This window comes from Bidens hawaiensis, unplaced genomic scaffold (genome assembly GCF_021521415.1).
Source record: "Bidens hawaiensis isolate Kalapana, Puna unplaced genomic scaffold, B.hawaiensis_p1.1 tig00019788_1, whole genome shotgun sequence".
Classification (NCBI taxonomy): Eukaryota; Viridiplantae; Streptophyta; class Magnoliopsida; order Asterales; family Asteraceae; genus Bidens; species Bidens hawaiensis.
Window position 1 is genome coordinate 144,046 of NW_027493000.1, and position 72,089 is coordinate 216,134.

The 72,089-nt window shown below is 32.8% G+C and overlaps 2 protein-coding genes across 2 annotated transcripts; one reads left to right on the top strand and one right to left on the bottom strand.

Annotated features, from left to right (window-relative positions):
• The first annotated feature begins 14,119 nt into the window (after nt 1-14,119).
• On the top strand, nt 14,120-15,275 carry LOC143559192 (uncharacterized). Its single transcript, XM_077047851.1, has 3 exons — nt 14,120-14,253; nt 14,312-14,460; nt 15,268-15,275. Exons 1-3 carry the CDS (start codon nt 14,120-14,122, stop codon nt 15,273-15,275), a joined length of 291 nt encoding a protein of 96 aa, XP_076903966.1.
• Nucleotides 15,276-27,790: 12,515 nt separating this feature from the next.
• On the bottom strand, nt 27,791-33,175 carry LOC143559193 (pathogenesis-related homeodomain protein-like). Its single transcript, XM_077047852.1, has 7 exons — nt 33,059-33,175; nt 29,877-30,466; nt 29,617-29,782; nt 29,410-29,533; nt 29,192-29,304; nt 28,610-29,113; nt 27,791-27,940 (listed from the first exon to the last, which is right to left on the bottom strand). Exons 1-7 carry the CDS (start codon nt 33,173-33,175, stop codon nt 27,791-27,793), a joined length of 1,764 nt encoding a protein of 587 aa, XP_076903967.1.
• Between the last annotated feature and the right edge of the window lie 38,914 nt (nt 33,176-72,089).

A 72,089-nucleotide genomic window follows, 5' to 3' on the forward strand; every position in this document is an offset into this window, starting at 1 on the left:
GGGGTGGAATAGTGTTGTAGGGGAAGTTTTTACATGTGGAGGGCTACCAACGGTCATGTTATTATTATTATTATTATTATTATTTTCCTACACAACCAGACGACATGAACTTGCCGCCCACCCTATCTCCCCTATTATCGCTGGGGAGGGGGTTATAACCCTTATCGACCAAAAAATCAAGAGTTTATCGCCCCATTACTGGCAGCCTTAGGCTATGTGTAGTGGAGGGACTACATTGTGGGGTGGCAATTTTTGACACGTGGCGTCAAGTCAGCATGGGGTGATTTTCATTTTAGGATGTCGTGTTTTTAGCCTAATATTGCCACATCACATCATAAAGACACACACTAATAAAATATTTCCAAATCAAACACAAACAATAAATGCATGCCCCCCCCCCCCCAACACACACACAAAAATCGCCCCAAAATGGGGGTTGGCGCTTTTCAAGGCTACATCGAGTCTATACAGTACACATATACTTATGAAGCTGTGAGGGAGTTCTTTAAAAAAAATTAAAAGAATGTTAATGGTTGTGAGTTGATGATAGAGAAAATTTTAAAAATGTGGATAAATTTGAAGAAAAACTGTTCATCCTCTATTTATTTTTTCATATATTTGAAAGTGGTTATAAGTGGAGGAGAGAGAAATATTAATGATAAAGATGTCAAAAAAGTATTATTTAATTGTATATGAAAAAATTATACAGCGTCTATTAACAAAGCTTGTAGGTTTTTTAGCTTTTCTTTTTTTACAAAATAAGCTTAATTTGGTGTTTCGTTTAGCTTTTTAAGCTTAAGCTTATTAGCTTATATAGGCTAATTGGAAGAAGCTTGTTTGAAGATGTTTTTTTAGCTTAGAGAAAATTACCATTTACATCCTCGTGGTTTCAGGGCGGAGGCACAATGAGTCCCTGCAAGAAAAATTGAACCAGTTGAGTCCCTGTGGGTTTCAAAAATGAACTATTTGAGTCCCTGTCGAAAACTAAAAATGTGGAATTACTAGTTTACCTTTTTTATGATCCGTATGAGTCATTGTGGTTAACTGATTGCTTATTTTTAGTCCATCTTTAAAAATTACCTCCAAATTAAACAATAAACCACCAAACTACAACCAATCAAGCCATAATCAACCAATCAAACCATAATCAACCAAAAACAAGAACCGAACTTTTTTTTAACAAAAATAAAAAACCAAACTTTTTTGTAATAAAATAAACGAATTGAACTAATTTTTTTAACAAAAATAAACGAGACAAACTTTTTTTAACAAAAATACGAACTGAATATTTTTTAACAAAAATAAATGAGCCGAGCTACTGTTTAACAAAATAAACTGACCGAACTATTGTTTAACAAAATAAACGAACCCTTTTTTAATAAGAATAAACGACCGAACTACCTTTTTAACAAAAATAAACGAACTACTTTTTTACTAAACTAAACGAATGTAACTACTTCTAAAATAAGTAATCGAAAACTCCACCTTAGCAGTAGTTACGACGATATTTTTGATAAAAATAAGTTTGGTTAGTTTATTTTTGTTAAAAAGGTTGTTCAATTTGTTTATTTTTGTTGAAAAATAATTTTGATTCGTTTTTTTTTTAGTTTTGTTAAAATGTAGTTGGATTCGTTTATTTTTGTTAAACGAAATGAACTAAAGTGCTTGTTAAAAAAAGTGGTTCGGTTCGGTTCGTTTAGTTTAGTAAAAAAAAGTAGTTCGATTGGTTTTTTTTTGTTAAAAGATAAGTTTGGTTTGTTTATTTTTGTTAAAAAATAAGTTTGGTTCGTTTAATTTTGTTAGAAATGTAATTTGATTCGTTTATTTTTGTTAAAAAAAGCAAGTTCGGTTCGTTTATTTTTCTTAATATATAAAAAAGTAGTTTGATTCGTTTATTTTTGTTAAACAAAATGAACAACTTGTTTAAAAAGTGGTTCGGATCGTTGAGTTTGATAAAAAAAATAGTTTGGTCCGTTTATTTTTTTTTAAAGTAGTTTGGTTTGTTAATATTTGTGGAAAAGGTGGTTCAGTTTGTTTATTTTTGTTAAAAAAAAAATTAGTCTAATTCATTTATTTTTGTTAGAAGGTGAAAGAGACTCAAGGTGATTAATTATGAAAGTTCAAGGACTTAGAGTGACAATGTATATATAAAGTACAATGTCGAATCTACCCCTGAAGCTAACAAAGTTAAGCAACGGTAGGGACTCAATTGGTTCATTTTTAAAACCACAGGGACTCAATCAGTTTAAATTTTCTTTCGAAGACTTATTGTCACTCTGTCCTGAAACCACGGGATGCAAAAAGTAATTTCGTCTTTCGCTTTATTTATCTATACTATATATAATGGAGGAGTCATGGGCAAATTAGGACAATATATTTTAAAGGAATTACAATTATTTAAACACATTGTACAACCTAAAATGAGGGCAAAGTGGTAATTCTAGCATTAAATCTCACGTGTTTTCCAATTGTCTTTAAAATACTTACAACATTGCCCCCTTAACTTTAATCAATTTTTGTAAATTTAAAGAATAGTTATAAATTTGGTCCTTCATCTTTTAATAATCTATCCTTTATATTCCTTAATTGCAATTTCAAGCTCCCAGATCTGCCATTAGCTTCTTCATCATCAGGCTCCCAGATCTGCCATTAGCTTCTTCATCATCAAGCTGCTCCTTCGAACAACAACCCACCGTCGTTAGCTTTTGGTAAGCTTCCAGATCTGTGGTCATCTTGCAGCTCACAGTGACGTGTCCGAAAAAGATCGAAGGAGTCTCCTGAACGTAGCGTACTTGCCGGAGGAGTCATACGGAACACGGAGGTTCCGTGTGTTGGGTCTTGAAAGCCGATTTTCCTTACCCATTACTATTACTATTATACTATTATTATTATTATTATTATTATTATTATTATTATTATTATTATTATTATTATTATTATTATTATCTTGATTGGGTGTTCTATTGCTTGTGTTTGTGCGATTAGTTGCAATCATAGAGCGTAGGAACCATGACTATTACTTGAGACCACGTACTGAAAAGGGGGGTGTAGGAAAGGGTAAAAATAGGGAGTATATATTGCGTTTGGCTTCTTGGAATGTAGGAACACTAAACAGTAAGTTGATAGAATTGGTAGATGTGCTTAGAAGACGTAGGGGTTCAGATAGCATGCCTCCAGGAGACTAAGTGGAAAGGGCATAGAGGGGTTGAGTGTAATTGGTATAAGTTGTGTACTCGGGGTCTGATGGAGCTAGGAATGGAGTGGGGTTCCTAGTGGATAAGGAACTACACACTAGTGTGGTGGGGTGATAATATATAATGACAGGATTATGGTGTTGAGAGTAGTACTAGGAGAGGAAGTAGTTGCAGTAGTCTACGCCTACGCGCCTCATATAGGCTTAGGGGATCGGGAAAAGAGGGAATTTTGGGATTGTCTAGACGCAGTGGTAGGGGGCATACCTAGGGGTGAGAGGATTTGTATAGGAGGTGATTTTAATGTACACATTGGTAAGGCTAGCGATGGTTTTCAAGCCGTACATGGGGGTTTCGGTTTTGGTGATAGGAATGAGACCAGAACAGAACTCCTAAAGTTTGCGGTGGCCCATGACCTAGGAATTATAAATTATTTTTTTAGGAAACAAGACCCTCAATTGATCACTTTTAGCAGTGGCGGACGCGACACGCAAATTTACTACCTTTTGATGAGGCAATGAGACCGACGTTGGTGGAAGGACTGCAAAGCCATACCTGGGGAGACAGTTGTGGCTCAATATCGACTGCTGGTGACAGATATGGGCTTCAGAAATAAGCTGACTGGGCGTGAGAATAAAGGTACACCTAGAATTCGATGGGGAAATTTGAGGGACGAAAATCTCCTACTGTTTAAGGATAAACTCATACTGCAGAAGTGGGCTCGACTAAATGGGGACTCAACTCATATATGGGAAGTTATGGTGACATGGATCATTCAAATAGCAACGGAGACTCTCGGGGTCACAACAGGAAAGACAGGTGGGCATAAGGAGTCTTGGTGGTGGAATGAGGTTGTACAAGACATGATCAGGGACAAACAAGGATGTTTTAGGGTTTTATGGAGATGAAAGATGGCGTGGTAATGTGGGACTCACAACGTTTAAAAGAAAATGAGACATAAGCACGCTTGCCACGTCATCAAAAAATTCCACATAATAAAAAGGCTAACGAAGTTAACGTTTCGTTACTTTGTGAGCGGCAGAAGAAATAAAAAAGTGATATTCGAAATGATGGTAAGTATTTCGTTAGATTTATTAAAAGTGTTCCCGACCAACGAGTGATAAAAAGTATTTATTTTAATCTAATAACCATTTTAGTGCGTGCTTAAGATTCTTTATTTTACCTTGTTATAACTTTAAAAGAAAGATAATAAGTTAGAATACTATGACTTATTAACTTATCCTCCTACAAAATAAGAAATTCTAAACAACTTATTAACTTTACAAAAAGTCAATGAGTTAGACTATGTGTAGTGGAGAGCTACAAAATAGGGGGATTTTTAACACGTGGTGTCACGTCAGCAAATGGACGATTTTCAATTTAGGGGTGGAATAGTGTTGTAGGAGCGATTTTCACATGTGGAGGGCTACCAACGGTCATGTTATTATTTTTTATTTTGAAAATATATGTATGTATTTATAATATAATTAAATTAAATTTCTTTATCTTGCAAATAGCTATTGAGCAACGATCAAAAAGGAAGAAATGGAGAGAATGAGTCGCGTGACCATGGTCCGGCGGCCCATTTCACATGTGACCCTTTAAAGGGGGTGGGAGTGTTCACTGGTCTCGTGTGGTTGGGGAGAGTGGGGTTGCCACGTAGGATCGTCACTGGTCTCCATCGGTGTATACCGGTTGGCCTAAGGGTTTGATGGAGATGAAAGATGGCGTGATAATGTGGGACCCACAAGGTTTAAAAGAAAATGCGACATAAGCATGCGTTCCACGTCATCAAAAAATTCCACATAATAAAAAAGCTAACGAAGTTAACGTTTCTTTACTTTATAAGCGACAAAGGAAATAAAAAAGTGAAATCGAAAATAATGGTAAATATTCCGTCAGTTAAAAGTGTTCCCGGCCAACGAGTGATAAAAAGTATTTATTTTAATCTAATAACCATTTTAATGGGTTATTGGGATTCCTTATTTTACCATGTTATAACTTTTAAAGAAAGATAATAAGTCAGAATGCTCTGACTTATTAACTTATCCTCCCACAAAAAAAGTAATTTTAAACAACTTATTAACTTTACAAGAAGTTAATGAGTTAGACTATGTGTAGTGGAGAGCTACAAAAAATGGGGATTTTTAACACGTGGTGTCACGTCAGCAAATGGACGATTTCCATTTTAGGGGTGGAATAGTGTTGTAGGGGTGATTTTTACATGTGGAGGGCTACCAACGGTCATGTTATTATTATTATTATTATTATTTTCCTACACAACCAGACGGCATGAACTTGTCGCCCACCCTATCTCCCCTATTATCGCTGGGGAGGGGGTTATAACCCTTATCGACCAAAAAATCAAGAGTTTATCGCCCCATTACTGGCAGCCTTAGGCTATGTGTAGTGGAGGGACTACATTGTGGGGTGGCAATTTTTGACACGTGGCGTCAAGTCAGCATGGGGTGATTTTCATTTTAGGATGTCGTGTTTTTAGCCTAATATTGCCACATCACATCATAAAGACACACACTAATAAAATATTTCCAAATCAAACACAAACAATAAATGCATGCCCCCCCCCCCCAACACACACACAAAAATCGCCCCAAAATGGGGGTTGGCGCTTTTCAAGGCTACATCGAGTCTATACAGTACACATATACTTATGAAGCTGTGAGGGAGTTCTTTAAAAAAAATTAAAAGAATGTTAATGGTTGTGAGTTGATGATAGAGAAAATTTTAAAAATGTGGGTAAATTTGAAGAAAAACTGTTCATCCTCTATTTATTTTTTCATATATTTGAAAGTGGTTATAAGTGGAGGAGAGAGAAATATTAATGATAAAGATGTCAAAAAAGTATTATTTAATTGTATATGAAAAAATTATACAGCGTCTATTAACAAAGCTTATAGGTTTTTTAGCTTTTCTTTTTTTACAAAATAAGCTTAATTTGGTGTTTCGTTTAGCTTTTTAAGCTTAAGCTTATTAGCTTATATAGGCTAATTGGAAGAAGCTTGTTTGAAGATGTTTTTTTAGCTTAGAGAAAATTACCATTTACATCCTCGTGGTTTCAGGGCGGAGGCACAATGAGTCCCTGCAAGAAAAATTGAACCAGTTGAGTCCCTGTGGGTTTCAAAAATGAACTATTTGAGTCCCTGTCGAAAACTAAAAATGTGGAATTACTAGTTTACCTTTTTTATGATCCGTATGAGTCATTGTGGTTAACTGATTGCTTATTTTTAGTCCATCTTTAAAAATTACCTCCAAATTAAACAATAAACCACCAAACTACAACCAATCAAGCCATAATCAACCAATCAAACCATAATCAACCAAAAACAAGAACCGAACTTTTTTTTAACAAAAATAAAAAACCAAACTTTTTTGTAATAAAATAAACGAATTGAACTAATTTTTTTAACAAAAATAAACGAGACAAACTTTTTTTAACAAAAATACGAACTGAATATTTTTTAACAAAAATAAATGAGCCGAGCTACTGTTTAACAAAATAAACTGACCGGACTATTGTTTAACAAAATAAACGAACCCTTTTTTAATAAGAATAAACGACCGAACTACCTTTTTAACAAAAATAAACGAACTACCTTTTTACTAAACTAAACGAATGTAACTACTTCTAAAATAAGTAATCGAAAACTCCACCTTAGCAGTAGTTACGACGATATTTTTGATAAAAATAAGTTTGGTTAGTTTATTTTTGTTAAAAAGGTTGTTCAATTTGTTTATTTTTGTTGAAAAATAATTTTGATTCGTTTTTTTTTAGTTTTGTTAAAATGTAGTTGGATTCGTTTATTTTTGTTAAACGAAATGAACTAAAGTGCTTGTTAAAAAAAGTGTTTCGGTTCGGTTCGTTTAGTTTAGTAAAAAAAAGTAGTTCGATTGGTTTTTTTTTTGTTAAAAGATAAGTTTGGTTTGTTTATTTTTGTTAAAAAATAAGTTTGGTTCGTTTAATTTTGTTAGAAATGTAATTTGATTCGTTTATTTTTGTTAAAAAAAACAAGTTCGGTTCGTTTATTTTTCTTAATATATAAAAAAGTAGTTTGATTCGTTTATTTTTGTTAAACAAAATGAACAACTTGTTTAAAAAGTGGTTCGGATCGTTGAGTTTGATAAAAAAAATAGTTTGGTCCGTTTATTTTGTTTTAAAGTAGTTTGGTTTGTTAATATTTGTTGAAAAGGTGGTTCGGTTTGTTTATTTTTGTTAAAAAAAATTAGTCTAATTCATTTATTTTTGTTAGAAGGTGAAAGAGACTCAAGGTGATTAATTATGAAAGTTCAAGGACTTAGAGTGACAATGTATATATAAAGTACAATGTCGAATCTACCCCTGAAGCTAACAAAGTTAAGCAACGGTAGGACTCAATTGGTTCATTTTTAAAACCACAGGGACTCAATCAGTTTAAATTTTCTTTCGAAGACTTATTGTCACTCTGTCCTGAAACCACGGGATGCAAAACTAATTTCGTCTTTCGCTTTATTTATCTATACTATATATAATGGAGGAGTCATGGGCAAATTAGGACAATATATTTTAAAGGAATTACAATTATTTAAACACATGGTACAACCTAAAATGAGGGCAAAGTGGTAATTCTAGCATTAAATCTCACGTGTTTTCCAATTGTCTTTAAAATACTTACAACATTGCCCCCTTAACTTTAATCAATTTTTTGTAAATTTAATGAATAGTTATAAATTTGGTCCTTCATCTTTTAATAATCTATCCTTTATAGTCCTTAATTGCAATTTCAAGCTCCCAGATCTGCCATTAGCTTCTTCATCATCAGGCTCCCAGATCTGTCATTAGCTTCTTCATCATCAAGCTGCTCCTTCGAACAACAACCCACCGTCGTTAGCTTTTGGTAAGCTTCCAGATCTGTGGTCATCTTGCAGCTCACAGTGACGTGTCCGAAAAAGATCGAAGGAGTCTCCTGAACGTAGCGTACTTGCCGGAGGAGTCATACGGAACACGGAGGTTCCGTGTGTTGGGTCTTGAAAGCCGATTTTCCTTACCCATTACTATTACTATTATACTATTATTATTATTATTATTAATATTATTATTATTATTATTATTATTATTATTATTATTATTATTATTATTATCTTGATTGGGTGTTCTATTGCTTGTGTTTGTGCGATTAGTTGCAATCATAGAGCGTAGGAACCATGACTATTACTTGAGACCATGTACTGAAAAGAGGGGTGTAGGAAAGGGTAAAAATAGGGAGTATATATTGCGTTTGGCTTCTTGGAATGTAGGAACACTAAAAAGTAAGTTGATAGAATTGGTAGATGTGCTTAGAAGACGTAGGGGTTCAGATAGCATGCCTCCAGGAGACTAAGTGGAAAGGGCATAGAGGGGTTGAGTGTAATTGGTATAAGTTGTGTACTCGGGGTCTGATGGAGCTAGGAATGGAGTGGGGTTCCTAGTGGATAAGGAACTACACACTAGTGTGGTGGGGTGATAATATATAATGACAGGATTATGGTGTTGAGAGTAGTACTAGGAGAGGAAGTAGTGGCAGTAGTCTACGCCTACGCGCCTCATATAGGCTTAGGGGATCGGGAAAAGAAGGAATTTTGGGATTGTCTAGACGCAGTGGTAGGGGGCATACCTAGGGGTGAGAGGATTTGTATAGGAGGTGATTTTAATGTACACATTGGTAAGGCTAGCGATGGTTTTCAAGCCGTACATGGGGGTTTCGGTTTTGGTGATAGGAATGAGACCAGAACAGAACTCCTAGAGTTTGCGGTGGCCCATGACCTAGGAATTATAAATTATTTTTTTAGGAAACAAGACCCTCAATTGATCACTTTTAGCAGTGGCGGACGCGACACGCAAATTGACTACCTTTTGATGAGGCAATGAGACCGACGTTGGTGGAAGGACTGCAAAGCCATACCTGGGGAGACAGTTGTGGCTCAATATCGACTGCTGGTGACAGATATGGGCTTCAGAAATAAGCTGACTGGGCGTGAGAATAAAGGTACACCTAGAATTCGATGGGGAAATTTGAGGGACGAAAATCTCCTACTGTTTAAGGATAAACTCATACTGCAGAAGTGGGCTCGACTAAATGGGGACTCAACTCATATATGGGAAGTTATGGTGACATGGATCATTCAAATAGCAAAGGAGACTCTCGGGGTCACAACAGGAAAGACAGGTGGGCATAAGGAGTCTTGGTGGTGGAATGAGGCTGTACAAGACATGATAAGGGACAAACAAGGATGTTTTAGAGAGCTTATGAGGTGCACGAATGAGGAGGAGCGCGTGGAATTTAAGGAGACCTACAAAACGGCCAAGAGAGAGGCGATGAAGGTAGTGGTGGAAGCAAAGAACACGGCTTACAAATGGATGTATGAATGTTTAGAAACAAAAGAGGGGGAACATGCTATGTTTAAGGTTGCCAAAGCCAGGGAGCGTAGAAGGCAAGATCTAGGGCATGTGAAGTTCATAAAGGATACAGATGGGCATGTACTAGTCAAGGAGCAGGACATCAAGCTAAGATGGCAAACCTATTTCCACAATCTTTTCAACAATGGGAGAGCTTACCAAGAAGAACATGACAACACAACCTCCCAACGACAACAACCGAATAACTGCTACTGCCGACGGATCATACGAGAAGAGGTGCAGACTGCACTTAGGAGGATGGGAAGGGCTAAGGCGGTTGGCCCAGACAACATACCATCGAGGTGTGGAAGTGTCTAGGAGAGGAAGGAGTCATGTGGTTAACTACTCTGTTCAATAGTATCCTTAAATCTGGTAAGATGCCAGATCAGTGGAGGATCAGCGTTGTAGTTCCTATCTATAAGAACAAAGGAGACGCCCAATGTTGTGGTAACTATTGAGAAATCAAACTACTAAGTCATACTATGAAGCTATGGGAAAGAGTTATTGAGGTTAGACTTAGACGAGAAACTCAGGTTACGGTGAACCAATTTGGATTCATGCCGGGGCGTTCCACCATAGAGGCAATACACCTTATAAGAAGATTGATGGAAAAGTATAGGGAGAAGAAGCGTGACCTGCATATGGTGTTTATTGACCTAGAAAAGGCCTACGACAGTGTGTCACGACAGGTGCTTTGGGAGTGCTTGGAGGGTAGAGGAGTACCCAGGAAATACATAGAGATAATTATGGATATGTATACCAAGAGTGCAACAAGTGTCCGTGCGCCAGTGGGTGATACTGATTTCTTCCCCGTAAAGGTAGGTCTTCACTAGGGGTCAGCGCTGAGTCCGTTTATTTTTGCAGTAGTCTTGGATGAGTTGTCAAAGTCGATTTAGGGGACGCTTCCATGGTGCATGATGTTCGCAGACGATATTATGTTACTTGATGAGAGAAAACAATATCTAAAGATGAGACTTGAGGAGTGGCGAACAACCTTAGAGACAAAAGGTTTAAGGATTAGTCGATCTAAGACGGAGTACCTCCACTGTGCTTTTGGAAGGGTAAATAACAATGAGAACGCACAGATTACCATTGAAGGGCAGGTGTTTCCGCAGGTAATAAAGTTCAAGTATCTAGGATCATTTGTTCAGAGCGATGGAGAATTGGACAGTGATGTGACCCATTGAGTTCAGGTAGGATGGGATAGATGGAAAGCAGCCATAGCTATATTGTGCGACAAGAGTTTCCCAACTAAACTAATGGGAAAATTTTATAGGGTTGCAGTTAGACCTGCAATGTTATATGAAACATATTGTTGGGTCATCAAGAAGGCACAAGTGCGGAAGATGGAGGTAGCATAAATGAGAATGCTACGTTGGATGTGTGGGCACACAAGGTTAGACCGAATAAGAAACGTTGTGTTTCGGGAGATATTAGGGGTAGTGAACATAGCAGACAAGATAAGAGAGTGGAGATTGAGATGGTTTGGACATGTGAAGAGAAGACAAACGACGAATCCTGTTAGATCCGTAGAAAACATTACTATAGAGGGAAAAGGGGTAGAGGACGACCTAAATTGACTTGGGATGGGAGGATTAAGCATGATTTTATAGACCTAAACCTCTCCGAGGACATCGTTGAGGATAGGAATTCTTGAAGAAGTAGAATTAAAGTTAAGGATTTTTAGGGAGAAAGGAATACCTTAGGGCTTCTATTTACCTTATTTTAGTCACACATCATAATAATATTTTCTCTACATATATAGTATTATTATTATTATTATTATTATTACTGTTGAACTCTGATTTCCTTTGTATTGCTTCATACATATGTACTTTAGAACTGAGAGTCTCTCTAGAAGCCACCTCTTTATCCATGTGAATAGAGGTACGGTGTGCCTACATCCCACCCTTCCCAACCCTACTTATAGCTATGCTGTTGGTGGGACTTCACTGGGTATGATTGATTGATTGATTCTTTATAATTTCATTTTTAACCCAAATACCCCCCACAATTTTTAAACGGTCATAACTTTTTCGTACGCTAATAATTTTTTAAAAAAAAATTGCACCATAAAAACGAGCATTTAATTCTCTTTAATTTGAGTATGATATTTTCATAGATTCTTTTCAGTTAAAAATAAATAAAATTTTACGTATGGGTATTTATCGTCCGATTTTGATGGTTTTAAATTAAACTATGAGCAAGCCATTATTAACGGTTTTTGGTCACCGAAAACTGAAACTAGACCGCTGAAAATTGAAACCCAACAAAACAAAACCATTAACAATGGTTAGGTTCCATTTTCGTTTGTACTTTGATATTAAATTGAGTTTAAAAAAAGAATTATGAATCTACTTATAACAATAAATGGTTTCGAGGTTACAAACAAAACAACAAGCACACATAAATCTACGTGATTACCAAGGTATGTATTTCCCGCTGCATCGCGCGGGCATTCGTCTAGTGTAAGGATATACAGGAAATAAAGGGTCAGGCTAAACGTACCCCCCTCCCTTGCTATCCACACCCCCCCCCCCCCCCTAAACATTCATTTCCCCTTAACATTTGTAATTGACATATTATTCCCCCTTATTTTATTTTATAATTTTCTCAAATTACTAAATAAAAAACTATTAAGTTTTTATTTTTGTTTTAGAGTTTTTTTATATATTTTTGTTATGGATTTTATTATTTTATTTCTTTAAGATCTTATTAAAAGTTTGTTTATTCTTTTACGTGTATTAAAAAGTTTTATATGTTTTCTCTAGCTAGTTTTTTATTTTTTTTATAAAATGTAGTCAAAACAATTTGACTTTTTTTTTGTTAGGTTTGAATACATGACATTAATGTTACAAGAGAAAAAAGTCATTTTTTTACCAAGTTGTATGTTATTTAACATTTTTATTTATAAAAATAATATTTTTTTATAAAAGAATTTAAACTATCCGTTAATTTAAAATTAAAAAAACCACTCTCTAAAAAAATTAAAACAAGTATAAGAAAAAAGACATTTTTTAAAAAAAAGAAGATTTACATATATCCCCTCACTAAGCCAACTAATTACATATTTCCCTAAACCTTAAAATCAAATTACATATTTCTCCTTTTCTTACTAAATTACCTATTTGTCCCTTTCTTTTAATTTATATCTTCTTCTCCTTGGTGAATCAAAATCAAGTCCATGACCTTCTGTCCTCCACCATTGCTTACCGGGAACCACCAACTCTATTCCGCGGTTCCGATCGATTTCACCCATGTGGCTCATAAAAATCGGTTATAAAGCCAACTGTGGTCCTTTCGACATCACCATCTTATTTCTTAAAAAACTCTCGACCTCTGACACTCAAACCCAAAATTTTCCGATAGGATTCGTCTGTTCCGACGAGTCAAAAGCAAAACGAAACTGACGCATATTACCAAACAAATAACCTGCGTATTTGTCTCCACTTCTTAAACACCTTCATACTCCGGCGAGTCCTTAAAGCTCAACGTGAAGAACTCCCTCGTAAAGCTGAAACTGTTTTCCGGCAAGTCCTTTCATACTCCGGCGAGTGTATTGGACTATTGGTGAAGAAGACGACATCTAGGTTCTATTTAGATTAATGTATTTCGTATTTACCTTTCATCTCAGGATCTTTCCCATGGCGACTTCGCCATTTATGAACAAAAATTCAGATTAATCGTTCCGTGTCGCATTGGTGTTCCTTTTGGTGCCGATTAGGGTTGTAAGTTTCCTATTAGGGTTCTTAAATGGGCGATTGGGTTTTCTTTCGGCCAATTTAGTCATAAAATGGTGAGGGTGAAAGATGATAGATGAGTTTCATATATGAAATATGAAGATGAAGATGGGGAGGAGTTAGATGAGAAGATGAACAGGGGATGAAAATCAAATAAAATGCGATATCTTTTATTTTGAGATTTAATCATTTTTTTATTAAATTTTTATGGGGGTAAGATGGCCATTTAATTTTAATTAAATTTTTATGGGGGTAAAATTTTTATGTTAATTTTAATGAAATAAGGAAATATGTAATATATATGTTTAAGGGAGGGAAAATATGTAATTGTTTTGTTTAAGTTGGGGAAATATGTAATTAAGACACTTAGTTAAGGGAAATATGTAAATGCTCCTTTTTAAAACAAGTAAAACACCGTTTTTTAGATAAGAAAAAAAAACATTTTTTTAAGTAAGAAAAAATATGTTTTTAGTAAAGGCTTTTAAATATATATAAAAAGATAAATAAAAATTTGTCAAATAAAAATAGAAAAAGAAAGCTTTTATAAAAATAACAATGATGATAAAATAACAAAATGACAAAAGAAACAACAAAAGGATTTAAATTGTATTAATGTAAAATTTGAAAGAGTATATATAATAAAAATGGATGAGAATGGGGAATGTTTAGCGGCACCAGAAATAATAAAAGGATGGGCCAAACACCCTCTACACAAACTCCGGGAGAAAAGAAAGAAGAGCCCCTTGAGGCTGAGAGAAATGGCATGGCGTGGTTCCATCAGCAGGGCAATGATGTCCACCACCGCAAGATCATCATCAGCTACTGCTCGCCTCCGTCCTCCGCCGCCGCTTTCCGCCCCCCGTTTCACCTTCCGCCGCCTCCGAAACCCTAGGTATATATATAATTTAATCTAATCTTGATTGATTGATGCCCTCTAATATATGTATTAGGACATTGGGAGAATTAGGATGCGCGCAATCTCTGTGTTCGCTTCCCCGAATGACGGCGTCACACCTCAGTGTCAATGTGCGCGCCTTTTGCGAGCTCTCTCACGGTACCACTTTCTACCGCTCTTGTCAACTCAGGAAAAGACTGTCTCGTATTACCCATAAGATTCAAATTTATCCACTTTATTAAATACAATTTCTAATACTATCCCTGCTCTCGTATCTTAATATGACCACACTTACCTCTATCATTATACAATATAGCAATCTGGATAACATAAAATGAAGCGAAAAGAATCCGAGCTAACAGCCATACAAAAGTACTGATAATGATACTTGTAAACTTCTGCTAATATGTAGTGATGAGTATATTTCATGTTATGATTTTTGTCTTGTGAAGTTGTCTCTAAAACTTATTGAGGTTAATGGCTCGTCTTCATTCTTTATTTAGTTCATTCTAGTCTGAATATTAAGTCTTGGTTAATAACCATTCAGATGAGTTTAACTTTATGTTTGTGGTCTTTTGCTGTTTGGTTGACTTACAAAGTATTACCTTTTTGTGCACTTTATGTATTAACTATAGAGTTCTAGGTAAGGCTTCATGTAGTAAACGGTGTATAATCATAGAACCTTTTTTTCGAGAAAGAGGGGGTAGTTGGTTCATGCCATTTGTAAAATGTGTTTGGTTTGCGTTTTTAAAACCGAATCTTGATGTTATGTCAATATGAATTTGTCCAAAATAAAATAGGATGATGAAGTTTCGTGTTCCTACTTCCTAGTCTTGTATGCTTGCAGTATGACACATTGGCACGCTAGCTAGCAATATCATAAATTTCATAAGACGCGTATTATAAATCAATCACATGCATTGTTTTCTTGTGATTGTTAAAAGTTAAAAACCATGGTTACAAATAGATAAGTTGTATTATATAACAGCTTATGATTTTTGTGTGATGCAGGTACTTGACGAGTCATTGGTTATGCAAGGCTCGCAAAAAATGTTTGGGGGCAGTTATAGTAAGGGGTTTTTCCATTGGAGCACTTTGTGTCTTTGGAGCTGAAAAATCTAATAAATTTTGTATGTGTTTGCATCTTATTTTTTCGGTAAAGACTGGTTTGAGACATGTTTCGTGTACATTAGGTGATGCTCATCATTTATATTTGGATTCTAAAGTCTGAACAATGTTTTTGGGTTTTTGATATGTTTCGGTTTAAATAAAGTGACTAAGAGCATTACATTCAATCGATCAAAATGTGGGAGTGAAGTTTTTATGATGTAGGCAGTGGTTTAGGTGTTGTGAGTGGATGAGAGAGAAATGCTGTAATTTTTCTGTATATTTGAAAAGTTACTGTTCATAGCTCTATAATTTTTTAAAATATTTTGAAAGTGTTTATGGGAATGAAAGATAAATATATAATGATAAAGGTATAAAAAATAGTATTATTTAATTGAAAAGAAGAGATAAAATGTAGTGATTTTTTAGTGTAATTTTATATATGAAGATAGATGATTGAACAAGAATGTTCTAAAACATCACATTAATAATTTCTATGTTGGTATAGCTACATGTGTTAAATATATATATCTTTTGTTTGGCTATGAGAAGTTGGATTTTGGCTATTCAAATTGTAAAGTTGTGGCATATAAAAATTCATAATTTTAGTCGGTGTCGTAAAAATTGATGTAGGTGACGGTGTACCTGATGAGTAATTCCCAAGTACTCTCCGTCTAGGCCAAGTACTTGGGAGTAAATTCTGAGTATTTTATATCTATGTTGAGTACTCGCAACTTTCTAATAAACCAATCTGACAGTTCCTAGCGACTTATGCAACCATGCTTTTAATGTGACCAATGATAGTTTAAAGTTTTACTTTTGTTATATGGTAATTTCACTTTATTTAGGATAGTTTTAGATTTTTATATTTCTTATACGGTAATTTTATTTTGATGGAAACGTAATTGTCTATCCTAGTAAATAATTCACTTCACATAAAATTAACTTTGTGTGTTCTAATGAGTAGTAATGAGTGAATGTTACATATTGTCATTAAACAAAACGATAGGAAAATTAGGTGCTAATAGATTTTATTTTATTTATATTTAAAATGAGATTGTTATTCGACTAACAGATGTAAAAGTCAAATCATTTTATATTAAATTGAGATTGTTATTCTGAGTAACAAAAGTAAAAGTTAAAAGTTATTATTAAAAGGCAACTGACAAACTTTCATTTCTTAGAATTTTGCCACAAAATTTTAACATAGAAAATGTGACAAACTTTAATTTCCTAGAATTTTGCCACAATACTTTAACATAGGCAAGTGACAAACTTTCATTCCTTATACTTTTGTCACAGTAACATATATAACTTTTTGTCATCTACTTAAATTACAGGGTTTGATTTATTGGACTTTAGTTACAAAATTTTATGTGTCCTTTTTAACACCTCAACTTTAATTTCATATATTTTCTTTTCGGCTTCTTAACTTTATTAATGAAACTTTAGCCACAAAATATTTAAGATAAAGAATCAAATCGATATTGGACGACTTCCTGCCTTAACGAGCGGTAGCTTTTAAAGATAAAATGCAACCGCTCCGCTGCAACGCGCGGGTAGTATTACGCATGTTAGTAAGTTATCAACTAATGAATTTTATTTGTTAAAATACAAGTTACCAAATCTGAGGATTTTTTTTGTTTTGAAATGAGAAGGATTTGCAACCACACAAACAAACTCCTCAAAAATAATAAAAATAATCATAACTCAAAAATTTAACAAAAAAAGAAAAAACACAAAAATGTTTCCACCGTATTTCTCGTTCTAAAAAAAGACACAATGGTGAAAAAGATCATTGTGTCTTTTGTTTATCATTGTGTTTTGTGTTTATTTTCGTCATTGATTGTGTTTTTTTATTTGACATTGTGTCTTTTTTTCCTTTATATTGTACTATAAAACTCAACATTGTGTTATATTTTGCGATCTATTGTGTCTTTGTTTAGTTATAATTGTGTCTTTTGTTTATTTTCGTTATTGTGTTTTTTAACTTGGTATTGTGTCTTTTCGTCATCTTTTTTATTTTATTTTAAAAAAAATTAACAGGAATGATGGCGGAAACATATTAATTTTTGTTTATACTTTAAGTTATGATTTTTTTATTATTTTTTTTAATTTATTTTAATGTGTTTTTGTGTGATCACAAATTATCACACTTCTCATTTTTGTCTCCATAAAACCAAATAAAATATTCTGATATAGTCATTGTTTTAAAATCCCAATTCAAGAAATCTAAAAATAAAATTCAATAGCAATTCAAAAAGGGATGATTGATTTTTGTCTCCCTGAAACCAAATACAATCTCTATATATAATAAAGGAAAACAGGTTCTGACACGTGTCATCACCACATACATTTGGGACACGTGTCAGCCCCACATTCTATTTGATATTGTGTTCAAAAGGCAAGCTATCCACGTATGTTGTTTACAAAGCTTCCTTTGGAAGTCTCAATTAATAAAGAAGGTGGGTTTATCTATGCATCTTCTCTCTCTTTCTTCAGTATATTCAAATTTCAAAATCATATTCATCATTCTCTCTCTTCGCATTTCTCTTTCAATCTTGAATTCATTTTTATGAAAATCATCTTTCTCTCTCTTTCAATTTTCCATCTTCCTTCTTCACTCTCAACCACCACCCTGGTAAGAAACTAATCAGTTCTACCAACAACTCTAGAAACCGATTTCTGGTTGATGATGGTGACGGTTGTAGATTTCCGGTCAAAATGTCGACATAAGGTTTGTTGTTTCCGTTTTGGTTGTTGCTTTTGTTAAATCGAAGTTAGATTTAGATATTTAAGCACATATTTCTCCGTTTTAGGGCCTCCTCTCTGTTGGAGCTGGGGTTTCGACGACTCGTGAGGAAGAATAGTACATCGGAAAACCGTCCTAACTGCCGACATCCTCCCGTTAATGGCTCTCGAGACAACCGAAGCTACTAACCCCCACCTAATCGCTGACCACTACACAACCACCACCGTTAACGGCTCTTTGCATTTCAGGTTCTAATTTCTTCACCATGCTATTTTTCTGTTACTGTCACTATTATTCGTTTTGATTATTTCTTCCATTTCAGGTTCCAATTAAAACATTATGTTACTTCATGACATATCTAAATCATCCTCATATCCATCAGGTGAACTCGCTTTCGTTTTTTTTATTAGAGCTTGGCTTTGCATTTTTTTGGGTTAATTTCTTAAATTGATATGAATGTAATTCATGGTTTTTTTATTTGTAGTTGTTTACTATTCATGTGGTTTACCTGTTTTACACTATTTAACTTATTATTGTTCATGATTCTTTGTTGGTTTTCATAATCCTAATACTCATCCAGTGTCATTGGGTTAGTTTTACTTTTAAATATTTTGTTTGTTTTCATAGTCCTAAAACTCATTTCTTAAATGTGTTGATTTTCATAAATTTTAATATATATTTTTAATTGTTTTAGATGTTTTTTTAAAATTTATATTGTTGGGTGTTGCCTTTGATGGTTATTAAATACACTTTGAGTTTACGTACGATATGAAAACAATTTAATTTTTGGCAAGATGTGGATTGTAGGGCGAAGTTAATTTTAAACAAAGTTGTTTGGTTTCGATATTCGACGATCAAAAACGGTACTAACGGTTTGGTTCACGATTTGACCTAAAAAACCGTTCAAACCGGACCATGAACACCTCTAATCTAAATTAATAAATAAAACATTCTCACACTTTTTCATTTGATACTTAATGGGTACCACCATGCAATCAAACATCCTTAAGAGATCGTTTCCTCAGTTTGAGGATGAACATCTTCTGAATGAATCATGAATTAGGTTAGTTTTTTGGCTTATCATAATATTTATCTTTTATATTTTAATAATATCGGTTTAGTAGCATTTTGTGGTTTTATTTTACTTATAAGTAGGATTTGTTTTGCTTATGCTTAAAATTACATTTTTAACACCTTTTTAAGACTCATGCCTCTATTATATAATAACTTATCGGTTACAACTATTTAAACATTATAAAAATTTTAAATTTCTATCAAACTCTATTTTTCATGTTATTATAATCACGCAAAGTATTAAAAAGTTGGATCTATATATCATGTTATAAATGTTTAAAATTGATGAATACTTTAAGAAAATGAATAACTATTTTGTGTATCCACCATGCAATCAAAAATCCTTAGGAGATTGTTTCCTTAGTTTGAGGATGAACATCTTCTGAATGAATCATGAATTAGGTTAGTTTTTTGGCTTATCATCATATTTATTTTTTATATTTTTAATAATATCGGTTTAGTAGCATTTTTTGTGGTTTTATTTTACTTATAAGTAGGATTTGTTTTTCTTATGCTTAAAATTACATTTTTAACACTTTTTTAAGACTCATGCCTCTATTATATAATAACTTATCGGTTACAACTTTTTAAACATTATAAAAATTTTAAATTTCTATCAAACTCTATTTTTCATGTTATTATAATCACGCAAATTATTAAAAAGTTGGATCTATATATCATGTTATAAATGTTTAAAATTGATGAATACTTTAAGAAAATGAATAACTATTTTGTGTATCCAAACAAACAATTTTCAAATTATTCAAAATTTTGAAAATATTCACATTTAAATATTCAACTTTTAAACATTAAATTCGTAATATTAAATTTTAATGTCAATAAATATTTAAAATTTCAACATGTCACTATTTCCATAAGATTTTAACGGTTTTTCAAATTTAAAAATCTTAATACAATACGTGTGTTTCCTCTTTTGATATATGGTTTCCTTTGAACTTAAAAAAAAGTGCTATAAGCTTCTTGGGTGTTCATATTTCTGTTATTTTTAAGGAATTCGAAGAGTTCTATACGCAAGTGAAAATCTTATCTTTATTTTATAGAGGTTAGTTATATTTTTTTTTACACTCTTCATTGAGATATGGCTTCAATGTTATGCTTTTCATGTCTAACGGTTCAAAAAGTAAGTTGTTTTCTTCTTTGATTAATTTTTTTATTTCATGTCTTATTTATTTTTATAATATTCTTTTTATTTTTTATTACGAGTTATATTTGCTTAATTGATTCGTTTTACATCTCTTTACAAATGATATGATTTACTCCAACCAAGATTGACACTAATTAAATTCTCATATGATGTATGTGGCAAGGTATAATCAAATTTCCATTTCCATTTAAAAATATTTATATTTGGTTTTTTCAATTTCTAATTGCACAAAATTTCTAATTTTTTATATGGAATGTAATATATTCAATTTTTAAACATTCATATTTACATATTTAAAAATTAAAAACTTAACTTTTTACCAACACTAAATGCTTACATTTTCAAGTTTTCACCATTTTCAAAAAGTTTGTATAAAGATTTGGACAACTATAAAGACAAATTAACCATTTCAAATTGTTTCACTTTTTAGTTATATATTTATCTAACAAAGAAAGATTCTTTTTTTATTTTTTGTTTCATATACCTAAAATATATTATAGTTTTCTTTCAAGAGTAATTTCTATCAAACTCTATTTTTCATGTTATTATAATCACACAAATTATTAAAAAGTTGGATCTATATATCATGTTATAAATGTTTAAGATTGATGAATACTTTAAGAAAATGATATAACTATTTTGTGTATCCAAACAAATAATTTTCAAATTATTCAAAATTTTGAAAATATTCACATTTAAATATTCAACTTTTAAATATTAAATTCGTAATATTAAATTCTAATGTCAATAAATATTTAATATTTCAACATGTCACTATTTCCATAAAATTTTAACAGTTTTTCAAATTTAAAAATCTTAATACAATATGTGTGTTTCCTCTTTTGATATATGGTTTCCTTTGAACTTAAAAAAGGTGCTATAAGTTTCTTGGGTGTTCATGTTTCTGTTATTTTTAAGGAATTCGAAGAGTTCTATACGCAAGTAAAAATCTTATCTTTATTTTATAGAGGTTAGTTATATTTTTTTACACTCTTCATTGAGATATGGCTTCAATGTTATACTTTTTATGGCTAATGGTTCAAAAAGTAAGTCATTTTATTCTTTGATTAATTTTTTTATGTCATGTCTTATTTATTTTTATATATTCTTTTTATTTTTATTATGAGTTATATTTGTTTAATTGATTCGTTTTACATCTCTTTACAAATGATATGATTTACTCCAACCAAGATTGACACTAATTAAATTCTCATATGATGTATGTGGCAAGATATAATCAAATTTCCATTTCCATTTAAAAATATTTATATTTGGTTTTTTCAATTTCTAATTGCACAAAATTTCTAATTTTTTATATGGAATGTAATATATTCAATTTTTAAACATTCATATTTACATATTTAAAAATTAAAAACTTAATTTTTTACCAACACTAAATGCTTACATTTTCAAGTTTTCACCATTTTTCAAAAAGTTTGTATAAAGATTTGGACAACTTCATATTGGTCAACTATAAAGACAAATTAACCATTTCAAATTGTTTCACTTTTTAGTTATACATTTATCTAACCAAAAAAGATTCTTTTTTCTTTTTTGTTTCATATACCTAAAATATATTATTGTTTTCTTTCAAGAGTAATTTCTATCAAATTCTATTTTTCATGTTATTATAATCACACAAATTATTAAAAAGTTGGATCTATATATCATGTTATAAATGTTTAAGATTGATGAATACTTTAAGAAAATGATATAACTATTTTGTGTATCCAAACAAACAATTTTCAAATTATTCAAAATTTTGAAAATATTCAAAATTTTAAATATATTCACATTTAAATATTCTAACTTTTAAACATTAAATTCTAATGTCAATAAATATTTAAAATTTCAACATGTCATTATTTCCATAAAATTTTAACAGTTTTTCAAATTTAAAAATCTTAATATAATATGTGTGTTTCCTCTTTTGATATATGGTTTCCTTTGAACTTAAAAAAGGTGTAGAAAAGTATTTTTGACCTTCCCTAAATATATTTTGCAACTTTTCATTTCAAACCAAAATCACTATTCATATTGGTCTAAGTATAAAAACAAGTTAACAATTTTAAAATTGTTTCACAATTTAGTTATACATGTATCTAACCAAGAAAGATCAATTTTGTGCTTTTTTTCATATACCCAAAAATAAATTTTTGTTTTCTTTCATCTCTAATTTTATGTAAGTACTCCCTCACACGCTCACAATTTGCACGCTCATATTTAGTTTCTCATACTTACAATATTCAAGATTTTTTCTCAACTCATGGAGCACCGGTACATTTATACAAATTTTGTATCTTAATACATTATTGATTTATATAACCTCATAAATCTTAAATTTTATCATATTTTATTACAACAACATCATCTATTTGAAGGATTTGGATTTGGCTTATCGTGATTACACGGACAAGGTTCGTGTAATTCGTTGATCGAAGCAGCACATGTATAACAATCCATATCGGTTTTACTCAATTGAAATGATTGTTGCTGATGAACAGGTATATGTTAACCATTAAATTTATACAAATTTATTAAATTTTGTTAGTTTTATTTTTTAAACCTTTTTGACCTATACATATTATTATATACTTTTGTATGTTTTATTTTTAAGGTACGAGAATGCAAGATTGCAAGCTAATATTCTTAGAAAATGGTTTCCTAAATTTGAACCTATCCTTAATAAATCATGTTATTTGTATATATAGAAAAGTATACCTTTTGTACTATTCATTTATTTTTAGAATCAACGTTAATTTATTTTCTTAAAATTTGAATGCTTTATTTGTTTTTCTGTTTGTCTATATTTATAGTTTGCAATTTAATAGTTAGCACATTAATATTTAAAGTTAAATATTCTTCAAATTGTTAAAAATACTTATTATTAGGTAATTTGTTTTAATGATAATTTATTAAAGTTACTCAACTTTTATTAGGTAATTTGTTTCAATTTATATTGAGCCCTTCAAAATTTTTGTGTTTCACTAAAGTTACTCAACTTTTATTAAAATGTTTTAATATTACGTGATTTTTTTATATTAAGGAGACAAATACAAATATATGAATTTTAATTACTATTTAGTGATTTTTTTTTCTTCAATTTAGAACTATGAAATTTGGTTATAATTTAATAAGATAGTGGCATGCAGAATACCACTCCAATAACACAACCAATCCCAAATAGAAGCCGAAAACTCACAACTAAGGCTAAACTAATGATAATAATGATGATGATGATAGTAATAATAATAGTATAGAGAGATGAGATTATATGTACTACATAAGGTATAAATTGCATTAAATAATTAGTTAAGTTTTTAACTTTAGTTGTTAAGTTGAGAAGAATGGTTGGCTAAATCATTTTGATGATGTAAAAACAAAGTTTCAAAGATGTGTTTTCGGTGATTAAAGTGTGGATAAGTATGATGTCTTTATAAAATTTAAACCTTTTTATAATTAATATAAAGTAAGAGATAATGCATTCATAGATTAAACCTTTTTATTTTCCAAGTGGTTATAACCTATACGTTTATGTATGTAGGTTAAATTTGTGGTATTGTTGGTACCATATGCTTAATACCACAAGATTTGCTTATTATCTCTCCTGTAAAGTTTGTAACACGAAAGTTATCAAAAAGTGTTACCATTTTTAGATTCAAAGTCAAATCTTTTGTATTTCAAGACTTAGCATTAAAGAGGTATCAAACTCTCTACCCAAGATACATCACACTTCTTCTTCTTTTTAGTCTTGCTTAAAATAATTTCTGAACACAAATTTCAAACTATCAAAAACTTTTTTACAATCATTAAGATTTGATATTATAAAAGGATAAAGATATATGATTTGACCTTACATAAAAAGATAGAAAATATGTAAAAGTCTCATTTTTAACTTTTTACTTTTTGAGTATTTGAGGAATGCTTGTATTATGTATAACTTTTCTTGTCTATTAAGTTCTATTTTCTGGATATGTGTGTTACTGTGTGGTGATTAAGTTATTTAGGTTTAGTTTTTTGATGATTTAGTTAAAAAAATGAAAAACTAATGATACAAATTACTTTTAGCCGTTAGTTTTGTGTTATGCAAATTACTTTTTAGTTATGTGTGTGTATATATATATATATATATATCTTTTGTATATGCTCTGCATATATAAGTTGTATGTTATGCAAATAACTAACTACTGGGATTTGATTATGTGATGATTTTAGTTTTCTTTAAAAGTATAAAAAATTACAATACATTTCTTTTTATTTCGATGATTGGTTAATAAACAAAACTTTATGACTTCATGTATCATGATGTAGTTTTTATTGATATATTTTTTGGCTTCATATATTAAGACTTTAAACTTTTAATATATAGACATTGTAAATGGTTAACGTTTTGGTTCGAAAGTTGAAAAAGTTTTGTGTTGCTTGAATTTGTTTAAATTTATTATGTTTTATGTTTTTCCACCCGTGTGTAACACGGGCCTATACCCTAGTACTCTAATATACTCAATGTTTTAACAATCCCAATTCAAGAAATCTAAAAATACAATTCAAAATGGAATGATTGATGAAATAAAATAAACCATAATAAACAATTCTGTTCAATTACGTTCTCAAAATCTTACAACCAAATTAGGTTGGTTTTACAATGTTGTTAAAGAAAATGACGAGGTGCATTAAATAAACTCATGTCTACAAACACATCTCTAGAAAAATGTCTACATTCTCTGTAATAGCAAAAACAAGTTTTAAGGAATACTAATGCCAAATTACACCCAAATGCAACAGATGGTACAGCATTACAACTAAATCACCCTATTAGATGAAACGCACTTTCAAATTCCATCCTTCGAACACCACCACCATATTAATGTTAAAAATGTGTGCTTTGGGCGAGTTGTCATTAAAAGTACCTTAATGAAAGATCAAAACTTGATAGCGTTACGAACTTTTAGCCTGAACTCGGCCACTTCTGCGAGTAGGTTGATCTGATGAATCCGCATTCGTTTTTCTCTTTCTAGATTTCGGAGTTGTAGATATTACCTCGCTTGCCTGTTTTCTAACTACCTTTTCTGCCGGTGATTTGACCAATGTACTGTGCCCTTCAGTGTGATTAAACTTCCACCGGGCATTTCCAAACCATTTGCTGACCTGTAAATCGTAATAATAACATAACAATATAAGATGATGGGAATGCAGAAGAACCATCAGTGTTGATTCAGGTAATAAATATACTAGTGATGTTGACCTGACTGTGAGTAAGATTCAACTCTTTGACCAAAATCTCTCGAGCATTACGATCAGGATAACGGTTTTCGTTGAACGCTTCATTCAGCCTCTACATAACAAAATCGAAAGGGAAAACAAAATATTAGTTTGAAGTGTTATTAGATAAAAGTTATTAGATAAAAAAGAACTATGAACAAAAACATGCCATAATAGCAGCTTCCTCGAGTCTTTTATACGATGATGGTCTGCTACCGTTAATATAGCTAGTGTCTTCAACAATTAGCTTCTTACGTACAGGTGTGATTTCACTTTGCTTCTGTTTTTTATTATTTTCCGTATCTTTTGTTCCGTGGGTATTTTTCTGTGCACTTAAAACTTCAGAATCAATAAAATCCTCATCGCTTGAATCTGACGAATCATTTCCATACGCCTCCTATACATATTACACATCAAAACAATAACAAAACAAAAAAAATTAACAAATTTAACCCTTTTACTTAAACCCGTATGCTTGGAACTTGATTGGCAGATCAATATGGGCTGATTAAATGACTCGTTATAAACAGATAACTAGAAAAAAAAGTTTATAAAATTGAATGTTTTAATTATGGTTATAAATTCAACCTAAATCTTTAATTAAAACGATTAAGAAAATTATATGAATTAAAAGAACTCCAAGAAACTTTCAACCCTTAAAAGTGACCCTTTGAGTCAAATTCGACCCAACTAGACCCGTTCATAAGTAAACGTGTCAAAACCGCCATAATAACTCAGTAAGTAACCTATGAACGAGTCAAAACCGCCATAATAACTCAGTAAGTGACTGACGCAACTTTTTGTAGTCCAGTCTCTGAACCTTTCTCTTTGCAGTTATAGGGCCAAAATCATCATTATCCAAATTTCCTTCGATTAACTCCTCTTTCTCTTGAACCTCATCAGATATAACTTCATTCTTTATGTCATCAAGATCTTCTGAATCAGATGTAAAATCTGAACCAGAACCTTCCTTCTCAACCTCTTCATCTGAATCAAGTTTATCAGGTTTAAAATCACCATCGTCCTCCTCCGAGTCGTCAGAATGTAGCCCTAACAACTGTTCACAAAACTAACCAGCATAAGCACCAACTAATGTTTCTCTCTTTCCAGATCTTGGGGCTGTTGATACTACATTAATTATTACCTCGTTTGTCTGTTCTGCTACTAACTTTTCTGCTGGTTTGAGAGGCGATTTAACTGACTTACCACGCCCTTCAGGGTGATTTAACCGCCAGCGCGCTTTTTCAAACCATTTGTTGACCTGTGAATGACAATAATAATAATAATAATAAAATAATAATAAAAAAATAATAATAACACAGTAATAGAAAACAATTTAACCAAATTAGTGATATTAACCTGACTGAGTGAGATTCAATTCTTTGACCAAATTCTCTTTAACACCACGATCCAGATAATGGTTTTCGTTGAAAGCTTCATTCAGCCTCTACACAACAAAACAAAAAAGAGAAAAATAAAACATTGTAAACGATACGGTTGTACATAAGCTTATTCAGTGAATCGTTTGGCGAGAAATTCGTTTATTTAAACAAACAAACAAGAATACATGTCTTGTTCGTGAACATTCATTAGTTGACACGTAAATTTGTTCATGTAAATTTTTGATTATATCTTTTAGGCCCTTAACATTTTGTCAACAATTTCAGGAAAATAAAAGATCACCAATATTACATTTTAGTTCAGTTTTATTTATTTTTTAGCCCCAACAAACCGATGTTCACACATCTACTTTTATTTTAATTGGTGTTCACATAATTATGTTGATTTGTTTTTGTCCAACTATGTTCAGGTATACCTCGTTTGTTTACAATAATGTATCAATCATTTATACAGTTAGTGAACAAACATAAATGAACATGAACACACTCATTTCCTTAACAAACAAACAAAAACAAGAAAACTTCGTTTGTTTAATTATTTGTGTTCGATGGTTTGCTTGTTAAATTTTAGTATCTTTAGATTTGATCGGTTCATTTATTCCAAGATAATTAAAACAAAATGTATTTTTACGAATATTGCTAATATCAGATGACAAGAATTATGAACAAATACCTGAGTAAAAGCTCCCCCATATCTTTTACACGATGATGATCTGTTACCATTATTATCACTAAAACCGTTGTGTGCTAGAGAATCACTTGTGTCTTCAACAATTAACCTCTTACCTGCTTTTTAATAACTTTTATGTATTTTGCTCCTTTGGTATTTTTTCTTTTACGAGCTTCAGAATCAAAAACATCCTCATCACCTGAATCAGAAAATTCCTCATCACTTGAATCTGATGAAGCATTTCCATACGCCTCCTATAAAGATGACACGTCCCAACAAAAACAAGCCAAAAATATTAGCAGAAGTTCAACGTTTATCACTTGATTGTAACAGATTTTTAACAAAGAAAATTGCACAAATGATTCATATGGTTTAAACAAATTGCAAGTTTGGTCCCTGAATTTTAAAAACTGCAAACTTAGTTCAAACATTTGTGAGAGGGTTGCACGTTTAATCACCACCATTAATCCCAGTTAGTTTTTAACGAAAAAATGAGGCCGTGTGCTATCCATGAGAGGTAACTGTATCTTTTCAAATTTAAAACCCTGATAAAATAGTGTTTCAAACTCCATAACTCTTAGCGTCGACTTCCTCACCTTCGGTTTTTACAATAAAAAATTCAATTAAAAAATCTAAGGTGATGAAATCATCATTAGGAGTTCTGGAGTTTGAAAGACTATATTATTAGTGACAAAATTGAAATGACAATTACTCTCAAAGCACATGACATCACTTTTTCGTTAAAAACCGATATTAACACTGAGGACTAAATGTACAACACTCTCACAAATGTTTAGACCAAGTTTGCAATTCTTAAAATCCAGGGACCAAACTTGCAATTTGGTCAAATCACAGGGACCATTTGTGCAATTTTCTAAGTAATATGTTAAATTGAATGGCTTCAATTTTTAAGACCAACTCACATCATGCAGCCTTTTGTAGTCCAATCTCTCAACATTTCTCTTCACGGTTATAGGGCCAAAATCGTCATTTTCCGTATTCCCTTCAATTGGTTTTTCCTTTTTGTGAACTTCATTTAATGCCACTTCATTCTTTATGTCATCAAGATCTTCTGAATCAGACGAAAAATCTGAACTAGAACCTTCTTTTTTAGCCTCTTCATCTGATTCTAATCTATCAGGGTTAAAATCATCATCTTCGGAATCATCAGAAGGAAGCCCTAAAACATCGTCATTCTTTGCAAATTCCGCCAAATCTTCAGATGCAGAAGAAAAATCAGACTCATCAGAGCTAGAATCCCCTGCATCTACCTCATCTTCTTCTACTTGTGGACCATCAAAATTACAACCATCCTCTTCCACTTGTGGACCATCAGGATTATAATCATTATCTTCACTATCATCAGAAGGAAGCCCTAAATTATCATCCAACTTATTTCCAGAGACTGCAGTTTCAGGAAACACCTTCTGCACTAACAGATAATGAAATTTCATAACGACATAATCGGGGTCCCGGATATCATAAATTTAACTTGAATAACAGACCTCCCAGCTATCTTCAATAGAAAGATCAGTCCCCAAATAATCATTAAGAAAGTCAACGCAGTCAACCTTACAATCACAAGCAGGGCAAAGCCACCCTTCATCACCAGGAGGAACTGCATATAAGAAACAATAGCAGTAAGCTTTTAAAGATGATTACTTAATATGTAATGTAGAAATATAAAACTTTTATTGGAAATATTTTAAGATTGAAATGTCACCTTGTTCCTTCAATAAAGGCGGATCCAAACAATACTGATGAAATCCTCGCTCACACGCACCATCACACAGAAGAATATCGTTATCAAGACGAACGTCTGTCTGTCCACATTTTGCACAAAATATCTGCCCAAAAAGTACAAAAATTAAAAAACCGCTATCAAAATCACAAAATGTAAGAGAACATTAAGTTAAGAAAAATGTCACACATCCTCACTGCCGATTTCCCCTTCAGAATCATATAGAGATTCTGGAATCCTTCCTTCTTCACATGATGTGTCAATACGTTTGAACAAATCTCTTATTTTCAATTTGTAGCGATTGATATCTGATTTGGCGCGTTCAAGCTCCTTTTCAGGTTTTAATTTCTCTAAACTGCTTGTCAAAAAATAAATCACAAATCAAATAAACATATAATAAAATATTATGCTTTATGAACAATAATAAATAAAACAAGCATTTAACAAACCTTTGGCCTTTCCACCCTTCGCCAGCATACGCTTCAATGAAGTTTTGTTCGTATTTCATTCGATTTAACAAATACTTTATATGTGTTTTAATTTTTGAAAACTCATTATTATGATGTTCTTTGTGTGTCTTCTTTCTCTTCTTTCTTTTTTTTTCTTTGTTCTCTTGCGAAGGAACATCAACCGATTCAACAACCTTGGGTTTTTCTTGAGATCTTGAGCGTAAGATTCTAGGACTACTAGCAACTGTAATTTCCTTTCTTCTAGATTTCTTGTGTTGACTTGGGGTTTGACTTAATTCCTTAGTTTCATAATCATTGGATTTTAATCCCAACACAATATCCCTAATATCAATGCTTTCTGTTCTTCTAGATTGCCCGTTGTCATGTTGGCTAGTTGTTTGACTTAATTCATTGGTCTTATTTTCAAGATTTGAACCATTTGAAACACCTTCCGGCAATTTCTCATCCTTTTTAACAACTTTTCTGTCATTTGCACACATGGATTTCATTCCAAGCACAATTTCTCTGTTGCCTAATCTTTTATTATCCATAGTCACAAATAGATGTTTAAAAGCCGAAAAGCGTATTACCTGCAACAATAAAAGAAAAAAAGGTGCTCAATACTTCATAGTTTATACATGCATACATACATACACATACATATATATTATATATATAGAGTGACAGTCATTACAGAACATTAAAAACAAGTCTAAATCGTTAAAAAATTAATCAATATTTACAAACTGATCTGTTTAATTGCTTTTTTAATTTTGAAAATTTTACCTATACATGTTTAGATAATATATAGCCCTGCTTGTGGTGCGCACATATGATGTATATATGTGTGAACCCTCGGGTGGGCAAAAGTGAAATTGCACTAATTTTGACGTTATTTTACTAATCTCGTGAAAATAACGTTAAAAGTGACGGACGGTTAATCAGGCATCATGTAGTGGCGTTGATAGCCGAAAGACAAGGGTACATGCACCGATCAGCCGGTGTCCCGATGATTGAGTGCTATGTGCCTTATGTCCAAGGCTTGATGCAAAACTACTATCGAGCCGGGGGTCTCACCGAAAGCAGCCTCTCTATCCTTATAGGGTAGAGGTAAGGCTGTCTACATCTTACCCTCCTCAGACCCTACCATAGCTTTGCTATTGGTGGGATATACTGAGTACGATGATGATGATGATGTTTAGATAATATAACCTACACATGACATAAACAAACAAACAGTAAACATCACCTAGTGTTCTGCATATACACATACATATACAGTGTTGATCATTATAAAACACTAATTATTGATAAAAAAAAATCGTTTAACGTTTCGATTATAAAATGTTTTTAACATTATGTACATAAAAAACCAGCAAAGTAATTTGCTGATATGTCTTTGTAGGTTTGTACCGGCTACCTACACAAGAACTAAGGTGTTGCTGCTGTGACATAGAAAAAATCAACAATATACCACAGCAGATTAAACAAGAAAAAAGATTATTTCTACTAAACTTGTTCTTTAAATCGGTTTTGAGATATGCAGAGTGATGATCATTATAGAAAAGTAAATTATTGAAGAAGAAGAATCATTTAGCCTTTCAATCATGTATCATAAATCACCACATAAAGTATTTATGAATTTAGATAAAGATGAATGGTAAACAATAAGCATTACCTATATATATATATATATATATATGGAAGAGGAGAGAAGAGAAGAAAAAGTAAATGTGATAGGATATAAGAATTGTGAAACCCTAAGTTATAATTTATGAAAATGAAGCTGATATATAATGGAAATAGAGCATTGCATAGGTAGTGGGAATAATGAGTTGAGTAGGATACCTCGATGAAACAGATCCAGGAAGGAAGGAAGGAAGGAAAGAAAGAATCTAGGGTTTGTTTGTAGGAGATGAATGTGGTGGTTCAGGAAAACACTCGGAGCCAATGAAGAAGAAGAAGAAGAAGTAACTTGTTTTGTTTTTAATTATTTGGAAAGGAGGGCAACCGATGAAATCAAGCAATTGGATTTGGATTTGGATTTTGGGGATTTCTTTTGAGGGCGCCATATATTTTCCCTTTCTCTCCAATTCCAATCTCATCTCCAAACTACAACCCCCTCTTTTCCTCTTTTCTCAAGGTATGTTCTATGGAAATCTTGATTTGAAATTTGCATAACATTTAAAATTTGAAAGAACTTGATTCAGAATCTAAACATTCTATAATATGAATTGGAATTGGAATTGGAATTGGAGTGGACCGGAATCCAATTCCATTTTTAATGTGTTTACTTGACAAATGAATTATAATCTATAATCATAAAGGAATTAGAATCGCTTTTTTTTAATGATGATAACGGCGAAAACATTTTAGTTTTTTCAGTTTTTTTGTATTTTATTTATATTTTGCGTTATAATTTTTTTTAATTAAGATCAAAAACTCCTCAAAAAATATCCAAAATAATAATAAAAATTCATAACTCAAAATATATATTAAAAACAAAAAAAGGTAAAAAGGCTAAAATGTTTTATTCGTTGTCTTCATTAAAAAAAATAATAATAACTTGCGAAAAGATTCCAATGAATTTTCCTTGAATTCCTCTACGTTTTGGAAGGATTTGAAATTCCTTTATTTAAAGGAATTTGAAGGAATTGAATTCAAATTTAAATTCTTTGAACCAAACACACCAAAATGGAATTAAGATTCCAATTCCAATTAAACAAACACGTTATGTCATGTGATTTTAATTCCAATTCATTTGAATTCCCATGAATTCTGTGAAACAAACACGCCCTAAGGGTATTCCAGGTAACACTGTTTCATCGTCTGCGTCTGACTCCAACCCTAAGGCTACGGGATATACACCTTTCAACACAATTCTCATCACTTGTCACATCTGCGTCACATCAGTTTTCCCCCATCATTCAACATCACCCTTTAACACATTTCAACATAAGGATATACATCATTTCCTAATTATCCATCATTCTTCATTTTTTTTTATTTTTATTTAATACAATCTATGATATTTAAAATATATATTTAAAACTATAAAATAAATTAAATGTTATAATATTTATAAAATAATTTAAAAGTTACAATATTATAGAATTAACACTCATCATCTCCAAATTTAAGATTATAATATTTAAAAAATAAATATAAGTTATAATACAAACATCATACCCATCTCCATTAAAACCTAAAAATCTAAAACCGCCAGCCTCATCTTCTTCTTCACCGCCCAAACTATTCCGGCCAAATCGAACCCATATTCCAACCAAAGCGAACCCCATCTTCTCCACCAAATAATTGCTTGCATCAAAGAAAAGAAAAAAGAAACTGGAAAAGAGGAAGCGTGAGCCGCGATACCATGCTCAGGCGCCTCCCATTAGGCGTGACGTGAGGAGGGCCGGGGCGGTGTTCCGCTAGATTCACATGAGCCACGTAGGCATGCTTCGTGGGCACGTAGGCATGCTCCGTGATCACCATTGAACCATACCGATAGTCCTAATGAGAATACTAAAAAGTGAGACATGATCGAATGATTTGGTGTGTTAGCGTTTCAATTGGGTTCTTAGTTAAATTCACGATAACAGTATACTATGTGATAGGGTTAGAAACAAGAAGCATATAGATAAAATAAAAACCGATTCTCGGAATGAATGACCAGATGTGATTAGCACTAGCTTTAATAACAATTCAACAAAATATTAAGAGTTACATAAGACACTACGAAGAATATTAAAAGGCCATAATGGTCCCAAACGGATGCAAACCAAACAAATAATTAAAAGACACCAAACAAAGAGATAAGACCCATAGTTCGTATCAATACTCTCTCCTTAACCCACTTTTTGACCGCAAGAAGTAAGCTGTAACATCCCCAAAATTTCTATCTAAATTTGACAACTTAGTAAAGTTGAAGGACCAAAAATATTATAAAGACAAGTAATGGGAAAAATTTAGATAAGGAAATAAAAAGAAAATAAGGAAATAAAAATATTTCATAAGAAAGTTGATCACATATTAAAGAAATGAGAAAAGAGAATCCATCCCACATGGAAGAATGGAAGAAAGTTGAAGCATTCTACATTAGTTATAAAAAGGAAATGAAATTTCTTCCCACATGGAAACTAAGATAAATCTGGAAGCTCTTTATAAGAAAATGAGTTTCCATAATTATATTCTTTTATGCCTAGCATATACCAGTGGTCCTAACGAAGGGTGCGAAGCACCCGACGAGCACGAGCACGGGCGAATGGTAATGTGGCTCTTTGATGGCGAACTTCGCACGCTCGCATCACCGAGAACCGCCTTAGTATGTTTGGAAAATTGAAGTAAGACCAAGACATGACAAGTTACCAAAGACAAGGGACTAAAAGTGAAAAATCTAAAATATTGATCCTTCGTGCTACGCGAAGAACTACCACCTGACTACTTCGCGCTACGCGAAGAAGACATATTGCATGTATGACACGTGTGGACATGTGGCATGACGTGTCGACCATGTAGCGTCACGTGACAGTCCCGGAGATGACTCATCATTATAGAGTCGGTTCGCGCGACGTGAACGGTTTTATCTTTCTCCTTCGTGCGGCACGAAGGAGCACAAAAGTTTCTATAAATAGAAAGGTTTACTGCACATTCCATCTGACACCAAAACACACTATCTCCATATGGTTAGCCTCGTTTTGCGTGCCGAGCATCGTGGTGTGTGCCAAGCCCCGAAGTTCTGATGGTATAGACTTTAATACGCGATATAAAGTAGAAGTGTTGCTCGTATAAGCTTAAGCGTATTAACTCTGAATACCCCTATAAGGTAGGGGTTCTGCCTAAGTTATTATTTTATTATTATATCATGGCTTAGACCATAGTCGAGAGTATATCCTAGACCTTGATCATATTTATAAATACAAAGGTTATAGATAAAATAATGTTTCTTTATAATTAAGAAACATAGAATTTTATATACATTAGGATATAGGTGAAATATTGTTTCTTCAAGATTAAGAAACATAAGCTTTTACATACAAAGAGTATATTTAAAATGTTTTTTTATGATTAAGAAACATAAAAGTTTTATATGAAAGGGTATGGCCAAATAAGTGTTTCTTCATGACTAAGAAACATAAGATATTACATACAAGGATTATATTCAGACTGACATTTCTTCTCGAAGAAAATTTTTTTTATAGATGTTTCTTCATGAAGAAGAAACTCAGTACATCATTAACAAATAAAGAAAATGGTTTCAGATCTAAATATTTTATTCAAACACATGATCAATCAATGTTTAAAGCTATCAAAACCATACTAAAGGTCTGTAGCTGGATCAAGAGACGATCCGAGTATTTATAAACCTATTTGTTTATAGGTTAATCATCAATCATTCATAAAGGTTTTCAAACGAGATCACCATATCATTCAGAACAAATAATCACATATGAATATGATAAACCTTTTACAATCAGTCATTAAGATAAACGGGTACAGTCAATCAAATGGTTATTAGAGATTACGTGATCCCTAATTTACAAGATAGAAAATAAAAGCAATCCAGACCAAGTACACATGTGTCTGGATCCAAACATAATCTGTTTAGTCTAAGGCCGCAGACTAGAAATCATAATAAAAGTTCTCTAATTGGCATCAGTTCCCGGAGAACCGTAATTGTGTGTACATGACAAGTGGTACAAATCCCATAAATAATATATGTTTATGTTGAGATTATTCAAGAAAACTACATTAGGACATGCCAGTCAGTCAAAGATTTAATAAATGTTTTTAGAGTCAATGATTCACCAGTATATCACTGACGTATTCCACCCACATTTCAGAGAACTATATTAGCACATGTAGCAATGAATTAGAGCCATTCATGGAGTTAGACGCTTGCAAGGTAGAGATAGCTCAAATGTTTATTATTAAAATATTGTAAACATGATTTGTAAAATCAAACAAGGTTTATAAATCAAACACTCGGGCATTTATTATCCGAGAAGCTTTCCAAATAAATTAATATTCTATTATAAATAAAGACTTCTTCTAAATAACCCACAATTCTGATATATTTACAAAACATGTACCAATTATTGGTCACACGCCTATGCCCTAAGTCGGGGTGTGACATGAGCTTAGAGAAATATGGAAAACACAGCTTCAGCACATCTGTGACACCCCGTCAAAACAAGTTATTATTCGTATGACTTTAAATAATAATAATTAAATCGAAAACATTCATGATAAGCTTAACATTGAGTAATTAGGTTATTAAGTGCATTTAAAAAACCACATTGTCATATGTATCGTGTTGGTAATCAGTGGAGGATTTCCGGGTCACACATCACTTTGTCCGACATATACAAACGTTGGTGTTAAAATCATTCTAATTAGAAACACGAATTCATAAGAGATGGACTATAATTATACATACATATATGTGACACACACACAGATTACAAGCGGCAATAATACATATATTTATAGCTATATATTCGTTTACAAGGTAAAACGATATTACGTTCAAGAAAAAAGTTCAAATATATATATATATATGTATATATATATATATGTATATATGAAGATGATTAAGAGAAAACTCATTCTTAGATAGAAAACTTAAAACCTCCTAAAGAATTGTTTTTAATTAAAAACACAAAAATATATTTTCAAATTTCTGTTTTTTTATATTTTGTTACTTTTCACTGGAAAAAATAAAAAAAAATAAAAAGACGTTTTAATGCACATACATATTAATGTGCGATACTGTTGTACTACACACTAGGATAGTACCCGTGTTACACACGGTTGAAATTAGATAAATAACAAAATCAATATAGACAACCATAAAATTTCATAAATAGACAACCATATATTAATATTAGGATGGCCTAAACAAAATATTAGAGAGTTACATTGCCTACATAAAAAAGTTAATGGTTACACAAACTTGTCTATATTAGCAAAGCCATGAAAATATTTAAACCGTATTATCCCAGTATGAACTTCAAAAATTTCCGTCCAAAAACAAAAGTATTTTGCTATAGAACCTGAAAAACAAAATAAACCATGCAACCTGATTAAGTATTAAACTAAAATGCTAATGTATGTCACAATGAGTTTATATTAACATTAATATCTAGAAGACTATGTAAAACTAAAAAGAAAATGTGTGAATGTAATAATTACCATATATATATACTAGCATGGTGCCTGCGAAATGCAGCGGGGCGCACGCGCAACTCAATATCTAAAGCATAGTCCGTGTCGGTACATACGTCACCTGATGACAGTGAGCACATAGCCTAAAATTGGGCGTGTAACTCGTGCAAAGCCAGTTGCGTGTAATCAAAGATTGAACACGTGTAACCGGACGAGAATGCACGTTACTAACATTAAAACATGCTAAACCAATATACAGTAACTTGAAATAAATCATTTTTTAAACCAACCCATTATGGCCCCAAACCCGTTCTGACTCGACAACGTTTTGATCTGGCCCATTTCTACTCGAACCCGAACCATAACCATTTTTTTGTATCGACTCATTCCGATCCTATTGTACTTTTATAAATGACCCGAACTTGCCCGACTTGACTTGTTACCCGGTTCTAAATGGTAAGCGCGTAATATGCTAAATTTTTAAAACTAAAAACCATAACAATATTATACCCAAATTAAAGAGAATAAAATGCTCATTTTTATGACGTATTTTTTTTGAAAAAATATTAACGTGTGAAAAAGTTATGCCCGTTAAAAAGTCGTGGGGTAGTTGGTTTTGAATTAGGGAGCATATGTGTAACTATTATTAAACTTTACAAAAAAGGTAGTGAAGTTGAGGGACTAAAATTGTGAGTATATTTTTGTAAGTAAAGACTTAATTACCCTTAGTTTTTTAAATTTTGGTGCATTAGGTGTTGTATATAAAGCAATGAATTTGGTACCTCTTAAAATTTAAAATGTCCCTAACTCATGCTTTATATATAGATATAGATATATATACAATCATAAAATTTCATAAGAAAACATTTAGAAAATCATTAAATTTAACATAACTTTATAACCACAGTCTTAGAAATCCAGGTGCTTTTTAAAAACAATGCAACAAATTGGTCATCAAAATCATAATATTTTTTCACTGTCATATTAAACTAACACACATAATAAACATAATTTAGTAACCAAATTATTGATTATTGAGATTGTCTTAATTCAAGCTTAATACTAACACAAACTAAATATACACATAAAAAGGAGAGACCAAAAGAAGATCTAAACATGTCGGAGTTAAATTTACCAACCATCAACTTCTTCAAAATTACACCAAAAAAGCAAATTACCTTCACAACCTGACAAACAAAATAAACGATTATGGACGTTTATTGTACGCTTTTGGAAGTTTCTAGTTATGAACTAAACTAATAACTTAAACAGAAAACACAAAGTAAACAATAAAAGTAAAAATGTAGAGTAATCAACTACATAACTAAGTTATTGAATTAGTGTTACCTTAAATATAATCTTCAGATTCCAAAGAGTTTGGAATATCATCAAAATTTGACTCATAGTTCTCATACTCTAACAACCATTTTACCTTCTCACTGACTTCATTTTTCAAATCCAAATGTGCCCTTTCTTTTCTAACATTAGCAAGCTTCAAATGATCCAAATCTTTTAAAATGTTTTGACAGAGTGTGTTTTTTAGCTTTTATGTTTCTTTCATTGTGTATCGATTTAACCCGTTTCCTTTGTAGCTATATTTTTTTTACCCATTTAGACATATGCATCTACTCAGAAGATTAAACTTTTCGCCATATTTCGTACATGCTAATTTAGTAGTGATGAAAATAGAAATTTAATTTAATTAAACTTTAAACAAAGAAATAATTAGAAAACGTTTTTTCCTTATGGGAATAATATGAATAAATTAAGAAAACATTCCATGTTCACAAATAGTTATTCTATGAAAAAATGTATAAATTGAGGAGAAAACGTGTTTTATTTTTAGCAACCACTATTTGTTTGATAATTATGTTAAAATCATTTTATGCCTCATTTTTAGGTGTTTTTAAAATATAAGATTTAATGTAAATTAATGGTTGTCAACTTAAGAATTGGTTTGAAGTAAAAACTTATATTAGGCCAAGAAAAATATTATCCTTTTATACAATAAACATAGTGATTAAAATACAATTAAAATATAAATTAGTAGATGATGTATATGAATATGGTTGATGACTATTAAATAAACTTTATAATTAATTTATTTAAATGAATATAAGTTAAAAGTTACAAATAATTTTTATTTCTAGTTAGGAATATGGTATTGATATAATTTTGATAACATAATTAAAAGTGTAACAGTTACTATATAAAGAATTAATTAATGGCAGTCAAATTTTCAAGTAATTGTATGTAATATAACAATAATTTTGGTAATACAATTATTATTGATATATAATGAACAAATGAAAGCTCAATATATTTAAGGAACAATTATTATTGATATAATCGTTATTATTGATATCTAGATTAGAGCCCGTGTTACACACGGTTGAAAATATAAAAACAATAACATAAGAATTTGTAAAAAAATATACTTAATTTTTTCAAACTCGGGTCATACTTCAATATGGTTCCAAATGCTAGTATTTGAACTAACAATATACCAAAACATATCTATAATCTAATAATACAGAAGAACAATATGGTACCAAACTACCAATTAAAAGTAAACTATAACCCACAACCTTCATCTCCTTCAAACAATTTATAATTTGAAATGAATGATCAAATTTCTATTGTGAGACTCTTAGACTTGTTTGACTGCTACAAATTCGAATTATTTGTAACAAAGGTTAAACTAATATATATATATATATATATATATACTAAATTACCATCTTAGAAAAAAAATCTACTTTTGAATTAAATAACCTAGTGAGTGACCCGTGTAACACATGAGTGGGAATTATATAAAACATAAAATATACATATATGTTTAAATTTAAATGAATTGTAAATTTTATATTTATAAAGAAATATGAAGGTTCAAAATTAGATTCAAATCATTAATCATTAATTATAAAATAAAGTCTAAATGATATACCAAAACTGTATATCATTACAGGAAACTTAATATAAATGGTCAATATTTGGAATTTGTATTGGGGGAAATAAATATATATTAAATGATTTATTTTATTGTTCAAATTAAGGAATAAATATATTTTAAGGGATTTATTTGAAGTTGACATTAACTTCTTAATAACTTGAAATATTTATAAATCGTCATTAGAACTAAATTTATTTTGTTTAACACATAAAGAGTGAAAAATTATGGAAAGAATTAAAAAAATTAAAAAGGGTTAAAAGAAATTAGTCTAAATATGTAAATGTTATTTAAACCTATTTAATATAAATGGTCAAATTCAGTTGGATAGTTAATTCCGTCGGATGATTATGTAAGTTATTCAAATCCGGTATTTTAACTATTAAGGAAAATCAAACTATAGAAATTGTAAAATGGGATTCTTATACTAAGATATATATATATATATATATATATATATATTAAATTGTACATTTTTAAACTAAGATATAATAATAGATTTTTGTAAACTAAGTATAAATGAGTAATAATCGGTTTCTATAATACCATATTAAATGTGTATAAATTTAAAAATGTAAACTAATATAACATTGGAAAGTATAATGAGGTTTTAAATTGGACGGAATATTTGTGACTTAATTGGCGTTGACAAAAATAATACAATAATGATAATATTAATATAGGTAATTTAATGTAAATTATAATCTTACAAATACAGAATATACATGAATATTCAAAAAAAAAATATATACATCAATATAAAAAAAATACATCGTATCAATTAATACTCAATCCATGAAATTAGCTTATATGAGTCGGGACAATAACCTGAAATGATAAAGTCGAATATTAATATTCATATTATGGAAGATTTTAATTATAATTTATAACCGTAAAATTTGAATGGTCTTACCGGAAAAACGAAATAGTGATAATGTCCAGGGTATCTCCGATTTTGATTTAGAAGGTAAAATGAAATGACCTTACATCAGTCGGGACAATAACCTGAAATGATAAAGTTTTGTTATAACATTGATATTATAGAAGATTTGAATTATAATCTATAACCGGAAAATTTAAATGGCCTTACCGGGAAAAAGAAATAGTGATAATGTCCACAGTATCTCGATTTTAATTAAAACCTAAAGAAACAAAATGTATTACAAAATCACAGGAAAAATATAAAACTTAAAATAAATAGATAACCACCATTGTTATAGATATAAAACATCATCGGAATACCTTACCGGAAAACTGTAATAACGTCAAGATATCATTTACATAGTTGTTTTTGATTTACAACTTTAACTGATTATAATAAAATCATATAACAATGAAAATAAGTGTAAAACGTTAGAGGAAAACATTACCGGAAAAAACATATAACCAATCGGACATTAGACTATAAAATATAATCTTACCGGAAAACGTTAATACCAATCTAGATTAAAGGATTATATGAGAGGGTGGAAGAATAAGCCAACTGATAGAGAAAGAGAGAAAAAAATGGTTTTGGTTAAAAATTGTTAAGGTTTAAATATAGTGTATGAGATGATTTGGCAAGAGTATGAAAGGAAATAGATGATTTGGCATTGAGGTCGCAACGATGTGGACACCTTAGAATGATGACATGTGAAAATTGCTCCTTGCTTTAATAGTATGTATAGATGTGTACTACTATGTATTTTTGTGTTCAATGGTGTTTAATGGTATATATTCAATATTAATGGATTGTATATGTGTAGTAGTGTTGTATTATATGAAAAATATATAAAAAATAAAATAAAAGTCGATGTAGGGCACATGTGCATTAATGTTGTATTACACATACGTACTATTGTGTATCAGTTTTATATTGCATATATACAATAACGTGTATCAAATATGTGTAAGGCCCCGTTACCGGTAGCCCTACTTTCGTGTTGGATTTACTCATAAGCGCAGTTCTAAATATCAGAGTTAATTAAAACATTCGCGGAATATAAAAGCTTTCATAAAACATTTCATAACAAAACACGTCTTGTCTTAAAACATCATTTTGTCTTTCAAAATAAACGAAACATTAAACTTAAACGTCTTGAGTCTTCCGATGCCAGCCTCTTATTCAGTGCCACGTGTCTCCTCAAGCGAGCTGCCTCATCCTACTCACCTGCGTGCATACTAAAAGTCAGCTACGCTGAGTGAGTTTTAGTTAATCATACACTATACAATACACATAAACTTATATTCTTTCATTCATACTTTCATACTTTCATACTTTCTTTTGTATTAACTTACTTTCATATCTTACGTTATAAAGAGCATTACGCCCTACATTCCTCGAGTATTATTAGGGCTCGGTACCCTCCTTCCTCGAGTATTATTAGGGCTCGGTACCCTCCTTCCTCGAGTATTATTAGGGCTCGGTACCCTCTTTCCTCGAGTATTATTAGGGCTCGGTACCCTCTTTCCTCGAATATTAGTAGGGTTCGGTTCCCTAGTTCTCGAATATTAGTAGGGTTCGATTCCCTCTTCGTTACCATACAACCATACATCATACCTCGAGTATTATTAGGGCTCGGTACCCTTTTCGTAACCATACAACCATACAACCATCATTTCCTTCTTTTATTAACTTTATCACTTTCATACACATAGCATACATATCATACTTATCTTATACATAGCGTTACAACCTGACAGTACGTGCAATAACCGAAGATCGTTCACGTACCATCAAACAATCATTCATACATTTCACATTATCCACATAAGGCATACACTTATCTCTTAGGATAAGCGTATTAACAAACATATTGAGTATGCACACAGCCCCGAAAACATAACACATAAATGGGGCTAGAAACTCACCTGAATCCTGTTACGCTCTCCGTTAATAGTTATCCCTTTCTTCAGTTGTGCACGGCTGACTGTATAACAAGTATACGTATCAATTAACTATCACTACTCATATCATCTTTCTAGTCTTAACTAGTACCCACAACGAACGGGGGTCCGGGGGCAGCGCCCCTGGCAGCGGGGTCTAGGGGCGGCAGCCCCTAGCAGGGTCCAAGGGGCAGAGCCCCTGGCTGGGGTCGAGCTGCCAGGTCAGCTTGGAAAAATTTTATTTACATTAACTGTCTTAACACATTTTCCATTAGGTTTTTAATTTATTTTCTAAGCGAACTTAACTTTAGGCGAAGTTAAACCTTAAGCGAACTTAGCTTTAGGCGAAGTTGTCAGTTAGGAGAACTTGGCCTTAGGCGAAGTTATCAATTAGGCGAACTTGGCCTTAGGCGAAGTTATCAATTAGGCGAACTTGGCCTTAGGCGAAGTTACCAGTTAGGCGAACTTGGCCGTAGGCGAAGTTATCAATTAGGCGAACTTGGCCTTAGGCGAAGTTACCAGTTAGGCGAACTTGGCCGTAGGCGAAGTTAAGCTTTGAAGGCGAAGTTAAGCTTTTAAGGCGAAGTTAAGCTTTTGCAGGCGAAGTTGTGGTTTTGCAGGCGAAGTTGTCCAGTTCAGCTACGGGTTTAGTTTTTATCAAGCATTTTAGCGATTTTAATACCCTTGTTATGGTTCGACATCACCCACTACGTTCCCTAACCGTTTTCGGTTGTATATATATCCCGTATATACTATAAAGCTTGGACCTTTAAGTAAAAACGTTCAATACTACGTAAACTTTAAAGGTCAAGAACATACCTTTAGCGCTCGTTCGATCTTGGTTAGCTTGTTTATGCACTCTAGATCTCGTGTAATAAGATCTAATACCAACTAACGTTTACTCTCTCTCGGGTCTTGCTCGTTTATGGTGTGTGTGTGTGTTTGGAGTGTGTAGAGATTATGATGGAAATGAAATGAGGGTTTAGGGTTTTAGCTTGGTTTAGGGGATATTTATATCCCTTAAAGCCCATGGACCTAAGGCCCATTCTCATTTAACCCATCTCAATTAATCTAAGTCCATGATCCGTTCTTTACTCGATATTAATTAATTAATAACGCGAAATCACTAAACGTAACTTTCTTTATTCAACATTATAAATTTTAGGATGTTACAATATGTGCAATAATGTTGTATTCTATGCAATACAACACTCTTGCATATATGCAATATACACTATTACACATGTGCACTACACCGAAAAGGTTATCGACGAAGTTTTTTTTTCTTTTTGGAACAATATCAACATATATGTAACAACTCGGGTTTTTCATTTACATATTACCCGATCCGTTTTTGTTTTTCGGGTAAATTTTAATCAACAACCCATCGCTTTTATCGAGCTAATATTATTTTTTATTATTATTGTTATTATATTTAATTAATTTTCGAATATAACTTTGATATATATTCAATTTACACCCAAAACTTTATTTTTACCCTCTTTGTATCCACTTTAGAACTTGAGGGGCTAAATTGCAAAATCTGTACAAATATTATAATAAACCATTTAACCCATTATCTAGATCGTTGACCCGTAACCCAGAAACCCGTTTTGAACCCAACCCGCGATCCAGATCATTCCTTGTAGCTTAATCTTCGTTCTATTGTAGGAATTGATCTGTTCATATCGATCACCATGCCTAAACGACCTTGTCGACATCATTAATTTAGTAAACACAATCAATTGGATACGAATTTATAAATTAACAAAACCTTTCGTATATCATAAATAACAATATAACAACTATAGATCGTTATAACACAATTAATCCTGCATATACGTTGAGATATGGATCTCGAATCAAACCCCTATGGTAAATTGTGTTGCCATTGTCTGCAGCTGATGTTCTACATTGCGTTTAGCCGCGGCTGGGTTGCTTCCCCGTTCATCATCAATTGATAATCTTAGCTGGCAATTAATACATCTAGCATGTTCGTTTTTAATCGAGTATCATTAACCCTAACATTGATTAAGCAAGCATATTTATCAATTGTATCATCTGGGGTTTGTATTTCAAATTGGGTATTATTAGTTAATAGATTTAAATTATAGTTTTCGTTCCTTAACCAAATAACACCATAGCACAGTTGGTTAAGGGCGTGTGCGTTCAGACCATAAAACCGGCCAGGGGCGCTGGTTTGAGCCCCTGGACGCGGTTCTATTACTTTATTTTTCTTTTTTTGTTTTTAATAATTTTATGGATCTATTAACTATTTATAATTAATAATAAATATTAAATAAATATTTTTGTTTTGCAACCGACATCTTGGAGTTATGTTTCTTGTCAAATCTTGTTAAAAGCTTTCGTTTACGTATATAAATACATATATATATATATTATAAGCATATTGTTTTTAATAATAATAAATCATCGTTATTTGAATCCGACACCCTTATTGGAGTTTTCTTGTCGTTGAACATATATATAAATTTGTTTATAGTAATTTTTAAATATAAAAACATATATTATATGTATATATATGTATTACCCTGTAAAAATTGTAACAATTGTATTTTAAACATATTTATAGAAATTAGATTTTCGTTAAATAGTCCAAGATATATATTGTTTGATAAATATATATTTTAACGGTTGTCTTAAATTAATTAATATATTACAAGTTATATTTATATATGTACGCATTTATAATTGTATTATATTTAATTAAATGTTATTTAAATAATCATATAATTATTCTAACTCACATTTATTTATATTTAAACTAATAATAATGTTTTCGCAATATCAATAATATTAGAAATTTATCGATCAATTAATAAACATTCAAATCCCAAACATAATTTCACAATATCAATAGTATTATAAATTTATCGATCAATTAATAAACATTCAAATCCCAAACATAATTCAATTCCCATCATTATCTTAATTTATTAAATCATGTTATATCTTTATAATTAATCTTATTACCATTATTTAACTAGGAATCCTTGACGGTATATCCCGAAGGATTTATCTTTCTCACATCATCACTTATATTTCGTTCATCCGATCAGGTGAGTATCACATTCTCCCTTTTTACACTCATGTTTACCGTTTTGGGGACGTATGCGTTACTATATATTTTTCTATTATCTAATACGCAAATTTCAACTGTTTGTCACGTGTGTTTAACAATTTATACCTTACATTATATGCTTATATGCTCTATTTAATCGCATTCAGAGAGGTCCAGCATAATCTCAGAACTGTATGATCATAGGACCGTCGTAATAGCCATCGTCTAGTTTATCTGGCATCGTGCTCATCGACAACTCATGTACTTGATCATTGGTTGAATTGCTTATCTCATTTGACACTGTTGCATTTTTTTTAGTTATTGTTATATATTCACAAAATCTGGTGTGATACTCACTCAACCTAGTGTTGACAAACCTATTGTATTTTTGACGCATATGCAGGTTACCGCATATTATGATTATCAAGATTGTTTGAAACAACTTAGGGTGATTGTTAGAGAATGAGATACAAGAATTTACTTTATGTTTACTTTTACTTGTTTAATTATGAATTTTATGTACTATGATTATTTGAATTTGTTGTACTATTTAAATTGGAATAATAGATATTTGTTAGAGTATTAATGTCTAATGCTAGGTTTTATGAGCTTAATATGTCATTATTGTATAGTTAAGGAGCTTAAAATGTCAATATTAGAATTCTTGTTAAGGAACGTATAAGTAAGCCAACGTATAAGACATATACGCTGCGTATAAGTCTTATACGCTAGACAACTTATACGCTTCCATAGGCAGTTGTATATATAGTGCTTAATTGTCATATTTTGTAATTGTTTTTTTGGCAATCTGACCAGAGAGTGTACTTTGAATGTTATATCAATATATGATGTTTATGAGTGAACGTGTTAGAAATTCCTTTATGATATGATTATATTATATAGTATAGTAAACACAATATTATCGATCCGTATCGTATCGTTTTACACGTATATGATGATGTATATGATCCGGAACAAGGACTTTCAAGTGGTATCACAACATTTGGCTCGTGTTTACTACTGAATTAAACACAAGTAATTGAAGATTTGAAGAACACTAAGTCAATTTTAAAATCCAAATTACTATTTCTTCAATTACTCACTCATTTATGGACAAATTTCAAATTTCTTTGGTGATTATGATCGTTATCACTTGTTAATCATTTCTGCACGAGTGGAATCATCAAATTCAAGCTGATATTTAAGTGTCAAATCATGAATTTTGAACAGTTTGTTCGGCGTATAAGTTGTCCGTATAAGTTGTTTTTGGCCGTATAAGTATTGACTTCTGTATAAGCTGGGTTATACGCTGTATCAAGCTTTTCGTATAAGTGGATTTATTAACGTATAAGGTTGTTATACATTGTGGTTATTCGGGTTATACGTTGTAAGGTTACACGTCCGTATAAGTTCCTTTGACAAGTACGCCGTGTAAGTTTGTCAAGACTTATACGCCTCTTCAAAACATATACGCTGGTTTAAACAATTTTCTTGATTTTTGTACAACGATGGAAGATTTGAATGCTTTTGTGACACACCAGTCGCCAATACTTCAAAATATTAATTGGGAGAATGAGATGGGGACATCTAACAACCCACCGAAGTTTCTAAGAATGGAAGACTATCCAAGTTGGGCTGATAAGTTCGAGACCTATGTTCAAGCTGTGAATTTTGATGCATGGGAAGCTGTTGAGATGGAATACATCATTCCAAGAAATGAGAATGGTACTAGTCATCGTTTATCTTAAATACTCGAGGCTGAAAAACCAAGATTTCTAAGGGAAAAGAAAATGATGAATCTTTTTCAACAAGCTATCAAGTCTAAGATCTTTCAATTATTACAACATAAAGTATCATGTCATTCAACCTGGGAAGCTTTTTTGAACAGAGATAGAGGGAATCCTGACATGAGAAAGTCCAAGATTGGTCTTTTAAAGAAAGAGTTTGATATATTCGCTATGATCAAGGGTGAATCAATGGCACAATTGATTGAAAGGTACTGTCATTTAGTGAATGCGATGAAGCGTTTGGGAATTGATAAGCAAGAGTATGAGTACATTGACAAGCTTGCTGATTCTTTATCTGATGAATGGGAGACTTTCATCATGATTCTACAATCAAACCCGATTAACTACGCAAGATTGACTCTAGCTCGATTCATTGAGAAGTTGGAAGCACAAGAGCTTGAAATTCGCAAAAAGCAAAAGATGAAAAGTAATACTGTAACTCAAGATATGAGGTTATACTTTAATGCATCACAATATGTGGTAGCACCTAGCCCTAAGATTCAAACTGTTTTTTTTGTCACAAATAGTAGTTTTGGTGGTAGTTCTCAATCAAGTCAACCATCTAACATACCACATTACACAAGCTCCTACACTAGAATAAATCCTACACCTGATCAATCCTCAAAGCCCTTAAGTTCAGTATCTGATGTTATGTAATGTAACATATCGATTAAGATCAAGAACATAAGTCGACTGCTAAAAATGTTCAAGAACAAATGGCTTCTCTAGGATCCGTCCTTGAGTTATATGAATGTTTAATTGCTGGGCGAATTGGAAACTACAAAATGACAAATGAGGATTATGATCAAATTTATCCTGAGGAAATGGAGATGTTGGATACTCGTTGGTGTATGGCTAGTGTTGTCCGAGGAGCTCAAAGGTTTCGGGAGATTATTGGTAAGAACTGTTTGGATGGGACGACTTAAAAGTTGGGTTTTGATAAGTCCAAGGTGAGATGTTTTAGATGGAAAGAGAAAGGTCACTTCAAAAGGGAATGAAAAATCCAGAAGTTGGGGAGATAAGTTCAAATCCTTTTGGTAGGGATTACAACAAGCAGGCCATATATCATCAAAGCTCTCCTACACAAGCTGAATCCTCAAAGAAGCCCGAGGCTTCATCATCAAAAGCGTGTCATGCCCAATTAGATAAAGGTTTTAACTTGAATACAATTGTTCACAGGGTAAATGTTGCTGAAGTACTAGGTGATGATCAAGCTGGAAAACAGGTACAAGTAAAATTTGTAGGTGTAGCGGTGGAAGAGGTAGAACAAATGGAGGCTAATTAAAGTGTTTAATTAGATGATGACAATACTGAAGTGATGGATCGTGTGAAGAAAATAACAATGAGGAAACATAAACGCCTAAGAGTTTTGATTCTATTCCAAATGAATTCTTTCAATCACTTTTACCTCCTGATGTGTATGAAATTTTTGCAGGTCTGTTTAATGGTGAGGAAGTGCCTCATGGAAAGATTGATTTTGGAATTGAGGATGAAGACGAGACTGTATCCGAGGAATCTCAAGTGGATTCAAGTGTTGAAGAATTTAGTGAAGAAACTGTTCCAGCTGAAGAAGTTCCAGCGACAGCTGAGGAAGTGAGAAGAGAAGATGTTCCAAGTAGTTCAACTCATCATGTAAACATGGCTTGACAGGTACCATTTTCTTCTCAAGAGGTAAAGCGTATCTGTAAGTCACATGATTAAAAAGAAATGTGATTAATTCTTTAATATCTGACTATAACAAAAATTTTCATGATTATCAAAGTATAAAAGAGGCTTATGATAAGCTCCAAACGTGTGAAAAGAACTTGTGGGTAAACATCCTACAAGATGAGAAAATGATCTCAATGCTTAAGCACACGGTTGAGGATAAACAAATTGCCATCAATCGGCATGTTGATGAGAAAGCATAACTTAAAAGAGAAATTCAGTTATTCAACTAACTAAAATTGAGATTGAAAGAGTTGAAACTAAACTTAAAAGCTATTCCACCTCATCATATGTCCTTGATCACATTGTTCCAAAATAAATACCTAAATATCATGTTGTACCATCACAAATTTGGATATCTTATGTTCCAAAAGAACTGACAGGGTTTATTAAGGCGATGAATGTGGTACCTGATTCACCACATCATGATATTTCATAAAGTGATGGGCAAGTTGTTAATTCTTCTCATAGTTCTGAATGTGAACGTGAGGTTGGTAGACAAGTTGATGAATTTGTGTTGTCTAAAACTGAATTAAACCTCAAGAATGTGTTAAAACTAGTAATCAATTTGCTAAAACCATAACTAAAACTCAAGAAGGTAATAAAACTGGTAATCATAATTCAAAATTTGCTAAAACCAGTTTTTATTACGAGAGAAAAGGACTTGGTTACAAAGAGGGTAACAAAGAATCTGTAAAACCTATTGATGGTTTTCAAAAGATCGTGTTTGTTAAAGGTGAGACCTCCGAAGAACAAAAAGAGGCCATCTTTAGGAAACAATCAAACAATGATTTTTACAGATTAAAAAACGAAAGAGAAAGGGAAAAGAATCAAGTTTCTCATGTTAACAAGTTTGTTGATAGGAGGAATCGCTTTTGCTGTAATGAGGAAGGACATCTGCTCTACTCGTAACCTAAGCGATTCTCAAATTCCCAAGTGAGAAAACATGTGGTAACAAAGAAACCACAAGTGAGTGTTCCATTTGTGAGACCTACTTATCTACCAATACAAAATTTAAAAAGGAGTGTGGAGAAGGAAAACTTTAAGAACAATTTTGAGGTCGGTGAATCTTCAAATGTGAAGAAGTCAAATGAAGGTTTTTACAAGAAGAGAAGTTCAGTTGGACAGAACTGAGTGGTTAAGGTTAAAATGACAAATGAAAATATTAAACCACCTGATGAACAAGTTGTTAATCCAACTAATATCCAAGCTGTTGAGTCTTCAAATGAACTTGTTAATCCAATTGTTGAACAAGTTGTTGAGTTTGTTTCATCGAGTTCATATTCATCTGAGTCATTGTTTGATTATGAATATGATGACTTTGAGGATGTTTTAAACGAAAAAATTAAACAACCGAAAGGCTTGGGTCTCCTTGTTTCACTGATCGAAAACTTTTATATGGGCTTTCAAGATCCAATGACTCAATTGGATAATGGATAGTGGAGCCTCTAGAGATATGACTGGCACTCTTCATTTGCTAAATAATGTTAAATCTATAAGATGAGGGTATGTGGGGTTTGCCGGGAATCAAGGAGGACAAATTGTTTGAGAAGGAACTTTATCAAACGGGTAAGTGATGTTTGAGAATGTGAACTACATCACTGAGTTAGAGAATAATTTGTTGAGTATTTCTTAAATCTGTGACAAAGGCTTCTCAACTCACTTTACAAGTCAAGAATGTTTAATTCTGAAGCCAGGATTCAAGATACCAGATGAATGAGTATTAATGAACGCACCACGAGAGAATGATCTTTATGTTCTTAATATGGGTGTTGCATCGTCTACTCAAGGCACTGTTTAGTGCTTTGTCACCAAGGCATCAGAATAGGAATCAGTGTTATGGCATCGACGGATGGGTCACATTAGTGTTTGTAAGATGAACAATCTTGTTCATAACCAACTAGTTGATGGGGGTAAACGGTAAAGGGTATCATTTGAGTACTGATTGTTTGAGTTGTAAGAAGGGTAAACAAAAGAGGAAGTCTCACCCGACGAAGTCGATCAACTAAATCAACTTACCTTTCGAGAGGCTACACATAGATTTATTTGGTCCCGTGAATGTTAAAAGTGTCACCGAGGAACTTTACTGTTTGGTGGTCACTGATGATTACCCACGCTTCTCCTGGGTGATGTTTCTTGAGTTGAAAGATGAGACCTTCGACAACTTGATGATCTTATTCAAGAAGTTTGAGTTGTTATATAATATGCTGATCAGAAGAATCAGAAGCGACAATGGTACCAAGTCAGGAACAACCGAATGCTTCAATACTGTGATGAGCGGGGTATTCTTCATGAATTCAGTGCTCCGTATACACCACAACAAAATGGATTTGCCGAAAGAAAGAATAGGACTTTGATTGAAACAGCAAGGGCTATGTTGGCTGATTTGAATTTACCAGTTACCTTTCGGTCAGAATCCGTTGCCTCGGCTTGTTACACTTTTAACTGCGTTCTAACGGTAAAGAAGTTTGGCAAAACTTGTTTCGAGCTACTTAATTGTCGAAAACCGAATCTGAAGTGGCTTGAGCCGTTTGGATCACAATGTACGTTCTTGATCCTAATGGTAAATTTGGTACGAAGTCTGTGGAGGGATTCTTTGTGGGTTATGCTAGTCCTTTGAATCGTGTATTCTTACCTAGCATTAACCGGATCATGCAAGTGCAACATGTTGATTGTCAAAGATATGCTACTCCAATTCAACGAAAGGGCGATTCATGGATGTTTGAGTATGACAGCCTATGGAGTTGTTTCTCATTTCTTGAAGAGGAAATCATTGATGAAATGGCCACACTGTTATTTCAACAACATTTGGGTGAATGGTTTCATGAAGAAAATACGACACAAGATGTTCCAATCTTTAATGTTGATACGACACCAGATGTTGATGATACACCAACTACACCATCCTTTGATGATGATGGTGAAGATCACGATGATTTGATTGAATCTTTGGTTCAACCAACACCTAATTCTAATGAGGTGATTCCTGATGAAGTGGTTAGTGAAGAGAATGTCACGAGCCTTCCAAATGATGTGGTGGTTCCTGAAGAAGTTATGCCTCGAACATTATCATATCACCAGGATGAAAATATTATAGGTGATCTGAATATCGGAGTACGAAATCGAAGTCAAATTGACCAGAGCCTAAGTTGTTATTATACTCAAGTCGCTCCTCTTCAAAACCGGTTCTCATTCAAATGTTTCATTTCACAAATTGAACCAAAGACATATAAACAAGCGTTGACTGAAGAAAGTTGGGTAAATGTGATGCAAGAAGAATTGTTGCAATTTGAAAAGCTTGGGGTATGGAAACTTGTTGATATACCTGATGATAAACGATGCACTAATACCAAGTGGGTTTTCAAGTGCAAAAGGGACGAAAATGGTATAATTGTAAGAAACAAATCTCGATTGGTGGTTCTTGGTTTCAGTCAAAGGGAAGGAATCGATTACAACGAAGTCTATGCTCCCGTTGCTAGACTGGAAGCTACCAGGATTTCCTTAGTTTTTGCATCTTGGAAATGATTCAAGGTTTATCAGTTAGATGTGAAGTCTGCTTTCCTTAAACGAAAATTGGGTGAAGAAGTCTTTGTAGGATAACCACTGGGGTTCGTCGATCCGATTCATAAAGACAAGATGTACCTGCTCGACAAAGCTCTTTATTGATTACATCAAGCCCCAAGAGCTTGGTATGACACATTTTCTCAACATCTGTTGGACACTAGCTTTGTTCGTGGCACCGTCGATTGTACACTCTTCACGAAGGAAGTAGATGGTCATTTGTTGATAGTCTATGTGTATGTGGATGATATCATCTTTGTGTCGACAAACGATGATCCGTGCAAAGATTTTGAGGAAGTTATGAAATCGGAGTTTAAGATGAGCGCCATGGGAGAATTGAAGTTTTTCTTGGGTTTGCAAGTCGAAAAAACGTCTGATGGTATCTTTATTCACCAGAAAAAGTATGTAAATGATATCCTTGAAAAGTTCAATATGGCTGACTCAACGCCGATCAACACTCCTATCCAGCTTAATCATGGAATTGGTCCTGATCCCACCGGGGAAAAGGTTGACGAGACGCTTTATCGTTCCATGATTGGTTCTCTCATGTATCTCATTGCTTCAAGGCTAGGCATCATGTATCTGACATGTTTGTGCGCCCGATATCAATCCAATCCAAGGGTCTCTCACTTATCGTTAGTGAAGCGGATACTTCGGTATCTTAAGGGGTGTCCAGGGGTCGGTCTTTGGTATCCTCGATACGATGTATTTGAGCTGAGAGTGTATTCTAATTCTGACTATGGAAGCTGCAAGCTGAATGCCAAATCTACCACAGCTGGTTGTCAATTCTTTGGTAACAGGTAGGTGACATGGCAGTGTAAGAAGCTGACAACTGTATCGCTATCTATCTGTGAAGCTAAGTACGTAGTTGCTTCTAGTTGCTGTTCTCAGGTTTTATGGATACAATAACAGATACGCGACTACGGTTTGAAATTTCTTACTACTCCTATTTTTATAGATAACACTGCTGCTATATCCATAACTAAGAACCCGGTAAGTCACTCTAAAACAAAACATATTGACATACGGTATCACTTTATCCGTGATTGCTACGAGAAGAAGTTGATCACCGTTGACAAAATTCACAACGACGAACAAAAAGATGATCTTTTTACTAAAGCTTCTGATAAAAACAGATTTTTGTATTTGTTGGGGCTAAACAGTATTAAGAACATGGATGGTGGGAAAATGAGTGTTCCCGAGGTTATGGATTCCGACCTTTGAGTAACCGTTCACCAGGTCACATTTCTTTGTAAATATTTTTTAAAATGGTTTTTGTTTTTAGGGGGAGATATGGTTTGTGAAAAATACATAAAACATTTGAAAATTTTTAAAAATCAAAATCATTTGAAAAAGTACAAAATCCAAAAACATTGAAAAATGTATAAAATACAAAAACAGTAGAAAATGCTCCTCAAAATGAGTTTTGAAGCATAAAAGGAAAATGATAGTACATTGATCATCTTGTTCCAAGTACCGGTAAAAATGAGGTATAAAAGTCTATTGATTAATGTTGGTGCATTGGTAGGCTTTGAAAACAAACAAGTAAAGGAATAAGTGATATAAACCTAACAAGCCAAATTGAAAGATGGGTTATCATTCTAGCACTAAAGTCTTGGTGATGATGGCATACAATGAATAACCTATCACACTCAAGCCTTATGTTTCAGTAGATCACAAAAATAAAGTTTAATAAAGTGTTTTAAGCGTCTAGTACACAGTCTACATTTCAACGGTGTATGGTTTTATGACCTTAAATCCTGTATTGACGGGATGCATTAGGGTTCTGGATCCATTGAGGTCTTTATGCGGTTTATCATCTGGGTATTTACTTCGGTAAATATTTAATAAACATGCTCAATGAGCAAACCCAAAAGTCATTAAAGTTTGATCACTTTGTACTCTATACAACTCTCATTAATGACTTGATCAAAACACGCTGTTAGTCATATATTGTTCCTCCCTTGCACTCGTCTTAATACCAATAAGAAACGGACCCCATGGGATACAATGTCTACAAGACAACGGATGAAATCGTGCATACTCATCTTTGGTGAAAGAAACTTAGGGTATTGCTTGATAACGGGGGCATGCCTTGTTGTGGAAAGCTGATGCTATGATTGCAAAATTAAAACTTTTATATGTTTTGATCTGCTGGTTCTAAGGTTTAAGTCAAGTTGGGGTGACTTGGTAAAAATCAAATCAAGCCTGAGTCAAGATTAGAATCTAATCATGTTATGATATTTTGTGCTTAATTGAACCCTAAATCATATCACTGATAACTCTGAATCTTTTGTTTTAAAAGTTTAAGTGGACAACAATACCAATGACTAGGCTTAACTTCAGACATAATAAAGCCAAAATATAAAACCTTGATGGAAGAACAGATTGATCAATATCATTCCTTGCTCAACTCACAAAAATATGTTTCTTTATGTTGGTTAATTAGTTCTTATTTTGACATTTTTTTTGTTCTTAAAATCAAATAGATTTTACATTTTTGTATTATTTTCTATTTTGGGGAATGGTTAATATGGTTTGGATATCCAAGAATCTGAATCGAGTGGTTGTTTTTGATAAAGATATTCAAAACTGGGATTTAATGTGCAAATGATTTTTTTTGCAGGTCATTAATTTGGACTTGATTAAGTTCGAAAAAGTGAAAATGGTTGTTTAAAATCAAATTGTTAAAAATTGAGATTTAATTTCAAGAGGAATCATCAATGTCATTAATTTGGATTTGACTGGGATCTAAAGTGTGAAATATGTCAAGTTTAACCATTGATTGAAAGTTTCAACGTATAAGTGGTTAACTTATACGGCGTATGAGCTGTAATGGGTTATAGGGCGTATAAGTCAAACACTTATACGGTTTTGCAGCATACTTATACGCATATATTATGTTTTATAATATAGTATCAGTTAGATGTTTCTAGTGGGGTTTACTGTAGACGTGATTCTCGAGAATTGCCGACAAACTAGTAGATTGTGTAAAATACTCAGATATGAATATCTGCTGCAACTCCCAATTTATCTCTTCTACACCTTGATCAAATTTTTTTAAACTTCAAGTTAACATTTTCACTGTATATCTTGAGGTATGTATATCCGATAATCATATGCATGTGTGTTAACTCATTGAAATGGGTCTTTCGGAAGATGGATTGTAACTGTAATTGTTGTTGTATTGTTGTTCTTGTTGAAGATATGCGTCAGATTTTATATTCAACAGTTACTTATTGTTGTTGTTTGAAACTACATATGGCTTTTGATGTTTCAACTATTGATGGTTCAATGATGATTCAGATGAGGATGAAGATATGGTTTACTTAAGGGTTTGCAAGGAGAGGACGAAAGGATTGTTACAAGGTTTCTATTAAAGTCTAATATCCGCAAGATGTTGGATTGTTTCCCATAATATAATTTGCCTGATTATTGAATGGATGATCGGAATCTATGATGGTGTTTTCATCAAAATTTTATTCACCATCACTACTATAGATACGACCAAGGTCAACCGAGTGAATCTTCGGGCTCCTGGGGTGCTGTCAATCAGCCATGGGTAATTTGATAGATCCAAATTTTGAAGTTGATATGACGGAGGCTTACTATATCCACAAATCGTACATATCGTAATTAAAAAGTTTTGGAATAACATATTACAATTTTCAAAGATCTAGCATTATCCAAGGGGGAGTTTGTTAGAGCATTAATGTCTAATGCTAGGTCTTATGGGCTTAATATGTCATTATTGTATAGTTAAGGGGCTTAAAATATCAATATTAGAATTCTTGTTAAGGAACGTATAAGTAAGCCAACGTATAAGACTTATACGCTGCGTATAAGTCTTATACGCTTCCATAGGCAGTTGTATATATAGTGCTTAATTGTCATATTTTGTAATTGTTTTTTGGCAATATGATCAGAGAATGTACTTTGAATGTTATATCAATATATAATGTTTATGAGTGAACGTGTTAGCAATTCCTTTATGATATGATTCGGCAATATTATATAGTATAGTAAACACAATATTATCGATCTGTATCGTATCGTTTTACACGTATATGATGATGTATATGATCCGGAACAAGGACTTTCAATATTATAAATTTTGCCTGATAGTACCTTGAGAGGTGTGAGTAATCAGTTCACGCCCCGGCATTTCTGCCTTAGGTTGGGGTGTGACTGATTGGTATATGAGACGAAAGTTTAAGATAGGTCGTTAGTGGTGCCTTAGTAACATGCTTATGAGCCCCATACGTGCTTATTTGTTTACATGATGTGTTCTATTTGATTGTTTACAACTTACGTAATTAATTGCTAGATTAAGTACTTATTTACCTGTTTAACTAATTGTTTATTTTATTTTTCATACACACACACAACTCCAAAGCTATGCTTCACTCTCAAAATATTTTATTACTCCGGGACTATGTCTCATCCTCAAAATATTTTTGTAATGTTAGTTAATTGTGATTCATTATTGGAAAATTCTTTGAGAGTTTCCTAGCTTTTTTGCTCTTTTTCACTTAAAACTAGGGAGTGTGACAAGATTCCCCGCGATAGTGAAAATTGTCATGCGACCGAGAATTAAGCGTTTAACGTAATCGGCTCAACGGTTACACCCTTCATTATGTTTTATTGTTTTAAAATGTCTAGTCGGGTGTAAAACCAATGGGACGCCATGGACACGCCAGCTGTACATTTGCAAAATTTGTTATATTTGCGATATTTTGTTGGAACATTATCATCCCTGGTGATACACGAGATGTTTCAACTACTTATGCTTGAGTTCGTTTATTCGTTACTTAGTTTTGTCGGTTAAATCGCCATGTAACGCGCATGAGCCGACAAACTCAATTGTTTCGTTAATTCGTTAATTAAGTTGGGCCATTCAAATTGCCATGTAACGCTCATGGGAGGCCAACTCACACATTTGTTTTGGTTTTGATATGCTAATAAGTTGGGGAACAAAATGCCATGGAAAGCTCATGGGAAACCCAACACATCGAAGAACCTTCGTTATTTGTTTATTTTTTTTATTTATTTGATTTTATACGAAACAATTTATGATTTGATTTAATTATTCAATTAGTCTATTACTCAGTTATGCAATTAATCTATTTCTTACTTCCTAAATTACTTTTGAATCAAGCTCTATTGATTCGATCTATTTATACACTCAAAACATTTTTATTCTCTTGATCGGATACAAATCCTTCACTCATCAAGACTCGGTTACAACGAGCAAATCAAAATAGTTTACACTCTATTCTTAAATTGGTTTTCACTTATTCATCTTATCACGTTATTATATTATCGAAATATCAAGTAATTTAAATAATATTATTCCACAATTTAATAATCGAATGGATTTCTTATACTCATGGTATCATATACATAATCAAGTATTCAACTTCAAATTTTAATTTGTTAAAACATGTCAGACTTTGATAAAACTCATTCACTTATCAAATTAACTCATTGATTTTCAATTTAGATTCTAAATTATCCTTAAGTTATGAATAAACATCAACATAACATATTTAAGTTTCGTTTTACACCAATAACTCATATGAAATCTACACAACTATCCAATCTTCTCATTAAATCACATATGTATTAATCATAGAATGTTTTGTCAACATCAAACAACATCAATCATTTATTTTCTATAATCGCCTCATGGCCACATGTTAGTCAAGGAGATAGCTCCCGCGATCTCAAAAATATAAACTCAATTTCCAAAACATAAATACAATCAACTCAATCTTGTTCAATAAACTAATTGTTGGTAATTTTGATTCATTAGCCCCTACTCATTCTCATAACAATAACAACAAGAAACGTAAGTCTAATCATAAGAACTATGTTGTTAATCAAATCAATCATCAACCTCGACAAAATTAAAGTATTCTCAGCAAGAAACTCTCCATCGGTACTTCACTCGTTATGTCCCACTAGTAACTTTCATCATTCGACTCAATCCTCCTGTCGTTTTTGCACCCAATGTAATCGCTTCGATCAACCTTGCAAATAATTGTCCTACATCGCCTAGCGTACAAGACGTCACACAACAGTCTATGTCGTCTACTTAACCCTACACACCTGCTACACGTGCTTGCTCCAACTATGGAAACCATAATCAGCTACGCCATGTGTGTTCTCGATTCAATCATGTTCATTAAGCTCAAAATTTCCAAACTTATTCTATTAAACCCTACTTTGCAACCTAACCAAAATATTTTCAATTCAATCAACTTCAATTACTCAAATTTTTATAATTAATCTAGTTATTTTAAATCAGATGAATCAAATCAATCATAACTAAGTTTATCATAGAAGATGTTTTTGTCATTTCTATCTAAACATAATTTATCCTTCTCCATCGTATATTATAACAAATCTTTATTCGATTTCTGGATTTAATAAAATTCAATTCTAATAATTTATTAAGTGATTATGCTTTGTAAGGCCACGCTCCCAGTGCCCTACATTTTGGGTCGGATTTACTCATAAACACAATTCTACAAATCAGAGTTGATTAAAAACCTTTCGTGGAATATAAAACTTCAATCATTCAATACAAAACAGTCATAACTTGTCTTTAAACTTAACATAAATCATCGTATTTAAAACATCATTTTCTTCCATCATTAGATGCCAACCGTTCAGTCCATACCATGTGCCATCCTCATGCTAGCTCTTTAAACCTATTTACGTGCGTGCATACTAAAAGTCAGCTACGCTGAGTGAGTTCTAGTTAATCAGGAAACATATAATACATTCTAATTCATACATACATACGTATCTAAAGGTACATATTCATACTTATCCATAAGAGTAACGTTATGTAATATCCATTCAAAGAACATTTATTATTGTCCATAGTAGGAACACTATATACTTTCCATAGAAGGAACAACGTGTACTATCCATAGAAGGAACACTATATATTATCCATAGAAGGAACAACGTGTATTATCCATAGAAGGAACACTATATATTATCCATAAAAGGAATAACGTGTAAAACCCATAGAAGGAACAGTAATTACTTTCCATACAAGGAACCCTACGTATTATCCATAGGCGGAACAACGTTTTATCTGTATGAGGAACATATACTTAAATATATAATATCCATTTAAGGAACACTACTAAGGTCCAAAGTCCTTATCTACGCTATCGCAATCCACGTCTATGTCCATTAGAAGTTAGAGGGATTTTCCATTCTAACTTACTATGTCGGACGTAGAATGTGCCAACGTAAACAAGCAAATTACATCATAACATACGGACGCACTGGGCATCCTTCACATTTATCTTCTAACGATCACCTTCCCTGGCGGTGCGTGTAATATCCGAAGATTATTCACGTACCAACAAACATTCGTCCATAACCTAAAAATAATAACCATCACCTAAATCATATATGACATACACTTACCACTTAAGGTAAGCGTATTAACATTTCACATTGAGTATGCACACAACCCCGAAAACATAACAAGGAAATGGGGTTAGAAACTCTCCTGCAAGCGATTCCTTTATGAATTTACGATTATGCCCTTCTTGAGCTGTGCTCGGGTAAATGTGTATTAATCATAGTATCAATTAACTACTTCTAGCTATACCATACTTCTAAGTTATTGTAACTCCTAGCTACGGGGTTCCGGGGGCGGCACCCCTGGCAACAGGGTCCTAGGAGCGGAAGCCCCTAGTTGGGTCCAAGGGGCAGAGCCCCTGGCCGGGGTTAAGCTGCCAGGTCAGCTTGGATTTTTCTTAGTAAGCCTTTACCAAAAACTTCATCAGAAAAACTGAAGTTCAATTGTTTAATCAAATCAAATCCTCATTTTAAATGTTACATTTCATTGTTAACTATTTACTTATTCTTATCTTAAACATAAGTCCATATCTATAGTTTACGTACGTATACATTGTTTATCTTTCGTTTATTAAATAAAATCATTTCTATGCTAGCGCATAAGTTCACGGGCGCATAACTTATTATGGGGGTATAGGCATTATGGCGCATAAGTCCTTGCATATAAGTCTTTCCTTAGCGTATAAGTTCCTTCCAACGTATAAGTTGTTCCGGCATATAAGTTATCCAACGCATAAGCTTATAACATATAAGTCATATATACACGTTGCATGCATACATATACGTTGATAATACTTATACGGTCCATTCGTACATATATGCTTTCATACATACACGCTGCAAGTATACTTATACGTTTCATAGACTTATACGGTACATACATACATATACGCTTCCATACATATGCGCTTCATACTTACACGCTGCAACTTATACGGCGTATATACTTATACGACGTATAAGTGCATGTCAGCTTCTTTTTCACGCGTTTTTAAGGTTCTTCTTCGATTCCGGCACCGTTAGCCGCCGTTAACCACCATGGTTGATTGAGGTTTGATCGTTTATGACCTAGGTAGCTTCAGGGTGTCCGGATCTGAGCTAAGGTGGCCCTTAAGCTCATTTTGGTTGATTAAACACCCGAAATAAGCTAGAACTAGATCCAAAAAGCTTATACGACAACCCGGGGCTGCTGTGTCAGGTTACAGAATGATGGGTCAGATGAGATTAATGATTTCTTACCTTCGGTTGGCCTAAGATCGTTGAATATAATAAAGTAGAGAGTGTTTGGATTAAGTGTGTGTTTTTGATGGTGGAGGCTAAGGTGTAAAAGGATGGAGATGGAAAAGATTAAGGTTTAAGGGGTACTTATACTCCCTAAGCCCATGGACCTTAGGCCCATGTTCATCTTAAGTCCAAAATTAATTCCTTCTAGTCTAGCCCACCATCCTTTTATCTTATGATTATATTACTATTATTATTGTACTAACTTAATTTAACTTTTCCAACGTAATTAATATTTTAATATTAATCTTGGAAATTTCGGGATCTACAAGTCTACCCTCCTTAAAAGTGGTTTCGGGGAAACCTACTTAACCCTTGTAAGTGGAACGCTTCCTATATTCACCTACTTTCTTGGACCGTCTTATCCTTCTTACTCCTGACCTTGCAGTCACCGAGTGGTGTTCATGTGTTTTAGCTATTCAAGGTAGCCTGTCCATGAGGCCCTCGATGCACTGCTTCACGTTTGATTCAGCAAATATCGTCTCGTCTTTCTAAGGAACATAGTTTCGTACTATTTTAACCCTATCGCCTGAGACGACACTCTATCATAACCAAAATAATCATCATAACCAAAATCCATTCATGACAATTTCATAGCATAATTAATTTAAACAATCACCAGTCTAAACTTTAATATAAAATAACACGTATCAAGTCATTAATAAGTCACGCATAAAATAAAATTTATGGCTAGTAACTAGCCTTCTTGAATGGTTTTCCCTAAGCTTACGGAGGAAACTGTTAGCCTTAAGCATTCTTTTCTGCTTCGTGCTCTTCCCTTGGCTTCCTGCAACCCCTTGCTAGGTTTCCATGCCCTCCACAGTTGTGACACCTATGCTGATCCTTGCACTCCCAGGAGGAATGTCTTGCTTTTCCACACTTGAAGCAAACACCTAATCCCATTCTGTACTCTCCCGGGTGTTTCTTCCCACATTTTCCATAGAAAGTGAACTCATCCTTCCTTTCCTTCTTCTTAAGTGGATCCTCTTCATTAGCTTCATCTGGTTTTAAGGCTGGGTTCTTTCTCTTCGTTTCAATCTTCTCCTCTTCACTGATGGCAAGGTCATCATAAACAATCTCGGCCAATTCCATAGCTGAATCGAATGTTGCGGGTTTATTAGCCGTAACCAATGTTCGGACACTTTGTGGTAGTCCCCTGATGTAGCACTTGATTCTCTTTGCTTTAGTATTAACCATGTCGGGAACCAACCTAGACATGCGGTTAAACTCAGTGGTGTATTCACGGTGTGTCATTTTTCCCACCTTCAGATTCAAACACTTCATCTCGGCCCTCTCAACCTCGGCATCAACACAAAATTGCTTCATCACCAACTCCTTCAGGTCATCCCACTTCATAGCCTAAATCTCTTCTCGGGTCTTTCTCTGTTCCACTATCTCCCACCAGAACATAGCTTCGTCCCCAAACGACTGGTGGGAGGATGAGTATTATCATAGAACTCTTAAATTATTTAAGGACTTGAATGCTCACGGGCTTCATTTCCATGAAAATGTTGATCCTTTGTATGGAAATAAAACGATTAAGAAGGATCCTATGGATTATTCTGATCAGGATCTGCAGAAATTTGAATTGGATGCCAAAGCTCATGCTATTATTGCCATGGAAATTCAAAATGAAATTTATGGTGGATTAATTCATCATAAGTCTGCTAAGGCATTGTGAGATGCACTGAAAGAACAATATGGTGGAACTCCACAAGTCATTGAGAATGCTCGTGAAATTCTCAGACAATAGTACAAAGCATTTTGTCATTTAAGAGGAAAGAGTTTAACTCAACAATATGAACGATTCACAATGGTTGGTGTTACTTTTGCAAACTCTGCTCTTAACAACCGATTTTTGAAGTCACTTCCAGAAAATTGGGACCTCATGCTATCATACTAAGAACTCTACCAAATTTTCAAGATTTGAGTTTGACTGTTCTCCATGGTATGTTACTTACCTTAGTGAGAGAGATGAGTCAAAAGAAAAAACTGATATCGACAGTTACATCAACTGATATTTTACCATCGGATCAACACTTCTATGTCAAGAGACTCAATTTGTCAAAACTGCTAACAAAGGTTATGACTACCACATAAACATAACAACTGGTATTGGTTCAACAGTTGAAAACTAAGCATTTTTTTGTTCAAGAGAATTCTCCACATGTGTCTGAAAATCTATCATTTATTATGTAAGATTTTCAACACATAGATTCAATCAATTTGGTGGAAATGGAGATTTTTTAATTTCTTGGCAATATTGACAGTCAAGTCAAACAAAGTTTACAAAAGGACATGAAGGAAATTCCGTGGAATCAATAATAGGACAAAAGTGGGTTATGATAAGGCGAAAATAACATGTCATAAGTGTGGCAGACTAGGACACTTTGCACGGGAATGCAGAACTCAGTCATAGCCTAGTCCCAATCATGTCCAACCTTTAATAATCTATCCAAGTTCACCTCTCCATTCTCATTCACAACAACAATCCTTCAATAACCATTTCACAGCTCAATTTGCTCAAACCTCTACAATGCCTAATACTGGTTCTCACTATCATTATCAGTATGCACCCATTGAAGTGGATGTCGTGCTCTAATAAAAAAAGTATTTATAATGCTTAAATACCTATAACTAGTACGGGTAAGTAAGGTCGTCTCCACAGGGAATCAGTTGAAAGTGAAAGTTATGTTTATTATTCGGTAATTAATTAACTAAGACAGACAGACAATGTCAAGCGGTTTTAATATTGTTTGGTTGTAAAACAATTGAGAGAAAGATAACCAACTCCAGGTTTCAGGTTGTGAAGCAGAATAGACCAATTGATTAAACTTATTTGGAAAATTCGTTTGATTACACATATAATCAAAAGACTAGATATTTGAGCTTACTGATTGACAGAACTTAATCCGAACAATTGGTTGGGATGAATAATAACCTAATTGATTACTAGCTTTAGGGTTTGATAAATATAAGAGATTTAATGGCTAAAGATAAACGGGTAAATGACTCAAAGAACTTAATCCTAAAAGTTGATGACCACAAATCAATAAAATGATAAAATCTGTTGAATGCATAAACAAACAGAAAAGGTTAATCAACCGGATGATTGATCAACTCAAGTTCCAATGTAAAGATTCAAATACCAAAAGGTCTTGCTTATGCATCTTAAAGATTTTGATTCTTGGTTGAGATGATGAGAACATGGATGATTGTGCTGATTGGTAAGTGTTAGGATGGTGTATGATGGCTCCAAAATCACCCAAGGATGTTAGGATATGAAGAATAATCGATTTAGGGTTTATCCCAACTTAAATATGGAAGAAAAAAAAGCCCAAAACGCAATTCCCGTCAGACCTAGCCATAAGCTACGGCCAGGCCACCGTAGCTTACGCCAGGGCCGTAGCTTACGGCCTTCAGCCTCTACCTTACGGTTCCCATTATGCCACTTTCATAGTCTTCTCGTCGAGAACCCAAAATTAATATATTATGGGTTCCGTAACTCATTTTCTAGCCCCGGATATGCCCGTTTTACTTTAGGTGCGCACTAATCACTTCCGAACTCATTTTCTTTATAAAATCTTCATTCCAACTCCGTTTTCCTCCCCATTTGCGGCCACGTCTTCGTATTTCAATTCTATATAATATAATATACCATTAATTTCATTTTCACTTTATCATAAATGCTCCAAATTAGTTCCTTTAAGCTCCACACACCTGTAAACATTAAACCACTCGTAGTACTCACGTTCGATACATATAAACAAATAAAACGCACGAGATTACATCCTATAAACGCATACTATCACCCATACATCACATCCCCACACTTACCATTTGCTTGCCCTCAAGCAAACTCTCATGCAACACATACACCTCGATCGATGGTTCATCAGTTATCAGCATTAATACTAGTGAGGTATAAGGTCATACCCAATTCCCAAGAACTGACACTATCAAGGTTGATAACCCACCAAACAATTTAATGATACGTTTTAAAACGATGAAACCGCCCAAACGAGTGTACTTTGTTTCCGGTTAAGGCACACATGTTCATACCCATCATAATATAATATCTCTCCAATCGGTTTAATATCTGGACCAGCAAAAAATGTGAGATTATCTCTCTGCCCTCTATACCAAGTATGAACACAATGTAATAAGCTTGGGAGCAAGTCATATCTCCACCCATTTAAATTCTTTAACACAAATGCAAATCAGGAGGGCTTAAAACGGGATATAAGGGGGCAAAGTGTAAGGGTATGGAAGGGGATTTTTAAAGTAGCTCAAACGATCTGATCTGGCTTATTACGAAACAACTAAATAAACAATGACATAAACAACTGATTTCATCACTAACTTTTTTCTTCTTTTTTTTTCTTTCTTTTTTCAACTCAACACTTGAACATTGCAACTTTAACATGTAACACCCCGACTAAAGCGGATTACGCCTGAGTGTGACGTACAGATTGCTCAAAACACATGTGACACTATTAAGTGACAATATGGATTAATTAATTTAAACATCAAGTACATAAGTTTGTAACAAGAACTACAAAGAAAATACAAGAACAATTAACAACTTGTCCATTTATTAATATAACCTAAGTTCTAGTGTCATCTCCGTTTCATTCTCTAATAATGTACTTGTAACATATATATAAAATAAAGTCAACTAAATGAATAGTTGGTGAGTTCACATAGTTTAAATACTATATAAAAACCATACAGTTCCATGAAAACTTGTGAAAAGCACGTAATGGTTCTTTACACTAGAATCAAAGGTCCCGAGTGTAAAGAATAAATGAAGGTCTTTTCCAGTTGGGATTGTGCACCAACATACTAAGATCGGAGTCCCTTTTCGACTAGAAACAATGGTCCTGAGTGCAAAGGGGGGGGGGGATGATCCTACTTATCGAAGAAATCCATGCACGTAATATTGTAGAAAGTAACAAGTAAACAAACAAGTCCATGTAACGAATTGTAGTTTGTAAATAATAAATAAAAGAAATTGAATTGTTGATAGGATATATATGCTACCCCCAAAATAGTTAAAAATGGTAAAAGGGGGTGTGAGAAACTCACATTTGAGATTGAAGACAACTTGAAATAATAACCTAAAGCGCGTTTAAGGAAATTGAAACGATCGAACCTCACAAACTATAATTAAAAAGGAAATACAAATTTAAAGACTAACTATCGGGAATAAAAAAGTTAAATAATATTAGTTTTAGGAATTGTGCATTATTTTAATATCTCTATCATTAACTTATGGCAAATGGGGACTTGGGGATTTTTAATGAGTTTGACGAAAATGAATAAAGTTTATATAAATCATTTGATGTTTATTAGTTGAAGAATGATTTATAGATAAATAAGTATAACTTATTAATATAAGATTAAATAACAATATTAAAAAAAAATTTAAGATTAAACATTTTTTTTTCAAGTAACATAATTAATTAATTTACTAGTTAATTAACTTAAATGTTTTGCATGAATTCTTTTAAAGAAATTATAAATATTAGTTTATGTTGAAATAAAATAAACAATAATTAATTTACTCAATTATTAATTTAAAGATATGAAGTATGTTATACCTATTGTAAAATAAATAATTTTTTTTTTATAAATCTTCTTATTTAAAAGAAAGTTTATAAGTTTATGATGATCAATATATCATAAGATATAGTTTAATATATATTCGTGCTTGTTCTTGCAAAATAGCTAGGTTTGATCCAAGATTTAGAAAAATCAAAATGTTTATCTTGGATATCCATGATCATAGTGATTTTTTATAACCAAAATATAATATTTTTATTATGAAAGTATCATGACCATGAAGAACAAATTATGAACATTCAACATTAAATCAAAACAAAAACTATAAAGTGCATGAAATCATAAAACTTACTTGTCAGTGCTCTTAAGCTTAAGAAAACAATGTATTGAGGTGTGAAAATAATGGAGGATTTATCCCCTTTTTATAGTGAAAATATAGAGTTGTTATGCCTATGAAATTAAATAAATTAAATTACGTTTAATATAATTAAAACATATATTAAAAATTGTTTAATGGGGCATTCAAAAGGTTTAACTATTTTAATAAACTTTATTTAATTAAAACATTCATTAGTTTCTTTTATTAGTTAAGTAACATGATATGCAAAGATGATGATAATGATAATAATAATAATAAAAGTAGTAGTTAAATAATAGAAAAAATAGCAAAAGACGTCCTTTATGTTTGCACGGTTTTCAATGGACGTCCGCTGGCAAACTTAATGACAGAAAACATCCTTTATGTTCGAAAAACCTTACACGATTCGTCCTTTTCACTAACGAGGGTTAATTTTTCCCCTTAAATCCAGTCATGTGCACATCATGTGAGGGCAATTTGGTCTTTTACCCCCATCAGGGGCTATTTACGTAATTAGCTTTAAATTTTAGTCTTTAAATAAACAAAAGTTTTCTCCCTTTAACCCCCATCTTCTTCCCTAAATATTCATAGCCCACCTTCAACACCACAACCAAACACCAGTGCACTATCCATCATCACTACCAGTCACCATCATCATCATCTCATAAACCCTAATCTACCAACAATGGGTTTTTCTTTTTCGAGATAAACGGAATATTCCGGCAAATCTAGTAAAAAATTCCGTTTATCTCCAAGTATTAGACCTGATCTACAACAATCTCACCGGAACCTTCCCGCCGGAGCTTTTTGCACACCCGTCGTTATAACAGCTAACCCTAGCGTACAACAAGTTCCAATGGGTTCAAATTCCGGCGAACTGGGAGCGTAATAGTGAACCAGAAGCAGTATGTTCCGATCGAGGAATGTCGAACATATCTGGGCATGTCGAATAGATCTGGGTTATAGGTTTTCTGATAATTGATAATTTTGGAGAAGACATGAAATAGAGAAACCAAAAGAGTTGAAGATGGATCACAAAACCCTTACCTACACAGACTTGGTGGTGGCCGGTGATGGTTTTCTTGATGGTATAAAGACAGAGTAGAGAGAAAGAATGAGTTGATTTTGGGTTTTAAGGTTTTGATTTGGAGAGAATTTGGATTATTAGATGAATTGTGTTTAGGGTTTAATTTGGGGGATTTGGGTTTTTTGAAGATGATAACCTGCAGGTTGAAAGCAAGGGTAGAAGAAAGAAGAGAAAGAGAGAGAAAGAAGAGAGAGAGAGAGAGAGAGAGATAGAGAGAGAGAGAGAGGGTGTAAATTTTATATATTTTAGTTTTAATTATTAAATAAATTATAAAATTACAAAACTAGCCTCATGTGTTTTGCACATGATCAGATTTAAAGAGAAAAATTAACCCCGTTAGTAACAAAGGACGTAACGTAATAGGGATTTGAAACTTAAAGGATGTTTTCTGTCATTAAGTTTGCCAAAGGACGTCTATTGAAAAACCGTGCAAACATAAAGGACATCTTTTGCCATTTTGTCTAAATAATAATTCTAGTAAATTGCATGGAACATGTACATAAATATTTGATCTTGATTATGAATGTTTTAAATGAGTATGTAATACTACAAGGGTGGTGAAAAGTATAATTGCATATAAATGATCACATAAAATACATTAACGAAAATTGAGATTAATTAATAATATTATAAAATTATATAAATTTAAATATAAACAAATCTGAAAATTTAATACGGGTCAGGTTTTCAGTTTTGAAAATTAACGAATGTTACATAACACAATTTTTTTGAAGCATAATAAACATAATGCTTAATACATCCTATTAATAAATACTAAAACAATTACAAAGAAACCTATTAAGCCGAATCGTCTCGCAATATAACATCGGGTTTGATTGAATGAAAGAATAGGTCCAACAATGTTTTCTAAGAAAACCAACCCCCGCCCCTCTCATTATCCACGCTCATATATATAATGTATGAGGCCCAACCCCCAATACCCACACTCGCACTCATCCAGACGAGGCTTAACCTAATTGCCTCTATCACTTTTGCATTCATGCCAAGCTAATATCTCGAAATGCATGAGACAACAAAGTTCTAGATATTATGGGCATACTGGTTACTCTCTATAATGACACTCAAATGACATGTGTATATACTATATATTATATGTGCATTATATATAAGGCAAATCTTACACACGTACATGAAGAATTAGGCTGCCGACATGAAACATGTGTACCTGTCCCCATGACTAGTTATCCCCATCTAAATGGTTCATTTCAATTTTCTATTTTTGAAAAACATTTGCATGAGAAGACTTTCGAGAAGCTTAAAAACCAAAGACCTCTACTTGGCATTAATACTAACAATTAACAAGTTACAATTCCGGCTTTTGCGCACAATTAAGCTACTCTAAAGCAAAAATTTCAATTTCCCCCCATCCCCACACTTAAGGTTGACATTGTCCTCAATGTATAAATAAATAACTTTTAAAAGAACATTAACGAGGACGAGGTTAAAATTTAATTCTTATTAATTTTAAATTCGGGCTTAATGTGATTGGAATATTAAATTATACAATTACACTTTTAACAAACAAACTTGCAAAACAAAGAAAATTATGAAAACGAAATCACCTGATGTAGCAATTAGTAACTCGTGTGCACTCGTGCTTGCTCTAAATGAACTTGTCTCCTCAACTCACTCAACAATATCTGCAACCTCTCACACGTGTAGAAGCATGCTTCTCACAATATTAGAATAGGCCTTTTAAATTGTTTGCAAAACTGTTGATCTTAATTACCAAGCCGAGTTAAATAAATTTCATAATTAAATTTGTTAAACGAGTAAATATGTTAAAAGACCTAACTCACTTTCATAGGAATCACGATTGCATTTAGCATATGCAACAAGCCCTTTAAACCCCCCGGTAGCCCGAGTGGACGAGTGAGGTATCGTGAGGGTTTATAAGAAACTACACCCACAAAGTTTTAAATACAACATAATATACACGTACCTGAATCAACCGTAGCAAAGTATGAACGCACCCTGGGTAGCTGCAACTCATGTCAATATGATTCTTTAGCGAAACATTTCAAACTTCGACTTTTCCATGTGTGGTATCCCCACACTTGACTTTTGCTACAGTGGTACGCTTGAAATAAAACGGTTAAACAAACTAATAAAATAAAGTAAAATACAAACTGAAAATAAAATTCGGGTTGCCTCCAGGTTAGCGCTAAGTTTTTATCAAGGTCTTCAGCCGGACCGTTACCCGATTTGGCGGTTATAGTGGCCGAATGGAACATTTACCAACTGAGTTTCCTATAAAAGATCGGTAGTTGACACGCCTTGGCTCTACCTCCTTCTTCATGTTAAGCATGTATGATAAACAAAAACGGGCCGATGTGAATGCACCTTTACCTTTAGAATTTCTAGCATATGCCCGATAGTTAACACGTCTAGCATGCATTATTTCTTATCTGTGAAGCGCCAAATGTTGATCGGGGGCGAACTGAACATTTTCCCACCGAGTTTCCCGTGTAAGCTCGGTAAGTGACATGTCGGACCCACACCTTATTTATCATGGTTATACTCGTGTAGACCGAATACAAGGCCATTTCATCAAATTTTTCTCAAGGTCCTCTAGACTCACCTTTCTTTTTCTTGAACTTGCACTATTTCCCCAAACTTCATTTAGCAGTGTGACTAGTATGGGAGAACAGTCAGGATTCATATGGTCTACTTAAATCACCGGCAGTTCTTCAAACTTCATATGACTCAACTAGTTTTTCTGAGAGCCCATGAAGTCTTATATAGGCCAAGAACTTTTGAGTATCTCTGTTTTTCTTTTCCCTTTCCTTTCTCAATTCCTTCACTTCCTCATCAAGTAACACCTGTAATTTTTCATCACTCATCACAGCCAGGGTCTCAAATTTATAGCCATGATGCATCAGGATAATTATCTTAGGGTCTTCCCTCTTGCTTTATCTAGCATGATCTGAATGTTCTCCCTGTGAGTATCAGCCATAATGACATGTGGAGAATCATTCCCTTCATCTTCTATATCAGACAGATCAATAAGTCCATCAATTTTAGGTTCATCCACTTTGGGCTCATTTTCAGTGTCAGTTGGCTTGACTACTTGAAGAGGTACAAAATTTATAAGGCTTACCTTTTTGTTTGCCTTAGATTCCTCAGAACTCTCATCTTTCTCTTGCCTTTTCCTTTCCTCACATATTTCTTGGCATACTTATTCAAGTAATCAGCATCTCAACTTTCTTCATTCTCCTTAATATCATCAATTACATGCTGATCACATATCTTAGCCAATGTCTGAGCCACAGTTTTTGCATCATATTCGTCAGTAACCAACTTCCTAGCATCATTTTCATTTTCAGGTTTATCAGCAGTGGCAGTAGGAATGGTTTGTTCAGGCTCAGGTGATTTAGATTTTGTTTTATGAGT

Excerpts from the sequence above, each read along its gene's own strand:
- LOC143559192 (XM_077047851.1), top strand. The coding sequence starts at position 14,120 with ATGGCATGGCGTGGTTCCATCAGCAGGGCAATGATGTCCACCACCGCA. Across the intron at positions 14,254-14,311 it reads CGCCGCCTCCGAAACCCTAG|GACATTGGGAGAATTAGGAT; the intron begins GTATATATATAA and ends TATATGTATTAG.
- LOC143559193 (XM_077047852.1), bottom strand. The coding sequence starts at position 33,175 with ATGGGGTTCGCTTTGGTTGGAATATGGGTTCGATTTGGCCGGAATAGT. Across the intron at positions 29,305-29,409 it reads GCCTTTATTGAAGGAACAAG|TTCCTCCTGGTGATGAAGGG; the intron begins GTGACATTTCAA and ends TCTTATATGCAG. Across the intron at positions 29,114-29,191 it reads CTATTGAAGATAGCTGGGAG|AAGGTGTTTCCTGAAACTGC; the intron begins GTCTGTTATTCA and ends CTGTTAGTGCAG.